Source organism: Helobdella robusta (assembly GCF_000326865.2).
Source record: "Helobdella robusta unplaced genomic scaffold HELROscaffold_12, whole genome shotgun sequence".
In the NCBI taxonomy this organism is placed as follows: Eukaryota; Metazoa; Annelida; class Clitellata; order Rhynchobdellida; family Glossiphoniidae; genus Helobdella; species Helobdella robusta.
The window spans coordinates 4,162,376-4,234,464 of NW_008703664.1; the positions used below are offsets into that span (position 1 = coordinate 4,162,376).

The 72,089-nt window shown below is 32.3% G+C and overlaps 8 protein-coding genes across 8 annotated transcripts in view; 6 read left to right on the plus strand and 2 right to left on the minus strand.

Annotated features, from left to right (window-relative positions):
• The window catches only part of HELRODRAFT_190410 (hypothetical protein), a 6,517-nt gene extending 59 nt beyond the window's left edge, over nucleotides 1–6,458 (plus strand). Inside the window, exons 1-6 of the mRNA XM_009013776.1 lie at nucleotides 1–121; nucleotides 3,025–3,117; nucleotides 4,019–4,053; nucleotides 4,123–4,164; nucleotides 4,558–4,632; nucleotides 5,433–6,458. The exon at nucleotides 1–121 is cut by the window's left edge and continues 59 nt beyond it. Coding sequence (XP_009012024.1) covers nucleotides 1–121; nucleotides 3,025–3,117; nucleotides 4,019–4,053; nucleotides 4,123–4,164; nucleotides 4,558–4,632; nucleotides 5,433–5,532 — 466 coding nt within the window. The 3' untranslated portion in view covers nucleotides 5,533–6,458. The remainder of the gene's footprint in view (nucleotides 122–3,024; nucleotides 3,118–4,018; nucleotides 4,054–4,122; nucleotides 4,165–4,557; nucleotides 4,633–5,432) is intronic.
• Nucleotides 6,459–16,462: 10,004 nt separating this feature from the next.
• Nucleotides 16,463–19,604, plus strand: HELRODRAFT_168092 (hypothetical protein; the record flags this gene model as incomplete). The annotated part of the gene is made up of 2 exons (XM_009013777.1): nucleotides 16,463–16,516; nucleotides 18,072–19,604. The coding sequence occupies 2 exons, from the start codon at nucleotides 16,463–16,465 to the stop codon at nucleotides 19,602–19,604; spliced, it is 1,587 nt and encodes a 528-aa protein (XP_009012025.1).
• A 5,674-nt stretch (nucleotides 19,605–25,278) lies between these two features.
• HELRODRAFT_185321 (hypothetical protein) lies at nucleotides 25,279–44,352 on the plus strand. Its single transcript, XM_009013778.1, is given in 21 exon segments — nucleotides 25,279–25,546; nucleotides 26,234–26,297; nucleotides 26,503–26,775; nucleotides 26,869–26,965; nucleotides 27,496–27,579; nucleotides 27,646–27,752; nucleotides 27,818–27,918; nucleotides 29,215–29,365; nucleotides 29,426–29,522; nucleotides 35,664–35,737; nucleotides 37,001–37,076; nucleotides 38,395–38,465; nucleotides 38,696–38,815; nucleotides 39,543–39,677; nucleotides 40,334–40,413; nucleotides 40,562–40,688; nucleotides 42,646–42,723; nucleotides 42,935–43,063; nucleotides 43,615–43,687; nucleotides 43,909–44,259; nucleotides 44,270–44,352. The coding sequence occupies 18 exon segments, from the start codon at nucleotides 26,578–26,580 to the stop codon at nucleotides 44,007–44,009; spliced, it is 1,899 nt and encodes a 632-aa protein (XP_009012026.1). The 5' UTR covers nucleotides 25,279–25,546; nucleotides 26,234–26,297; nucleotides 26,503–26,577; the 3' UTR covers nucleotides 44,010–44,259; nucleotides 44,270–44,352.
• A 576-nt stretch (nucleotides 44,353–44,928) lies between these two features.
• On the plus strand, nucleotides 44,929–46,063 carry HELRODRAFT_168096 (hypothetical protein; the record flags this gene model as incomplete). The annotated part of the gene is made up of 2 exons (XM_009013779.1): nucleotides 44,929–45,030; nucleotides 45,683–46,063. The coding sequence occupies 2 exons, from the start codon at nucleotides 44,929–44,931 to the stop codon at nucleotides 46,061–46,063; spliced, it is 483 nt and encodes a 160-aa protein (XP_009012027.1).
• Nucleotides 46,064–49,376: 3,313 nt separating this feature from the next.
• On the plus strand, nucleotides 49,377–52,012 carry HELRODRAFT_72990 (hypothetical protein; the record flags this gene model as incomplete). The annotated part of the gene is made up of 10 exons (XM_009013780.1): nucleotides 49,377–49,451; nucleotides 49,524–49,610; nucleotides 49,694–49,755; nucleotides 49,847–49,943; nucleotides 50,895–51,068; nucleotides 51,125–51,217; nucleotides 51,537–51,601; nucleotides 51,673–51,736; nucleotides 51,798–51,904; nucleotides 51,970–52,012. Coding segments are annotated over 10 exons (867 nt in total), but the record flags the coding sequence as incomplete, so codon positions are not given.
• A 4,563-nt stretch (nucleotides 52,013–56,575) lies between these two features.
• On the minus strand, nucleotides 56,576–58,556 carry HELRODRAFT_168098 (hypothetical protein; the record flags this gene model as incomplete). Its single annotated transcript, XM_009013781.1, has 2 exons — nucleotides 56,576–56,804; nucleotides 58,423–58,556. The coding sequence occupies 2 exons, from the start codon at nucleotides 58,554–58,556 to the stop codon at nucleotides 56,576–56,578; spliced, it is 363 nt and encodes a 120-aa protein (XP_009012029.1).
• A 4,355-nt stretch (nucleotides 58,557–62,911) lies between these two features.
• Nucleotides 62,912–63,667, plus strand: HELRODRAFT_168099 (hypothetical protein; the record flags this gene model as incomplete). The annotated part of the gene is made up of 1 exon (XM_009013782.1): nucleotides 62,912–63,667. The coding sequence occupies one exon, from the start codon at nucleotides 62,912–62,914 to the stop codon at nucleotides 63,665–63,667; it is 756 nt and encodes a 251-aa protein (XP_009012030.1).
• A 7,191-nt stretch (nucleotides 63,668–70,858) lies between these two features.
• HELRODRAFT_168100 (hypothetical protein) overlaps nucleotides 70,859–72,089 on the minus strand; it is a gene marked incomplete at both ends in the record, with an annotated part of 1,434 nt that continues 203 nt past the window's right edge. The window contains 3 exons of the mRNA XM_009013783.1: nucleotides 70,859–70,957; nucleotides 71,058–71,475; nucleotides 71,550–71,811. Of these exons, the coding sequence (XP_009012031.1) occupies nucleotides 70,859–70,957; nucleotides 71,058–71,475; nucleotides 71,550–71,811 (779 nt within the window). The remainder of the gene's footprint in view (nucleotides 70,958–71,057; nucleotides 71,476–71,549; nucleotides 71,812–72,089) is intronic.

Sequence of the window (72,089 nt, forward strand, 5' to 3'; positions counted from 1 at the left end):
AGAGCTAGAAATGGAAAACTCGGAAATTCTCAAATTAGTGCAGCCGGATGTTGTTGTAATGAAAGTTCACTCTGGAAGCAAAATACGCAACTTGATTAATTATGCATTAAAAAAATTTCAAGTGGGTAATTTTTCAATTTGATTATTACACTATTTTCTTAAATTTCAGTTTAGTTGTTAGCTGTTAGCGGTTAGCCCTTTAATCAATTTTCGTTTAGCGTCCAGAGACCCAGTTCCCCGAGGTAGGACGTTGTTTTCTTTGCCATCAAACTAGACTAGACGATCAGTTGTATCCATTTCATAAGTTTACATAAGTTTAGTAGACTAGAGCTTTCATGTCTTGCTCGATTGTTTGCGACCAGGACTTCTTTGGACGGCCTTTGGGACGTGAGCCAGGTACTTCAACATCTGCAAGAGAAGTTATGGCACTGTCTCCACTTCGTTTGACATGATCAAACCACCTCAGATGGTGTTGCCGACATTCATCCTTCATCTAAAAAACCAACATGATGCAAGATTTTGGTAGATTTGATGTGGTCCTTCAGACTAATTTGTTGCATCAATCGGAGCATTTTCATGTCGGTTCGTTGAAGTTGTTGTTCCAGTTGGGTTGTCATTGGCCATGTTTCTACACCATATAACATAACAACACCGGACGTATCACAGATTTATAAATTCTTGATCGTAGTGGTAGTGGACTGTCACGCCGCATCAACATAGAGGCAAGGAGATGCCATTTATTTCAGGCTGCACGTATGCGTGATCGAACGGCAGCTTCAGCTGTTCCAGTACAATCCAGAACATCCCCTGGATATTGAAACGATGTGACTTTCTCTACCTTAATGGCTTCCAAACCATTGCTATTTCGTGTTTGTTGTGGATTGATGCGAGCAGGACTAACAAAATTGGACACTTTAGATAAAGTACCAATTATTTTTGAACAACGTTTGTGACACCACTGGTTACACTGCTGACACTTGATTGAATTGTTACCTACACCAGCTTTACAAACTGAACGGGGCCATCGTCCAGTAGCTGTGGATTGGATGGGTTCACCAGTGTTCATTGCTTTGGTTTTGCTGATGTTGATTTTGAATCCATGATCGGCGAGTCTGGTGTTCCAATCTTCAAATATCTGTGCTGCATTCTGCTCAGACGTGGCTGTTAAAACGATATCATCAGCATATATTAGATTCCAAATGTCACTAGTGCGTATCGGTTTTGTGATTTCTTCCATCACAGTTATAAATAACAGTGGACTGAGAATCGAGCCTTGGTGAATTCTAATGCCGGCGTCAAATGCATCTGTGTTTCCAACAGTTGTGCTGACGAAAGTCATCCATTATTGTCTCCAAAGCTGTTAGCCCTTTAGCTTTTAAAAAATATATATTATATAATTATAAATGACATCGGACAAAGGCTAACAAATTTTAAATAGCGAAAGGTAATTAGCACTGGATGTATATGGTGAAATTAGCTTGTGTTAAAAATTGTTGTTTCAAAAAGTATTAAAAAAGTTATGTGTAGTTAGTTTTGATTGGTGGTAGTAGAGGATGGAGGGCGTGGTTGCTGTTATTTTCTATTTTCTTGAACAGCCTTGAATCAAGTGTGTTGAATATTTGAGCGACGGTAGGATATGATGCAAGTAGATAGTTGAGGCGAATTAGTTTTTTAATAAGAGATTGTAGATGTTGAAGTTTTTGTTGCACGGGAGGGAGCTGCATATTTGATGTGTGATATTATGAGTGATATTATGAGTGATTCAGTGATGTCGAATAATTTGATGCCTCTGAGACCATAAGAGTGAAGTGTTTTGAGTGTGTTTTGAGTGTGTTTCAGCAAATTTTTAAATAAGTGCCATATCATGTTCATTTTACACTTACGACAGAAATGAACAGCCTCCTAATTCAAATGTGTTTCCAAGACGCATTTGGTAAAAGGAAATTTACCAGTTTTTATTGGGACCTCTGACAATAGTTTGACTAAACATTTGGTTTGATTCTTCCACATCTTCCATCTTATTTCCGTTGTATGAAATTTCCATAAATAAGTTACATTAACGTTCACACTAGGGAACAAGTATTTTGCTACTCAGACTTTTTTAGGTGTTCTAGGGTAATTCAGGTGTGCTGATTACAAATCTGTCACTTTTTTAATCGTACAACGTCAGGTTTTGATGTTATAGCTAAAAAACATTATAAACTGTATAGCAAAATTTAGCCTATGTCCTTACTAGCCTATGACTTTACTGTAATATTTAAAGCCATCATTTAAAACAAAGCAGTTACGGTACATATAATGATTGTTTTAGTGAAATAAAATTATTAAATAGTAAATGTTTTAATTAAATTAATAAAACAACTATGATTTAAAAGTATTTTTTGATGGTGACGTCTTGCGTTTATATTCAGTCACCTCAGAAATTCTCCATCATGTTGCTATCAAAATGACCTTGATACCGGTGTTTCATAACAGAAATTTTCTAATGGAATCTTTCCCCCTATTCGTCACTAACAGCTCCTAGATTGACAGGAAAGAAACTGAGATGAGAATGAAGAAAATAAATTTTTAGGGACATTCTTCATATTCAGAACTACTTTTTGTATGCCACCATCAGGTTTTCTACCGATTGCACGTAGTTTTCGGCCCTGTGATTTTCTAAAAAATTCAGAACTACTGGCACAAACACCTCCAAAGCCGTCAACCCTACAGGCTTTAGTTTCATTTTGAAATTAGGGTCACGAATTACTTCACTTATCTGTGATCTGGCAAAAAACTCCGCAGATATCTTTGCGTATGTAAGAATGAATGGTCTTGAGTTTTTTTTGGATGAATGTTAATTTTTTCGAATAAAACAATGCTTCACCATCACTTTGATTTATTGATTATTGTTTGAGTTAATCGAATAAGTAAATAATTCATAAAAATAAGCATAAAAATGATATTTTTATTTATAATTTGAATTACTTTATAAAGTGTGAAAAATTACTTAAAAAACTTCATCGATTTAACTTTCAATTTCAGAATCCATCATTTATGCAAATAATATGGACAGGACACGGATCGGCCATTACGAAAGTTATTTCCTCAGTTGAAATTATTAAACGACAGATCCAGGTGCGTGCTTCGGTTGATGTGTTCTACTAACACCTACCATCTATTCATTAAATTTTGGTTGACAGTTTGTTGCTGTTAATGTTTTAAAAATATATATGTGTCGACCGTTTGAATGAAAACAAGAATAAAGGGAGGACTTAATGAAATAGTTAATTTCATTCACTTCTTAACTTTAACTATACAATACTGAAACTCCAAGTAGAATTAAGTTCAATCCTCTTGCTAATTAAATAAGAATTTAAAATGAAAATATTTTTAATTATGTTCAAACAAACTTTTATGACACGTTTGACTCTTTGAAATATTAAGAATCGGATTGGTATAATTAATGCCAGATAAAATTAGGATGCATTGTAATTTTCAAACCACCAGGAAAGAGCAGAAACTTCATCCTGATGTATTATCAAAATCGCCAACTTCAAACATTCGACCCAAAAAGTTTTTTGATTTTTGCGGCCATTCTGTGCCACAGTAGACCTTTTAAATGTTATTAAATAATTTATACAACTTTGTACTAATAATTTGAGTTTTTCATATCACCGTTCATTAACAGTTTCCATTTTTCAGCCCATTTTTACTCATCTAGCCTTTGAACAATCTGATGAAGTTTTTTAGTTCTTTAGCATAATATTTATCTGTTATCAAACTTGCTCTAATAAAGTTGCTAAGTCAATTAATTATCTATCTAGCTTCTAGATTTAAAAAGTTTTTTTGATCCAGTTTCTCAAACCAAATAAGCTGGTCTGATCTTTTAAATATTTTTAGGCTAGTGTTGATGCTGCATAGTTTTTATGGAGGTGGTTTTATTCTGTCTTTTCATGTTGTTTGCTTTACTTCATGTTTTATTATGGTATGGTAATAATGACTACTCTCATGATGTTCTCCTTTTATTATTGAACAGGGCTTGCATCAGGTTACAAATCTCGGCTACAAGAAGTTGTTACTCTTAATTATTTAAATTCAGAAGTTTTATTTTTCTAAACTGATTGTTGCTTAATTTTGAAGAGTTGAAGAAACGTGGAAGCCAAAGATGGAAGGCCTGGAATCGTATGTTTCTTCCAGTTTCTTTTATCATCTAATTCGTCATCCCAAATTCTTTCCGTTCAATCAAGCTTATATTTTTATTAATAATTTATTTCTACAGTTGCTGTGATTATTGGTTGTTACTGGTAGTACTTTATTATACTTTATACATTTTATTTTTTTATTTCCCTGTTATGTGGGGTACTGTTTGTAACTAGCTGGCTTGGTTGACGGTACTTGTCTTTTGTGTTGTTCTATTTTCATGTGTGTATGCATCGATTAGTTGCATCAATGTTATATGTAGTGTACTGCTTTCAACAAATTATTATGTATATGCAAATTATCTTGCGGGAAGTGTTTGAGGGTGAATTTAAATGAAAAATAACTATAAAATTAAATTTTTCGAATTTTGTACAGCTTAATTGTAACAAGAAATATTCCTTTAATCACAATCCTTTTGTCCAAGAATCCTCTCGACCCTAACATTCTCGGGTTGGCTTCCTTACTTTATTTGCATTTCTAAAATAATATAATGTTAAATGCATTGTTAACATGATGGTGTTAAAAAACGAGTACGAAACTATATTAATTGTTGAATTTTTTGTACGATATTCACTGCCAATATAACTTGAACTTTTAGATAGTTTATATATATTTCAGATGAAATATATACAGTTAATTAATTAATTAATTGATTTGTTAATAAACAATAATAAAAAGTTTGTTTCCCTCACAGGCGCTCATATTTCTCAACTGAATGCAAAACACCTGTCACTTTAATAACATCATTTTATTACTTCTACAGTCTTCTTATTCAATTTGTACAAATTTAAACTTTTCCAACTCTATAATGCATATAAGGTATTGGATACTTGATCAAAGATTTACTTTAAATTTTCTTTTTAACTTTTAAGGCTTAAAAGTAGTTCCTTCCCCGTTTGTTTCAATGCACCCATCTTACATCTGTGAAGATATTATAATGCTGTTGTAAAAATGGGAAAAAAATAACCTTAGTTCCATAGTTTAAATAATATTCTGAAAAATCTGAATGACCTTGCATGTGCAATAAAAAGTGATGTCCTATACGTTGTGTCTGTAAATAATTTCCATTTATACTCTCGTTATTGAATTTCCTTTAAGAAGTTTGTCGAGTAAGCATTGTTTAAAAAACGTATGATCAGAAGTGCCCTCTAAAGTTTATTTCGGTGATTGAAATTTGTCACTAGCTAGCCTAATGCAAACTCTCATTCAGTTCTCTCTACATTATTTAAAAAAACCGAACATTTTTTCAGATACAGTGCGCCAAAGAAAATCAAAAGCAAATCAACGTCTGAAAGTTCAACTTCAAGAAAGAAACTTCACAATAAAGAAATTGTTGTTAACAAGACGTAACCAGATTTTGATTACTCAATGAATTTTAGCAATAACTTCAACCACACACTAACTACTTTCTCAGTTTAATTTTGTGAATGACACATCAGCCTAATTATTGTGAGCAAGCTTTTGTAATTCTGTCCCGTTGATTCGTATTCATGATGGTTATCTGAAAATTCTTCAAATGTTCAAAATAGTTAAGCGTTAGAAATAATTTAATATTTTGTATAAGAGTCGCAGAAATATATTGTTGAAAAAGTATAAATAACATTGCGTGCGTCAAAGACATCAAGGGAAAGTAGTAAAAATATCTATAATTCACGCAACAGATTATTTTTCTGAGTTTTTCTAGAAAGCTAAAATGTTAGCTGCGATTCTTGTCATACTTTTATTTTTTAACCGGAATTAAATTTCGTCGTTAACGTTTTAGAGCCTTTTCCTTCTTGTTCAACACACTGTGAACAAACAGCATGCGTGTGTGCGTACGCTTTGACCAAAACGCGTACGTACGGGTATGTGATCGGCAATGGCGGATCCAGAATTTTGCCTTGGGGAGGATAATTTCAAAATTACGGTGTTGATGGTCTTTTTTTGCTAATTCTCGCAAAAGCCCATTCATTCTTATTTCTGTGGTAGTGATTTTCAAAATTCTTAGTTGATGACCATATTTTGCTAATTTTTGTTCTATTAGTATTTTATACACAGAATTTTCAATGTTTTTGTCTTTCATGGTCTGGCAGGAAGAATGCGTCCTAGCACTCCATCTGGATCCGCCACCGGTTCGTGTTCATGCATGCATATGCATTTTAAATATTGAACTCGAAACCTTGGTGCATACTTGTGGTGGTACACCGGCGTAATGAAAATAGTTAAACTTTCTTGTTTATGCCCGTTCGTCTCAGTGCTTATTTATTTTATTCAATATCAAAATTTTAATTTATAACAATATTTTTAAAATTATGTAAAATAAAGAATCCGAACCAGCTATAATCGCCATTAATATTTACAAATTTGTCGATCTAGTGTTAATTATGCAAAATTGGATTAACAAATACAATGCAGTAAAGAAAAAAACACAAAAATCAAAGCAAAAATCGAAATGAAGATGCAGCGGAAATTGTAAAAAAGGTAAAATAACATTTTTGTAATTTTCAGCAGATTTGATGCGTTAAATTGCATTTCACATTTCTTGACTCGCAAAATTATTGCAAATTTTTGGGATTCAGATTTTTACAACAGAAGAGATAACCGCATGTTAATGAAAAACAATTTAACAAAGATTGCAATCTACGAACATACACTCATACGGAAACATTTTCTAATTGTTCATTGGTGCAACACATAACATACTTGTCAGAGATCATTCACTTAAACGTGTACCTCTTCGCTTTCAAAATCGTCTCCTGCAGCACAAAGTGAAAGTTCTTAATACTGTACGCCATTTACAACACAACTGACTGATTGCAATTAACTAATTCCTCAATTAAATGTTACTTAATTTTAATTAACTGACAAATCCGTTAATTGATTTCTGCCTCCAATTAACTAAGACATGCATCATTAGAATATTAGTAATCGTCAGCTGGAAAATTTCGCTTCATCAAATGAACACGCCGGTCAACAAAAATGTGGTAAACATTCAATAAAGATTTGAAAACCATGAATAATCAATTCTTTACATACGAGGCTATATAATAGTAATAGTGGTATATAGTAGTAATATAATAATATATATGTACGAAGCTAATTACTTTTTGGTTTTCGTGGTTAATTTGATGAATATTACAATATAATACAATGCAAAATGTAAAAAACACAAAATAGAACTATTTTTTCAACCAAAATCCTAGTCTTTGAAAAAGTGGAAGAAGTCAGCCTATTCTTCGTAATTATTCATTCCGCTCATTACTAATCTTTTGATGTGGTAGCTCGTGATTCATGCAGAGCACGTACATCGTACGTGTCGTTCGCCGTTGCCTGTTTGTGCTTCTAAACATCATTTGCTCGTTTGTTACAACATAGTTTGTTTTTATCGTGTTACTGGCATCATGTATTTTATTTAGTTGCATTGAGAAACTTATATTAAAATTTGATAGCTGTTGCGACAATCACAATTTTTTGCCAAAGAAATTTTAAACATTGAAAAAACCAAGAGTTGTAAGTTACAAAACTCTTAGTTTTAAGCATAAATTTTGCCGTTCAAAAATATACTTTGAAAAAGTCTAGAAAGTTTACATAAATTGGGATAGTTCGTTTGTTGAACGAAGCTATTCGTACAAGCAGCGGTGGTGCAGGTGACATCATGTAGCACTTCGGTCAAAAAATGCCTCCCATAACTCAGAATTTTCGTGATTTGTTGTAGGAAAGTTGCTTTAAAATTTATATTATGAACGTGAATGTTGGTCGACCAAAAGTTACAAGTAGTAACTTTCAATTTGGGGAAGATACTTTTTTGGAGACTGTTCTTGACTCTGACTGTTTCAAGCCAAGTACATAGAAAAAAAGCAAAGATGTTATTGTAATTAATGAAAAAAATATTTATTAAAATATGCATATTAAAGGATGCCTATGAAACAGGTTAAGAAAGAACGGCTTCGGTACTAACGTTTTCAGTTCGACAGGATAATTAATTATTAATTGTTTGATTTGTTATAATTGAATTAACAAAATAAAATAAAAAAGATATCTTTTATCTCCTTTCACACAAACTTTGTTGTTACCGGAAAGTTAAATAAAGAAAGTGTTTTATAAGATATTTTAAATGAGAAATCAAGTGGCACATATTTGAAAAGTAGACTAGCGTGTACGTACATGTCAATCAATAAGATGCCTGTCATTGATCTCTGATGTTATAATCACGTGATTCAGCACATTCAGACTGCAACTTGCTCAACGAAAAATCGTGAAATGATTGAAAAAAAATAAACATCAAACCTAATCAGGGTGGAACTCCGTGCCTTATGAAAAACACCCAACCACTATCAAATTGACCATATATTTTAGAAATATTTTATTAAAACAATGAAATTTTTTTGAAAATAATCGGGCCACCTTTTTGTGTATAACTCGGACGGTTCGGTGTACACACGAGAGGATGGTTTTACACTACATACCGTCAATCGTAACAGCGGTTAGCCTTTTTGAATGGCAGAGATTTTGTGGAAAGATTTTTAAATTTGCATATACCTAGGATGCTTGTTTATTATAAATTCTTAATTTTCTGTTTTAATATTTTTGTAGTGATTTCCCAATTTATTCATTTTTGTGCTTACATTTTTTTATGTTTATTATATACTAGCCTTCAAAATTTTGGTTGTTGCCTGACTTTTTGTGTTTACGTTTTCTATATTTCATCTGAAAAACTTAGTTTTTTGTCTATTTACAATTTAAAAAAAAAGAAATTGAGGCGTTTATTCGCATCTGGCGATGTTTTTCATTAACTTTTCAATAGTGAACCTGCGAATTTCGCCAACTATTTAATACAAGAACTTTGTTTTTTTACACTTTACATACAAATTTTTTATTCTTGCTTGACTTTTGTCTCCACACATTTTAAAAATATTTCGCTTTAAGAATTTCTAACGTTTCTTTTTGTAATTTAATATTACTGTTATGTCCTCTATTTCGTATAATAAGGTTATCTTTTCAAGATCTTTACTCCAACTTCAAAGATGTTGGCTTGTTTGTTCTTAATATATTTTATTTTTAAAACGTCCATATAAAAGTTGACCGTACATCTTCGCCATATAATACAATACTATACTTTTCTTCCATGCATATTATTTTGTTGATTGCTGCTTCACTTCACCGCATTCACACCTCTGGTGTTGTGGTCTCACGTGATCTTCTAGCCAAGCTGGTTCCTTCATTTATGGTGTCGTCTGTTTAAGCTAATTTTCCCGGGGGAGTTGTGAAGGGATGGTGCCGTGTGGGGGTGTTGGGGTGGGGATCGATTCCGAGTGTATTTCCTTTATTACTGCTTTCAAACCTAACTTTTGTTATGTTTGTTATTTTTTAGTTTTATTTATTCTCTTTACATCTGCATATTACTATAATTTTTTGTTGTTTGTTTTTCATCAGAATTTATTTTTAATTTTTAGTAATTAAATACTAGGCTTTTTTTATTTTATATTTTCAATGACCTCTTTGCATTTTAATAGGGTTAACATTTTATAGGGCACTGAAAACGACATTTCAGTGCTTTGTGGAACCCTTTTTCAGTTTGTTTTTAAAACAAACATTTCAATCAACCAACCGGGCATTCAATCAATCTGTCATCTTAAATCGTTAATGTTTTTATTATCAGATCATTAAAATTTATTTTGAGTTCTTAAATTTTTGAATTAATTGAAGTGTGGTTGCTCTAGTTCAACAAACCACCAGTTTTTTTTTCTGGTTGATTTCAATTATTTATATTCAAACTGTAAGGTACGATTTGTTACATACAATTTATTACATACCGTATAATTTGAAGGTACACAACAGTTCCTGTTAAAAAGATTCGCTGCACATTTTAAATTACTTCTCATAAGATTGCTTTAATTATTACATTAAAATATTTTATATCACCTCCCATTAAAATACTTTATCTTACCTCACATAACATTATTTTACATGAGATATACACTTCATCACTGTTTGTGCGGACAGCTGCAGTAACACGTTAAAGAGTTGTGTATGATGCATGCAAGCATTTGCATTTCATTTCATTCGCTTTCAAGCGCTTGTCGTAATCTCACAAATTTCGGATTTGTTTCTTTTTCAGTGAAGATACAAACGAATTGAGAAGCTATGACAGATTTGCAACTGTGTGCGTTTTACTCAAACATCATGCACGGATCTTTCAACAATTTAATTAATTAACTAACTAATTGATTAATTAATTTTTTATGTTTCCGACGTAGTTCTTTTTCAAACGATTTTACACGAATACCTGTCATAAAAAATTCCTGAAAGTTAGTAATCAAATTTCTTTGAATTTTGCATGTTTGTTAAAAAATTCAATTAGAATTTAATTAATTAATTGATTGACAATTTATTTAGTTAGTTAATTAATTAATTAGTTAATTAAACTGATCTACAATTAATTTGTTTTGATTACCGGAAGTATGTTAAGTTGAAACAATGCTTCTGGCGGCTGTACAATAGTAACATTAAGTTCCTAATAAATTTTGTGCTGTGGGTAAATTAAAAAATTTTGTGTACAGTAACTTTCATCCGCGTTTGTATTATGTAGATACGTAGGTCGACCTATGCTGCGTCAAATCAATTCACCAATTTGACAACGATCAAGTATCGCTTACTACTACTACTGCTACTACTACTACTACTACTACTACTACTATTACTACTACTGCTACTACTACTACTACTATTACAGCTACTACTGCTGCTACTACTACTACTACTACTACTACTACTACTAATAATAATAATAATAATAATAATACAAATATTTTATTATTACTATTGTTGTTATTAATATTATTTTAACAAGATAACTAACGAACTTTAATAATATTGTATTATATAATTATTATTTATAATAATAAATATAGATAATTAATTGGTTTTGTAACTAAAAAGTAAAAATAACAGTAATAATAATAAGTTAATAATAATAATAGCATAATAATATCATTAAAATTCTTATTGATATCAATAAAGATATCGATAGTATTAAACACGTTAGTGGCAGTTTTGATGTAGTGAATGAATCATTTTTGCAAATAAAAATTTTTTAGTTGACAAATAAAAACCGATGATGAGAGAGAGAAAAACATGGAAGAAAAACGCCTTTATAAGATTTGAAGACTTTTATGAGATAATGAATGCCAGGAAGAGTGCTTTGTGTTGTCAAGCACTTACATTTACACACGAAAGTGAGATTGAACTGGAAATAAATTGATGTAGGACACGCGACTTTGCAGGGGGAGAGATAGAGGAGAGAGAAAGAGAGAGAGAGAGAGAGAGAGAGAGAGAGAGAGAGAGAGAAAGAGGATGGAGTCAGAGAGATGGCACATGAACATCAAACCGGAGTAATTTAGCTGCAAGAAACTATTAGCAGATTTGGCAAGAATTTAGATTGCGGACAGAATGATGAAAAGCAATAGATTGTGTAGAGTAGGATTTCATTCCATTTTTTCACCAGATACATCAGATTGATATATAGATTGATTGATAAATAGATAGGATTGTATACAAATTAGTTGTCCCGATGAATATCTTATTTAATTAAACTGCGTTGGGATTGAACGCTGGCGTTCCATTTGTTGAATATAGTTTCGAATCAAAAACAAAACGTATTTTAATTTTCTATGCGTTTGCTAAAAATTAAATAAAATTTCACAATTTTTTATCAATTTTATATTCAATATTGTTCTATCGTATTATGGAAGTGAAATTAATTTATATTTTTTAAAATGAATCTAAACAACAAAGCAGAAATTAAATGTACATTAAAATTATTTTCATAATATAATAAATCACACACGCGCACGCACACACACACACAAGTCAGCACAATCAACTTATAAAAAGTTTAGATTTCATTGGTAACACAAGTTTGTGTTGCCACACAATATCACGTGCCTTTGAAAAGATTGCGTTCATACCATTCTATTCGGCGTTGGGCTAATGATCAAAATTTATCACCATTAATCCAACATGTTCAAAAGGTTTTTCAAGATTATTTCATCTTTTATTCTAAAATTTGTTCTAAAAAAAATTATCCAATGAGTCTGAAATTTAAGCGGGTGGTTGAAGTTTTGTAATTACAATAAGAATAAAGTTTTAGTTTTGATGTTGTTAAATTTATTTATTTTAATTATAAAATTAATTTAAATTTGAAAAATTAATAAATAATGATGGTTAACAGGCACATCAAACTATAAAAAGACCAAATGACATTTAAAGAAAGGTATTTAGAAAAAATAAGACACGTGTGTGTTTAGAATAAATAAAACACGTGTGTGTTTAGCAAAACAAATTTAGACAAAATAAACAATAAAAAATGAAAGTTAGACCTAATCAATTAGTTTATGAAGAATGAAGACAAAAGAAATGCAGACGAGGATAATTAACCATCATCTCTTAACCATATATTGATTCATTTTGGAAATGGTCTTTTTTCAAGTTTTTCAAAAAAGCTTAATCATTTGGTTTCTTAAGCGCTCTTCAATGAATTCTGCAAACAGATTTGTCTTGAGATCCGCTCTGAACTTCGTAAGTGATAGAGAAATAGTCAAAGAAGAAGACAGAGAGTCCCACAAAAAAGGGTCAGAAAGAGCAAACGCGGAATTAGCGTAAGAGTGTTTAACAGGAATTGAAATCGTGGACTGTTCGGGTTAATTAAAATATCTGATGAATACTTAGAAAATAAATTGGACTGAAATTTGTACATTAATGTGCAAATTTAAAAATTATTCTATGTTTTATATGTAGCCAATGCAATGAGAAAAATATAAAGAGTTAGGGGCACGAGCAACTAGACGAGCGGCAGAGTTAAAAGCTTTACATAAAAGATAGAGTGTAGAATCAGGAAGACCATAGTAGAGCGCATTACTATTATCAATCTTAGATAAAACTGTTGAAAAAACAATTAAAAAAAGTGTATTAATCGTGGATGAAAACAAGAAGTTTTAACAACACTATTAATCTGAGGAGAAAGTGAATGATAGAATAAATAATAGAACCAAAACTAAAATACTTATGAAAAAAATCAACAATTTGAGAATCAGGTATGAAGACATCGATAAGAGATGGAAAGAAGAAAACCAAGGTAGACAGGAATGCATAGATTATTTTCATACCACAGAGGATTGTAAAAATCTATTGTAAAGGCTATATAAGGACTTACGAAGAGCGAGGTTTCTAGCGATGTTTGAAGTGAAGTCGTAAATGTGATTTATGTAATAGTTACTTGAACTAGTTTAGTGTTTCTATTACTGTTTGCATTCAAATAAACGTTCAACCAGGTTTGCGGAAATCTTGAACCTACGGAATAACCCTAACTTGAAGGTCGTTGGGAGCTACAACACTGGTGTTCGAAATATAGAGATCTTTGAAGTTATAACATCGGTATTGGTAGTGATGAGCGTCAGAAGATAACAACAATATATATATATATATATATATACACATATACATATATAATATTATATATATATATATATATATATATATATTATATATCTGTGTGTGTGTTTGTGAGAGAGAGAGAGAGAGAGAGAGAGAGAGAGTTTGTGTATGTGTAAAATTAATAGCACATACAAACACTTGTGCTGCTGTATGGTGTACACATGCAGTCAGTGTACATGCGTGCGTGTGTACGCTGGGGTTTTTATTAATGGAGGTATGTGGTGAAAGATTGCATTCATTGTCTTGTTACTATTTACTTCCTGCTGACGTGCAGTTGTTGTGGCTGTTTTTGTTGCTGCTGTCGTCGCTATTTTAAATTATTTTAAATGACGCTATGATCGAGCAACGTATGTGTAAAAGAAATTTATACAAAATTTAAAATATTTCTAAAATACAAAATTTAATTGAAAAAAGCATGAAATAAAAAAAATTTTTAAATAAAAAAAGGCAAATTTATTGAAATGAATCAAAATTTATCGGAATTAAAATATAATATTAAAGCTATTTGTAATAATATTTTGAGATGTCTGTTAAATCAAAACAAATTATATACACTATAAAAAATGTTTTCAAAATTTTGTTTTTTAATAGTTTAGAAAAATATATTTCATATTTGTTGTTTGTAAGAATTGTTTATTGTCTTTTATAACTGACACGGATTAGTTAGGACAGCATTGTCAGAGAACAAAATTACAGAAATGTAAATTTTTTTATCATTTTAAAATGTTTTTTGTGCTACAAACATCGCTATAATGGTTGATTGCACCACCACAAGACAGCGAACGTGGTATGGCACACTAACATAACGCAACCGTTGTCAGACAAATTGCAAACAAGTCGATTGCTAATTAATCATGAGCGCATTATTTATTCATGAACGGGTTACATCAGAACCAATGAGAAAGCCAATTTAACTTTGATATTTTCGTTCACACAATGCTATCCAATAATCCATGCAACGACATGTACTGCTGATTTCCTCTGATCTTCCTAGCGTGGCGGTTTTCAATCAGACATCCAAAGATCAACGGATCAAACACACAACATTTTCTTGTTAGGTAATGTAAACAATGAATTAAATATAATCTTTTTTATTTATTATTAAAATCAATATTTTACAAATTAATAAATATATATCTCATGAAAATTTCATGTTTTTGTAGAAAGGTGGCTCGGCTTGTTTGTAAATGAAATTTTACGTTTTCAAAAACGTGTATTAAGAATAAGATAGGTCTTATATCTACCTATATTATTAGCAAGAACAAATGAAATTTACAATTTGGCGTTGAAATTTAACACGAAATCAATTTTCGGTGCCTTTTTGAAAAAAAAGTTTTAATCATTGGAAACCATATACTGAGAAGATTCTTGGAAACTTTATAAGTATTTGTTTTTAAATTAATTGAAACAAAAAGTATGAATGTTTTGACAGTTATTAATTGCTTGCAAAATGAAACCGGCCACAAATATTTCAAAACGAATGGCTTGTAAAAAATTGTAAATCAATTTTTTGTAATTTTGTATGATGTATTATGTCCAGTAAACATAATAAGGTATATGTAATACATTGTATGTGCATGCACAATTGCACACTATATGTTATGGATGGCAACTCCACGGCCAATGCAATGATGCCCTTCTTATGTTATGCCTACCTCGCGTAAAGCTTCATATATTTTATTCAATCTTCATATGAGTCTACTAAATTTGTTTTATAGTTTATCTGAAGTTTATTATTTATTAATCAACGATTTATTAAATGTTTTATATTTATTATTTTTAATATTCAACTTTTCCAAATTTAGTTGAGCAATAAGTAATAATCGTAATATTAATTAATCAACCCGAGATGCAAGCTTGTTTTATTTCTACAGTAGAGTTTCCGGACTATTTTAGAGCTATGAGCAAGTACAATAAGAAGTGAGGTAGAGGTAGAAAGCATTATTTTACGTAACGAACAATTTATAAGCATCTTCGTCAGAACATCAAAATAAAGTACAAATACAAAATAAATTAATTTTTATTTAATTTTACAAATCTAATGATCTAATTTCGAATGTCATTTACTTAACTTACCAATAATGGACGGACGGACGGACGAGTGAGCTCCTGCTAAAAAAAACTTGCAAATCTGTCTGGAGCGTGCGCGTTGTAGAGTAATAAAAAAGTAAGCCAGAAACAAAAGAATTAAAGTAGGCAACGAATCAGAGCAAAGGCAAGCAAGCAATATTAGTTTGACGAATGCCAGTCGTTAACGGCTTAGTGCATGCATTGAGATTTTTAGGCTGAGGTGGGGTGCAGAGTCACAGGCATGTGTTTTAAGTGGCAGACATGTGTCATCAGCATATCGATGAAGAAATAGACTAAAATTGATGATGATGCTAAAGATTAGAGCCAAAAAATTAGAATGTGGTTAAAGACAAAACCTTGAAGAAGCTCAGTAAATAAGTGAAAGTTGAAAGAAGCATGTAGGTTGCGTTTAATGTATAAAACACGATTTGACACATACGATTGAAATCAAGAGCAAGTACTGCCAAGTTTTGTGCCAAGTCTGTCATAATGTAATTAATTTAATTTATTGTTGCACTTATTTTCACCTATTTAAATATATATTTTTGTGTTTGCACAACAGAAACTAAAAGTAATCTGTTGTTTTAAGTAATGAGTCCAGATTTTAAAAATTATTATTTCAAATACAAATTGATAAACATAACGATACATATATGCAAATTGTATAAAACAGCACAAAAAAGGGGAAAAACAATTTTTTCATCAACAGAAAATCTCCAATTTAATCCACGCTTGCAAAATGCCAACTTTAAAACTATCCGTGATGAATGACGCTCAAAATGTCTGCCTGCAAGTTTTCCAACATTTTTTTAGGAAAGTGTACAATATTTTTTTTATGAGTTATTTAGTTTAGAATTTATTCCAATAATAAAATAATATTCCAATGTATAAAAATATATTTTCAGGTGCAAGCACTAGCACTTGCCTTTTTATTAGCAGCAACATTCATGAATACCTATATGAGATTCAACCCAATTCAAATCCGAAGTCACAAATAAAAACACATTCGTTTTTATTCAAATGCACATTTTGATACATGTTTGCTTGAATAGATTTCTTTTTTAAATCTAAATATACATTCAGAATTTGTTCACTAAGCAGTCGATAATCACTCATGGTCATTGAGTTAATTAATAACAGTTTGATAGACTAGATGAAATATTCAAAAATAATAATGAACAATTTTCAATTTTTTTCGCTAATCTTTTTTAGATATTTAAAATTATTACTAACCGATTTTATTTGGTCTAATCAACTTCACATAAGTTTAATTCTACCATATCGCCATCATACGCCATCTACAGTGGTAGGAACACGATATAAACTCAAAATTTAACTCAGATTTTATTTCTCTTTGTGCCCATTTGAAATGTTTGGCGAGCATTGCGGACTACTAAACATTTTAATTAGATTTTATTTTATTGCATTTCAATTTATAACATGTTTTTTTTCAATGTTGTTGACGTTGTTGATGTTTGTTGTTGTTCATAATTTTATGTTTAGTTCGTTTTTATTCGAAACTAACCTTATATCGAAATTTAGTTTGTTAATTAAAATTTTATTCTTTATTTAATTTTAGACTCGAATTTAAATTTAATTTTTTAACGTTGAATAATTACAAAGCTAACCTGCGAATTTAAACAAATTTGCTGAATTTTCTACAATGAATGTTGTTGTTGCTTCTAGAAGCTTGTTGTAGCTGAGAAAAATTATTCGTTAGACATTTATAATATAAATTATAGGATAATTTTTCAGAACTACAAACTGCATAAATTTAACTTAATAAATAAATATCATATTTGATATAGAAATGATTAGTTTTCCAACATATGGGTATAACAGTGAATGAATACCAATAAATTTACTACAAAACATATTTCTATCAATTTGAATATTATTATTATTCTTTTTATGGAAAAAACAATAAGCACACATAATTGCGCAACATTTATTGAACCTAATGTTGCCTGATAAGAATGGTTAGGGTACCTACTTTTAGGATTTTTGATAACTTTATATTAACGCAAGTGAATGTAACAACTTATTTAACAAAAAATTTTTTAAATTTCAGTTTCCACGTTGCGGAATGTGATTGGCCTTGCTGACCAAACCGGAAAATGAATTCATCTCAGGAAAGGAAGCGTGACACACTCGTTTCCTTGTCACCTCGTCGTCAGAATCACGTGACCAACCTTTATAATAAACAGATGAATTTTCAAGACAATGTTTGCAAAATTTATCAGCTAGAACAACAAGAGCAGCAGATAAAGAAAAAACTTTCGCAAAAAAAGTGTCATAACGTTTCGCAACAACCTTTAATTAAAAAACAACAAATTCAACATTCACAGCGTCAATTGCAACATGTTCAGCAACAAACAACACATTACCAAGTCGATAAATATCAAACGAGTTCGTACAGTAGTAGTTCTGAATTTTTTTCTAACAAACATTCCGTAAAAAAGCAACTGACTCGTCAGTTTAGGTTTGATTATGAGGGCATCCCGTATCAATGCCCCTTACAGAAACCGTTAAACAGAAATAGTTTTAGTGAAATTAAAAATTCTACCTCTAAAACATTTTCAAATACAACAGAAAATTTTGACACTGCTTTATTAAAAAACAATTCAGCAAACAATATGTCATCTGGCATTAATCTTTCTAATAATGGTAGCACAGAATGCTTGATTGATGGAAATATTAAAAAGAAATGTTTATCGTTAAGAAGTATTGATCTGCACAGTGTTAATTCATTACATATAAAAGAAAGAGTTCGAATAAACGTTAGTGGACAAATATTTGAAGCCAGGTCGAACATTTTAAACCGTCATCCATCAACACTGCTCGGCAACCGTGGCAAATGGGAAAAATTTTATGACGAAGAAAGAAATGAAATTTTCTTTGATCGCCATCGTCCAAGTTTTGAGGCAATTTTTTTTTATTACCAGTTTGGTGGTTTAGTCAGAAGGCCTTACCAAGTACCAAATGAAATATTTCTCGAAGAATTGTTATTTTATGAATTGGAAGAAGATGTGATAGAAGAATACAAAAAATCAGAAGGATACAGCGTAGATGAAATAATTCTGCCAAACAACCCAACTATGAGATATATTTGGAATCTTTTTGAGTACCCAGAAACGTCTAAAACTGCTTTTGCCATAGCTGTTCTGTCTGTCATCATGACAGTTGTATCCATTGTTTTGTTTTGTATTGAAACTCTTCCAAAATTTTCTCAAAGCCACTGCGTGGAAGACGAAGCTCCTAATTTTCTAGATCCATTTTTTGTTATAGAAACTACATGTACTTTATGGTTTACTATAGAATTAGCGGCTAGATTTTTAAGTTGCCCCAATAAACTAGAATTCTGGAAAGATCTAAAAAACATTGTTGATTTTACAGCAATAATTCCATATTACGTTACTCTTGCCAATGTTCTATCAACGATGAGTTGCAGCAGTGCTAAATCATCAGCATCCTTGTCTTTCCTTAGAGTCATTAGATTAATTAGAATTTTCAAACTCACCAAGCACTCTGTAGGACTTCAAATCTTGCTCTTGACATTTAAAGCCAGTCTCGAAGGTCTAGGTCTCTTTTTAGTCGCATTAGTAGTTTCACTTCTCGTATTCTCAAGTGCAATCTATTATGCAGAGCTTGGAAATCCTAATTCCCAAATGGACAGCATACCCGATGCATTTTGGTGGGCAATCATCACCATGACTACTGTGGGCTACGGAGACAAGGTTCCCGTCGGAGTTGAAGGAAAACTGATCGGAGCTGCCTGCGCAATAACGGGCGTTCTAACTTTAGCCATTCCTGTTCCGATTATAACAGGACATTTTAATCGGTTCTACGCTCACAAAACTGGTAGGGGAAGACATATCTAACTTTTTAAAAAACTTTAATAAACCCAATTTAAATAGCATTTGTAGACCATCATATGAATTAACTATTATAATTAAACATTATCTGCTCAAAATACCTATGCAGTTATCAGCAAAGAACATAAAATAACTTCAAAAATTAAGTTGCACGTTAATTATTCTCAGCGTCTCTAGAACGCTGCTTAATCCCTGCATTCTGCTGATTATTATTTATTTTTAAAATTATAATTTGTTTGCTTTTTTGATAAAATATTGAGTAAAATAATACTCATTATAATTGTTTTATTATTTCAGTCAACTTATTGATTAATTTTCTAAACGAATAAATTTAAAATGATGGAAAATGTCAGTTTTATGTTTATTTCACAATATTTCAGTTTTTACAACAGGTAGTAAAAATTTTTAAAATGACAAAATGTTTCATTTTTATCTTGAAAAAATAATTTCTAAAACAAAATTCATTCAAAAAACATTGTTTAAATTCCTAATTGGTATTATGCACGTGTGTTCAGCACGGACAATTAGACGACACAGTCATTAGCGCAGGCAGTAGGTGCAAGAACAATATTTTAACGTGTGATTGTGCACATGTGTACGTACGTGCGTGCGTGTATGTACACGTGCGCGTGTTTGCTATAAAACTGTACGACTATGCGTCTGCCATTAACCTACTTTCAGTAAACAAACATTGAAAAACCTTCGCGAAGACAATTTGTTCTTTCTCGTCCGATGATTGTACAGAGATTGTTGTAAAACTATACAGACATGCCCTACTCAAGAGGCTTGAAAAATGCAAACCTGATTAATAGTTGATGATTTTTTTAATTAAATGTCATAATTTTATGTTCTTCCTTTTGACAAAATTTTTCAATAAACACTACAGCAAAAATTCATTTTATTTTTCGATGGAATGGAATGGGAAAATCAAATAGTTTTTGTCTAGTTATAAGTGCTTGGTTTTTAAAAAGTTTCACTTTGCACTAATTGATTAGTAAATTTACTGTTGGTCAACTAACAATTCACAGAAATAAATGAAGCAACACATTCATAGCCCTCAGTGATAATTCTTATCGCTTGACTAACAAAAAACAAAACGTATATGACATTTAACGTGCGTATAAGCTAAATAACTTGGAAACTTGTAATCAACCAAATTCATTTTTCGTTCTTACTGAAAAACATTATTACAGACATGTCTATGAGGCTGCTACAAGAGTTCCACAATAGTTCTTAAGTTTTGTTTTTTTAATTTTATTGAACCAAAAATTTTAAAAGCATTAACTTTTAATGACTTTTAATCCACTAAATTATTACTATAATTTACTTCATGGGAGAGACAATCCTAAAAGAATGAAGAATTTTATACAACCAGAAGTTGTTGCAATCCGCAAACCTCAAATTTTTCATGTTACCACTATGCATCACTACCCTCAAATAACTTGCAGATTTTTTCCCCATTTCATGCACCAGTATGTACCTTCACAATTTTCATTAAAATGTTTCAACATTGATAAACAGAATATATGAGGTTGTTTAATGTTAATAACATAACACAAATTTATCACTTGCCTGAAATTTTCGTAAATATTTCGCTTTTTTTACCTTGTAGTGGTAAAACTTATTCTCACTCCACTTAGTAATATTCCCAGCTTTTCAAAAGTACGCTGAAGACACCTCTATGACCTATGTGAACGTTATTTAAATTAAATATTTGTTGCAAGTTTGATATCTGAAAATATTTAAAAATTATTCTTAATAGCAGAATTATAAAAACTTTCATTCACTTGAAACGACTGTCATGAACAACGTTTACGAAGTAATAATAGTAACAGAGCAGTCAGAGGAAAAACCGGCAGAACAGAAACAGAACACAATGGTTGTTAATGGTGATAGACTCAAACAGTGAGCCGTCCATGCTTTTAGAGCGCATAATTTGATTTTGTATGCAGACAACAGCGTCTAACGAAATAACAAGAAGACAAGTTGAACGGCATGATGTGTGTTGATAGACTGCTGGTTGTGCAGAGCGATGAATGGAAAATTTCTAGTATTTTTGCCATATTTCTTTCGCTATACATGTTTGTACATTTGTTAATAATTTACATTAAATATTTAACGATCAACTCTGTTAAAAACTCGTTCTAACTTTTAACGACCAGCTTTAAAATTATTTTACGATTTCTTAAAATTAGCTCTAAATTATGGCGTTTTGTTAATAAAAATAAAAAAAATCATTACACATGGGTTTTGAACAAGTTTTCGCACTTCAACAAATTTTGTTTGTTTCTAACATTTGTAGCAAATAAGCACAGGACGGTTGCCTGGGCGAACACAACGACGGTTGTGTTTGGGATTTCTATGCAAAGCTAATTTGTATTAAATGAAATGTTTCTTTGTCACTTGAGGTTTTTTATTATATTTTCAACAGTTGAGTCAATGATATTTGAAATAATCATAAACCGTTTTAATATTTTATTAGAAATGGTTCAATAAGCATTCAAAATAAACATCAATCAAGTAAATGTTTAAAAACATTTAAACGACTCTCGGTGATGTTAGATTCCGTTTAACTAACCCAATATAAAATTTATCGAACGTGGTGTTCAAAAGAGCTTATTAGATGGATGCTGGTTAATGAAACGCAGGAAACAAACAATTGAATCAATTAATGAGACATGATTACAGCTATGATTCGTGATTCGTGTTTTCACTTTATTTCAAAGAATTGTGAAATGAAAAACATTTGTTAGAAAGATGACTTCAAAGTAATTTTATGTAGTATGGTTTCTTTCCATTTTTGAGAAGACGGGTTATGTTCGTTTCTGGGAAGCTTCAAAAAATGGTTCAAAAAAGTTCTGTTGTTAAAATTAAGAAGTCGGCCTTTCCGTCCAATAACTGCAACATACTAGAAGAGAAGATTGTGGTTGGCTATCTAAGAAATTAAGTTATGAACAGTGCCCTACATAAAACAGTAACAAAACAAATTGTTAAATTTTCTTTATGTTAAATATAAGAACGATATGTAACTCACAAAAATTTACACTACAGCTGTTTGATGATGCTCCAACCAGCTATTAATAAGAAAACTCACAATATAATAATTATACCATCATCTTAAAATGTTTCAATATTTCAATTTTAAAACTTTTAGCAGCTATTACAAAGGTTAAATTTAATGTGGAAGAGACTTTTGTGGAATTTTATGAAAAATTTGGCAGACAACAAAATTTAAAAGATCTACTTGAGTGCCAAATATATAAATAGGCCTAAATGAATTTTATTTTTAAGCGTTATTTCAAGTAAACGTTGATATTCATTGCCTACATTTTGTTTAATTATAAGTAATAATTTTTGTGATTTAGTAATTTTATGTGTATTTTTGAAAAAGAAAATTTAACCGATAAATTTGGTCTTGGTTTTTGAGTTTTAACATCTGATACATAACTACGTCATCAGACAACATCTACGAAATATCAGACCATGCTACAGAGCAGAATTGCAATCGATCAACTCGATGTTACAACCTCTAAAAATGTGTGTTTAAGAGGTGCTGGAAGTTGATATCGTCGATTCGATTGTGACATGACAAGATACGTACCAGAGTCATTTGCTCATTTTTGTTTGGAATGTGTCTTTTTGTAAGTACTACTGGTACACTTCAGAATGATCTTTATTATGAGTCAGACATTTTGATTATCTGATAAATTTATAAAAGTCACACAGTACTGCTCACAGTACTGAAACTTCTTTACTCAAAATACACAATGATATCCTTCTCTCTAGTGACAATAGTAATCTTACTCTTCTTCTTGCTCTTGACTTTTTCTCGGCTTTTGATACTGTTGACCATACTATTCTCTTGAGACTGCTGCATCATTCTTTTAATATTACTGATTCTTGTCTATCTTGGTTTTCTTCTTATCTCTGTAATCGTTTTTCTTCAGTTGTTCTCATTAATTCTACTTCTAACTCCTCTACTCTTACTTTCGGGGTACCTCAGGGTTCTATCCTTGGCCCTCTTCTATTTATACTCTATACTTCTGAACTACCTCTTATTATTAATAACTTTTCTTTCTCTAGTCAACTATATGCTGATGATTCTTACATTTATACTTCTTTTCTCCATCTAATCTCAATAGTGTTCTTCATAATTTATCTCTATGTCTTTCTTCAATTATTGCTTGGTCTGACTCTATGTGTCTTAAACTTAATCCTTTTAAGTTTGAATTAATTTGTTTTAATAAATCTAAACACTCTATTACTATTCCTCCTATTATTTTACCTGATTCTAAAACTTTTGATGTCTCTCATAAGTTTCGTAGTCTAGGTTTCATCTTTGATTCTACTATGTCTCTCTCTTCTCAGATTAATAGTGTTGCTAGAAGCTCTTACTTTCATCTACGTAGAATAAAACAACTTTTGCCTTTTCTTGATGACCCTACTTTTCTCCTTCTTGTTACTTCGTTAGTCTTATCTAGGATTGATTATTGTAACTCGCTCTACTATGGTCTTCCTGACTCTATACTCTATCCTTTAAGTAAAGCTTTTAACTCTGCTGCTCGTCTAGTTGCTCGTGCCCCTTTCTTTTCTCATATATCTCCATATCTTGTTCTCTTGCATTGTTGGCTACCTATAAAATATAGAATAAAGAATAGAATAATTTTTAAAATTTGCACGTTCATGTATAAGTCTCAATCTAAATTATTTCCTAAGTATTTATCAGATATATTAATTGAACCTAAACGCCCCGGTTTACGATCGTCTTCTTCTTCTCGCTTTTTCTTAACTCGTGTTAAACACTCTTTTGCTAAATCTGCTTTTGCTTTTTCTGTTCCTTTTCTCTGGAACTCTCTACCTACTTCTCTGACTACTTCTCCATCACTTGCGAAGTTCAGAGCGGATCTCAAGACCCATCTGTTTTCAAAATTCATTGAGGAGCGCTGTTGAACATCGCGGAAATAGCGCTTTATAAGCTAATTGATTGATTGATTGATTGATTGATTGATTTGATTGATTGATTGATTGATTGATTGATTGATTGATTGATTGATTGATTGATTGATTGATTGATTGATTGATTGATTGATTGATTGATTGATTGATTGATTGATTGATTGATTGATTGATTGATTGATTGATTGATTGATTGATTGATTGATTGATTGATTGATTGAAAAGTCTCATCCACTCATCTTTAACTTTGTCAAACTCAGTTGAACACTCATCATTTCGTCGTTTATCACATCCTTTTTGCCTAAAGTCTTTTAAACCAACATTCATATCTGTTGTAATATAATCTAGCAAATGACATGGATTCCTTACAAATGGTTTGAAGTTGAATCTGCAGTTTTCCTGATTGAATTAAATAGGTGAATGCAGCCTTCTACTTCCGATCATCAGAAACATCATTGAGTCAGCTTAGATAATTTTATGAACCGGCTTAAAATTTTAAATATACATCTTACATAATTGATGTACTTTAATATTTTACGAATTAAGATATCAAAATTAACAAATTGTAAATATTGTAAGTGTCACAGAACCATATACTTTGAAAATACATAGAATATTCTATATAAATGTCAAATAGAGAACTAATAACTGACGTTTCAACACTCAACACTCTTTCTGTCTTATTTTTATCGTAAGTTCTCTTTTAAATTCTAAACTGGGCAAAAAAACACTTTAAGGTCGTATTCTTATATTTAATATGGCACACATGTAAATGTTATGCATGCATAATGTGTATAAAAATAAATAAATGAACGTGCTGCGTTTGATATAATTGTTTGGCCTAGTGAGCCGAAATGTAAATAAATGCCTGTGGTTGATTGATTTGATTGATGACCCGGTGATTTTCTGGAAAAGCTGTAGTGTGGTGTGCTTGTTGTTTTTATACTATAAATAACTATTAACTATAGCCAGCCAGCGTTAAAATACAAAAGGTTGAAATTGGCGTATTGTTGATTAATTTTATTATTAGTAATTAGTTGCTAGAAATATGTGCCGCCTACTCTTACTGACTGATTTAGTATGGATCATGATCATTCGAGCTCAACACATAGCAACAACACTATTTTTTTTTGTATTTATTTAATTATTTTTAATTTAATTATTTATAATTTTATATTAAATTTTGATATATAAAATAATTGGTGTGCTGTTTGATTTGACGAACAATACACTCCTATTATTTATATTTATTTATTTATATTTTTATAATAAGTTTGTTACAATGGTTATTAATATAAAATAAGTATAAAAGTGTAAGTGCAGTGGCATGAATGTTACTACCACTTTGATTTATATTTGGCACCAAGACCAAAAGTTTGGTTAGACCTTTTTCTTAGCTTACTAAGCTTTAGCCTTTTATGTTTTAGCTTAGGCAAAATTTATTTAGGAAAAGAATGACAGGGGCAAAAACAAAGATCACAAAAAAAGAAAATAATTGTGAAACAACAAAACAAATTCAAAGAATTTCAACCGTAAACGTTTATTATATATATATATTTGTATAAATAAATGAATAAATATATATATATGATATAATATTTTTTGATAAACCTAGTATGAATATGCACAAAAATGTGCCTGATCATGCGACAAGGTTAACCTGGAGTTTTCATCACCAGACCCTGGAACAAACACCGGTGCTTCTGCTTCCCCGGGTAGAGCACCTATATACCTATAATAAACGTACATGATGAGGATGATGATGATGATATATATATATTATGTATATATATATATATATATATATATATATATATATATATATATATATATATATAAAGCATGAAAGCACTCATAGATGTGCCCAACTCAAATCATTATTTATTGATTGAATTAAAATTTAGATGTTCTAAAATTCATTTTAAATTATTTTGAACTTCATCAACAGATCAGTTGTTCTACATCCATTCACTGGTTCTATTTTTATCTGTAATCAATCCAGTTGCATCTTTAAAGTGTTGGTATGCATGGGAGACATCTTTTTTCAAAGTTGAGATGGAAGTGCAGTTGTGGCAGAGTGCTGCTGAGATCAAATCATTCCTCTGCGAAACATGACGAAACCACTTTAAGCAAAACCAGTTATTGTGAAGTTTCTAAAGTTTCTAAATCAAGAACAAATTCTCCTATTCTAAAAAATCTGTTTGTTGGTCACCTGGATACTGTAAGCAATAATTGAATAGCTACTTATTTTTATAATTGTGTAAACATTTTTAATGATAAAATTAATATGTTTTTAATATGATTTGATTCCTAGAATGTCTTGATTTTCCCAGAAGCTTTGACAAAACGTGAATTGGAAACATTCAATAGTAAAGTGATTGTTCCTATTGAAAAATCATTAGAAGCTTTAGGTATAAAAATTATTTGTCATAATTTATACCTTCAGACAGATCCAAATGTGTTCTTAATTAATTGTTCAAGCTGGATTAGTTCTTAGCCTAAGTTGCTTAATTAGTTGATTAAATATCCTGATTATATTACTTTTATTACAAAGGGGTTAAATTTAATTTTAAATTAGTAAAAAGTTGCTTTACTTTAAAATTAATGGATCAGTTGCATGCTTCGTGCTATATGGTGGTGATGGTTGAATACATGCACTCATGTCTCAATGGCCACTAAATTTTTAAACTATTTCGTTTTGTCACTGAAATTAACCCTATTACAAAATAAAATGAAGTAATTCCCGGGTGGTAAGCAGATATCAATTTATTTTTATGAAAGTGGGAAAAAGAATTAATTATATGAAAATAAATAATTGGCAGCATGGTTTAACAACTTAATTAAATGCAATTAAAAAGGAAATCATTTTGTTCAAAGTTGATTAATTACAATTAAAAAGCAGGAGAACGGTTATAAATTTAATTTTCTCTCTTCATTCTAGATAAAGAAAATGGTAAAGTGAATGATTTTCTTGATGCTGTAAAACAATTTGGTTTATTTGGCCAGAATGTTGAAGAATCTCATGGTTAATTAAATTTAATCATATATCATGTAGTTAAAATGAGTCAATTTTTTTTATAAATTTTTTCAGGTGGCAGAAACTTTAGTTCTACTGAAATGTTAAGATTATCTGAATTATTTGCTCTTAATGAACCGATAAGCAACATTCTGTTCAACCACAACAGTCTCGGCATGAAAGTTAGCAGTCTTCATTTTCGGTTGTCTTCTTGTGAACTGTTCTTATATTAACCTGCATTTTTCAGTGCTTATCTTTGTTTGGAACGGATGCACAAAAGCAGAACTACCTACCGAAATTAACTTCTGGTGAAGGAGGCATTGCTTTCTGTGTTTCAGAGTTAAACTGGTTTGTAGCTTTTTAGTTTTGTCTCACCTAATTTCATTTTAATGGCCATTATATTGATCAATTTAATGAAATGTTTTTCACAGTGTTTGTAAGCTTATCTTTTTGGTCCTTGGCATGACATAAAACTGCTTCCACGCTGCCTTGCATGCTTTTGAGCAAAAGGCTAGGCCTACCTCTTATAACTGGTGGTTGTCGTCAGGATGGGTGTCCGGATGTAAAAACTTTTCCCCAAATTACTTTTATGCCATCACAAAGAAAAACAACGGCCCTTAGTCTCCAGCAGGCCTTAAGTGATCAAGGGGTGCCAAGAATAAATGAAATGGATACAACTGATCATCTAATTTGGCTCAAAAAGATGATGGCAAAGAAAACAACGTCCTACCTCGGGGAACCGGGTCTCTGGACGCAATACGAAGATTGATTGATTGATTGATTTTGTAAGCTTATCTTTGTAATTTTTTTGAGTTCTATAATAGAAGTAATTGTGGTAGTAAGAGCAGTTGCAGCAGGGTATCAGTGGTATTTACAGAAGCAGCCACATCTGAAAAGTTGGAAAAACTGCATGAAAGCAGCAAGCCTGAATTGATTGCCATTGTTATTACGCTCTACCTTTAGACACGGTGTGCTGGTGATGATGATAACGCTGCTGTCGATGATGGGGATGATTGTTATAGTGATGGAAGTCTGTTACAAGCATGATGTCGGAGTCAGTTGCATAATCTCCGATTCCAACAGACTCCGACACTGGTTACAAGTTCATTCATCATACTTAGTGATACCCACACTTACATGTGTCACCCCAGCTCACTTCCAATGCTTCATCTTTTTTTACATGACATTTTAACAACAAACCATCAACCATTCAGCCGTTCTAAGTCATCAGACATGTTATGCTGGTTTTTTGTAATATTCTCAATACATTTCTTTTTTTGTAGCTTTCGTTATCAAAACTTCAGAATTTGTAATAAGGATTTACTAACTTCAGGAGATACCAACTTCTATTTTAATTTCAGAATAACCCATAGATTTTGTTCATTTACGTTGTGAATGTGTGCATTTTAATTTTATGTTCATTATACTCTATTGAAAGAGCACTTACATCACTGAGGACATCCTGCCATCTTTGACCAAGGTGGCCCATCACAACAACAACGCTCTTTTTGTATCTTTTTATGATTGTTATTATGATTGTTATTATGATTGTTATTATAAATATTGTTATTATTGTTATTATTATTATTATTATTATTATTATTATTATTATTATAGTTATTATGATTGTTGATATGTCGACAGTGGCAGCGACCTGTCAATGGTTGATTCCACGGCCAACCTATCAGAAGATGGCAGTCACTACCTGATCAATGGACAGAAGACTTGGGTGCAGAATGCAACCAATGCTGATGTCTTCATTGTTTTTGCTAAAACTAATGTATCAGCAAAGCAGGTGATTTTTCATTTCTGCCCACATTTTTACACGTAAAATTACCAACCACGATTTTGAAAGGATAAAGTTGAAGAAAAAGTTACGGTTTTTCTGGTGGAGAGAGAAGGAGTAAAAGTGAGTGAGCCCTATCAAACCATCGGTCTCAAAGATGTTTCCGGTTCGATCATTTTGTCTTCACATTTTTTATCTTGTTCTGCCACATGCAGCTTTTTTTTTTATTTCAAAGTTTCACAGTTACTTTAAAAATTTTGAATTTTTGAGCACAATTATTATCAGTATTAAGTTTTAATTTCTTAATATTTTATAAAAACTCATTTTGAATGTGTTTTGTTTTAACTTAAATTTATCTTAAATTCTTTATTTCTGAAATTATCTTTTAGAAATTTAACCAACAACAAATTTCTAATATTCTTTATTTCTATTACGAAATTAAACTTCTTCAATTTATGTTTTATTAATAGAAAAAAAATATTTGAACTAACGCTTCTAATATAGCCACATGTTCCAATTTCCACACACGGTTATATTATTCTCACCGAGTGCATGCATACAACATGTGTTAGTTCATTCTCAGTACGTGCATACACAATTGTACTTCATTTTCACTTGAGCGCATGCATACACAACATGTGTTAATTCATTCACAGTCATACTTTATCATTCAATACACTACACCCCTTCTTCCTTAATCTCAACTCTTTTACCATCCATACCGCTGCGGTGGAATTCCTTTGGTAGTTCTAGTTGAACATCACAAAGTTGGGTTTTAAATTTGTTCCTTGATCACAGCTGGTTGCTGCTCCAAAATCTCTGGCTGTCGTAGATCCACTGCCCTTGGTTGCTGAACTGTCTCACTCGGCATCATAGAATCAACAGTACCGTTGGGTTCCATGTTTGGTAAAACAATTATGTCACTTTTTTGTTGAGTTCTGCAGTCTTCCTAGCGACTCAAAAGATGATCTACGTGTCATTTCCATGGTTTTTCATACCCTTCAACTTGAACCATGTGGGTCGTTGATTTGTACTGAATCGAATATTTAAAACCTTGTAAAATCAAAGCCCATCTTTGAATACGTCGAGATGTTCGGTTGGGAATAGGTTTATCCGGTGATAGCAAAGTCAATAATGGTTTGTGGCCTGTAACCAACAAAAATTTTTTTCTATACACATATTGTTGAAATTTCGAAATACCAAAATAAGCCTATTTTTCTGCTTGAGCGTAATTTTGTTGTGTAGGGTTTAATTTCTTAGAAGCATAAGCGATTGGCTTTTCATCGCCGTTTGAAAAAATGTGAAATAACGTTGCTTCAACTCCATAATTAGACGCATTTACTGCTAGCCCAATTGGCTTCAATGGGTCGAAATGACACAATACTGGTGCTTTAGATAACTCATCTTTGACCATAGAAAATGTTTCATCATGCTTTTCTGTCCATTTCCATTTATTTTTTTCTTTAGTCAGGTTATACAGTGGTACTAAAATATCTGCCCAAATCTGACAGAATTTTCGATTGTAATTGACTAATCTTAGAAATGATCGTAATTCATTGACATTTTTCGGTTTTGGTGCCATTTTGACAGCCTCGACTTTATCTGGTGTTGTGTGCAGTCCATTTTTGTCAATAGCATGACCCAGATAATTTACTGAAAGTTTTCCAAAATGACATTTCTTCAAGCATAATCTCATTCCAAATTCTCTGGCACGTTGAAATATTTTGTTTAATCGCTCCAAGTGTTCTTCCTCTGTACGTGCCGCTACCAAAATATCGTCCATAAAGGTTGATGTTCCTTCTAATCTACGAACTATCTGATCCATAGTACGCTGAAAAATTGCTGGAGCCGACGCAATTCCAAACGGTAGACGTTTTATCTATACAATTCTTTTCTCGTGTTAATTACTAAGTATTTTTGTGCTTCATCGTCAAGTTCAGTTTGATGGTAGGCTTCGGCCAGATCCAAGGTTGAAAAATACCTGCATCCTCCCAATTTCGCAAAAAGGTCTTCAACTCTTGGTAACCGCTCCACCATCAATGCTTTGTTAATGGAAACTTTAAAATCTGCACTCAATCGAACTGCTGTTCCTTTTTTCCACGATAACAATAGGTGATGCATATTCGCTGATGTCTCTAGGTACACGTTCAATGATTCCCCTTTTTTTCATTCGTTCTAATTCGAGGTAGACTTTCTTTTCAATAGAAAATGGAACTGGTCTGGGTTGCCAGAATTTCTTATTCGGTATTTTCTTGAGCGTGATGCTGGCTTTAATACCCTTGATGCAAACTAATGCCTCGTTAAAAATATCTGTCTATTTGTTGCCAGTTTCTTCAAATCTTTATCAGCATTGTTGGCGAATTTATCCATCTTCGCTGAATTCATGTTTACTTTGTTTATACTGATTTTTCCTTTCCGACACTGAAAAAATCTATGCGTACGGTCTTGATCCATCTCACTCCAACCAAGGATTGTTGTCTTTTTAACAACATAGTACAATTGATTGTCAAATTTCTTTCCTTCGACTACTACGGTTCTTTTGCCACATCCGAATGCTGGAAGTTTATAATTTGATTTGAACTGTTTCTTACGTGATTGTAAAGTGGTTGAACCAATTTTTATCCAATCTTTTTTTTACTAATTATCGTCTCTAATGTACCTGTGTCTTCTTCACAAGTGATTCTACACTTGCAAATCTCCAAGTCAACGTATCGCTTTTTTAAGTTGCTTGTCTGATCATCCATATTAAAAATCTGAATATAGCTACTATCTTCCTGACTGTAGTTTGGGTCGTCTATTTCTTCTTCACCCTTCTCAACTGCTTTAGCCCTGGTCAAATTTTTTTGCTTCAATTGATTTTTCCTCTCTTGGATGGCAATTTTTTTACAAACTTTTGCTATTTTATTTATTTATTTCAAAACATTTGTACAGCGCAAAATAAATAAAAAGAAAAATAAACAATTGTTTGAGTACATGCACGGAAAGATAAACAATCATTGATTACAAATCAGAGCGGTAAATGTCCGTCAATGCATACAATGTTTAACCTAAGTGTCACATGCTATAATTAGCTGCAGACATTCGAAAAACAGCAAAACAAGATCAGATTGAAAACAGATAAGACTCTTCTTGAAGGCATCGATGGTCATCTCCGGTTTCTTCAAAGACTCTGGCAGACCATTCCATAACGCCGGACCCGCAACAACAATGCTTCGTGCACCAGTACACAATTGAGCACTGTTTGCTATCATTAAGTTTGAGCGATGACTTCTCAAGCAAATGTCCTCCGAAGTAACTGATTTTTTCTTATTTATTTCTAACAAATGCATTGTGACCATTCAACCCGCATTTGTAGCATTTTGCCTCCATAAATTTTTAAATCCCTTCATGATTGAATCCGCAGTGTTTGCATTTCCGATTGTTTCCGTTCTGTTGTACTAACATTGTTTTCTTTTTTCGTTTTTCACCTCCTTGCTTTAGTGAGTTGATTATTTATTTGCCCTGAAGTAATTCTGCTGTCTTGTGGGCTCTAGTATATCCTTCCACAACATTGACTACGTTTCCTACATCTAAATCCTGGCGCGTAAGTAAATCGGCCTGAATATTTTGGCTAGCCAAACCAAAAATAAATTGGTCTCTTAGTCGTCGACTTTCCGGTGCTGTAGCATCAGCAGCGAAATCGCTTATCAACGCCAATTGTCTCAACGCTTATATATATTTTCTTGGTGTCTCATCGATGTTCTGTTATCTTTAGCTAAATTGAAATCGTTCCTGGATTTCCAATTGCTGGTTTCAATTATTGACTTTACCATTGCTGCGATTTCGTTGAATGTGTGATTGTCGGATGCATTTCCTGCCTTCGTCCAGTATTGGCTGGTTAATCTTTTTCCCATATTTTTTCTTAGCGACGTTTTTCGTTTTTCTTGGTAGATCTCATCATCAGGAATATTTTCTATCAAAAAGTAATCTTTTTATCGTCTGACAAATCTATCCCAGGTTTCAAATTCTGGGTCAAACTCTTGAAATTTTCTCATCGTCAAAAAAACAGTACTTGTAATTGTTGCAATAATGATATTAATTCAAAGAAATATTTTTAACTCTAAAATAATTTTAATCCTCGTCGCCAATTTGTTGTGTTTCAATCTAAAGTTAACTTAAAATTTTTTATTTCTGAAATTATCTTTTAGAATTTTAATCAACAACAAATTTCTAATATTCTTAAACTTCTTCAATTTACGTTTTATTAATAGAAAAAATATTTTAACTAACGTTATGTCTCGCAGTCATTCGATTACTAATATGGCCACATGTTCACGGTGCATAAATACATGTGAATCAACGCATCACACACTTTTGCATGTGATAGGTGGGGATCTTTTTGCATTCGAACCCGGACACTGCATCAACAATGCCAAGTACTTTAGCCATTACACCTTATCTATGTTAATACTAACCTTCCAAACATTACACCAATCAACAATTCTGTCTAAACATCTATGCAAGCTAATCACATCCTCTTCTTTCCTTATAGGTTTAAAAACTTTAGCATCATCTGCATAAAGAAACAGGTTTGTATCATTGTCTCCATCGCAAACACTGAACATATCGTTAACATAAACAATGAAAAGCATAGGGCCAAGAACACTCCCGTTTGGAACACCACTGGTAATCTGATATTTTTCTGACAGACGATCTTCTACTTTTACAGAAAAAGTTCTATTTTTTAAATAATTTTGTATCCATCTAATCAGCCCATTACTGACACCATACGTTGTGTGATACCTTGTCAAACGTCTTTTCAAAATCGGTATAAATTATATCAATTTTGCCACCTTCATCCAATACTTTTGTCCATATGTCCATAATTTTCAAAAGTTGTATAACTGTAGACCTCTGTCTAGTAAATCCATATTGTCTGTAATCCATAAACTTTTTATGTTCAAAATGACAAATGACTCCAGCAGCTTACAAACAACACTACTCAAAGTAACAGGTCTGTAATTGCGTTTATCAGTCTTTTCTCCTTTTTTGAAAATAGGCGTAACAATATTGTCTCTCCAAGCATCAGGAATCAATCCATACCTCAAAGAAGCATTAAAAAGTTGACACAAAAAAAAGCTAATCGAAGAACAACATTCTTTCAAAACTCTGTTGTGGATGCCATCTGGTCCAGCTGATTTGTTCAATGCAAGCTTGTTAATACCTTGTACTATCTGTTCTCTATTAACAAACATATCATTTTCCATATCTGGCAATATCTTAACGTCTGTAACCATGCTCTCATTATCAACATCAACAATATAAACTAAACTGTAAAATGATCCCAAACAATTTGCCTTGTCCAGATTGTTTGTTATTAACATATCTTCATTTGCATCCCTGTTAACTAAGCAATCAGTCGTATGTTTATTCTTTTTTTACTATTGAAATGTTGCCAAAAAACTTTAGGATTATCTCTCACTTTTTTTATTAGAGTTAATTCTTGTTGATCCCTAGACAGATTTAATTCTTTCTTTGTATTTTTCCTGATGAGCTTTACTTCTTTAAAAATCAATGAATCACGAGTCTTCATGTATTTTTTCCATAATCTTTTCCTTATTTTTATCAATTCTTGCAACGATTTAATGAATTCACCTTTACAACTGTTCTTTCCCATTTTTACTACCGGAATATGTTCTTCAGTTGCCCTGTTTATTACGCTTGAAAAATGACACCATAATGAGTTTACATACAATCCTGGATCCGCCACAGACAACTAACTCATTGTTAAGCATACCATATAAATTTTTATGAAGGTACTTGTTCATCAACTCATACTCGCCTTTGTTAAAATTCAATCGGGTTTTATTTATTATTTCATGGGCACCATCAACGGTCAAGCCCGTTTCAAAACACAGAATGCGGTGGTCACTTTTACCAAGAGGGGGCAGGTGAACAAGATTTTTAATCTCATCTAATTCTTCCACTAATATCAAATCTAGAATATGATTAGCCTGCAGAGATCAATTTCTACACACGGTTATATCATTCTCACCGAGTGCATGCATACACAACATGTGTTAATTCATTCCAAGTACATGCATACACAGTTGTACTTCATTTTCATCTGAACGCATGCATATACAGCATGTGTTAATTCATTCACAGTTATATTTTATCATTCAATACACTACAGAATGTTTGTTAATTATTTTTTATTGGTTACATTACATTATTGTTCAATTCGATTTGGTCATCATGCTTGCTTGTTATTAATTTTTTTTAATTTTGAGAAACAAATAAAGTTACATTTTGTTGATTATTCCAGTTCATACAATTACATTGGAAGACACCAAAGTTCCAGCTGATAATGTTTTAGGAGAAGTTGGAGCCGGATTTCAAGTTTGTAACGTTTTTTCACTTCAGCGAGACTTAATTGTTCATAAGATATGAAAATTTATAAGCTAAATGCAGTGGTAGGCATAGTTTTACTGAATTATTATTATTATTATTATTATTATAGACGAGTTCCACGCGGGATATTACTGTGTCCGCTAGTAGTCTCCACTTTGGGCAGTCGTGGGCATGTCTCCAGTCTGACTGAATGTATTCCAGTGTTAACAAGCATTAGGTCCGCCTCCATTGAGCTCACCCAAATTAACTGAATAGTGGCAAACTAAAACAACTAATAACAAATAATAGTTATAGTCTATTTTTTGGTATTTTCATGCATAATTTAACTAAAAAAGTAGTTCAGTTAAAATAATAGTTTAACTAAAAAATTTAAGCTGCTAAATATATATTTAGTTAGCCATTCTTGCCAAATTACGACCTACCGTTTTTAAGTATGAATTTTAAACTAAAAATGCAACACAGTTAAAGTTTTTTATACTTTCAAAATTAACCTACATTTACATAACCTAGTGATTCTTTTGTATAAAAATAAATAATTATACTGTATAAAGTTGAACTGACAATATAAGACAATACAAATATTTTATATTACTGAATTTACTGTATACAGTTTTTAACCTGTTTTTTTTCAATTATAAAATTATTTTACAATAAAATGTATGTGTTATTAGCCTAACCAGATTCGTTATTTTAATGTTTTTGGCTTTCTTCAATTTTCTATCGTTCTAAGAGCCTTTTATACCAAGCTGTGGCACTGAAAAGAAAAACTGACTTTAATGAAGTTTTTAGCTAGAAAGGTTTTGAGTTTTGACTTTCTTAAGTATTTATTTCGAACAGTTATTTTAAAGTGATGTCTAGCAAAGACGTGACTTCAATGGCTTGTTATGTTACAGCATTGACATTGCTTCAGATTTTGTCTGCCAAGAAATAAAGAGAAAAATAGTTGCAAAATAGTTTGGAAAAGTCTAACTACTTTTTTTAGTTTAGTTAACTATTCTCGAAAATAAGTTTATAACTATTAGTTATACTATTTGTTCTTATATGCAAAATAGCTATGGTTTAACTAGTTGCCCATCACTGATTGTAAGTAGATTTTTAATATATGTATATCTACATGGATTGGACACAATTGAAAGTATCAGCAAGATTTTCTCATCATTTCAATATTCACAAATTTTGCTTTGGATCCAACTTAAGTTTTGAGTGCTCTTACATTCTTCACCAATATAATTTTTTAAAATTTCAATTCAGATAGCAATCCAAATACTCTACGGAGATCTTTTCATGAAAGGATCGGTGTATGCAAACATTTTGAAGGGTTTATCAGGTACCAGTCTTTTTTTTGACAATTATTTAGTGTTGTTTTCAAAATGTTAAACTAACGTTGCTAATTTATAACTGCATGGCAATGATAATGTACGTATGAATGGTGGATCCGAGATACACGAACGACGGTGATGTTGCTGAAGATGACGACGATGGTAACGACGACGATGATGGAGAAGACATCCAGGGCAAATCCAGATCTTTGGGGGACATGGATTTGGTTCAATTCCGGCTCTCAAGAGAAGGCGACGGAGCAGGATTGACGGAATTGCCCGCTCTGTCGACAAAAACCCCGTGGACATCCAGGTGGGGAGGGTTTTTTGCAACTGTTTGTTGGATCGACTGATTTGACGGTCCAATCGGCTCCACCGCAAGAAGGCAGTTGCTCCAGAGCCCAGGCACATCAACACCTGTTCTTTCTGCAACAATCATACAGATGATGTTCAACATATGTTTAGCTGTCCCCAAAACTCCACGGATCTTCAACCAGTAGACCTCTGGAGGAACCCTGTTGCAGTAGCGGATTGGATCCGACCTCGATTGGGTCCCCCGGAAGGGGCAGCAACAACAACACGACGATGATGGAAGTGTTGATGTGGAAAAGCTTATAATGAAAAAACATGTTATAGGGCAATTAAAATCTAAAAACAAAGAACATAAAATTTCAACAATACTCCCGACAAGAAGAACAATAATAAAATATACTAATAACACCAATAGCACCGTTGAAGACATTGATGAAAGTAACATCACCAAAGTGCTATCAAAGAACAAGTAAATGATACTAATAAAATTAGCACAATAAAACATGAATGATAATGACGACAAGAATTTGGCTAGAAATATTGAAAAATGTAATAAAAATTATCCAACGCTAGATATTCTGTAGATTTCATGAATTACTGGATTATTTTTAATAATATTAATAACGCATAAAATAATGATCCATAAAAATGATGAGCACCATAGAATGTTACTCTATATATATATATATATACATTGCAATATTCATAAATGTTGGAAGGAGATCATATACTGTATTGTATGAGTTCTACCGAATTGTTGGCATTAATCAATTTGAAGTTTGTTTTTTCAATTTTCCTTACTAGAATATATATGTATATTTATTATTCCTTACTAGAATGTATATATATATATATATTCTAGTAAGGAAAGTAGAAAAGACAAACTTCAAATTGATTAATGCCAACAATTCGGTAGAATTGGTACAATACTGTATATTGCAGTATATATAAATATATTACAACATATATACATATATTGCAATATATACGTATATATTGGAATCATTCATGAAGGGCAAGTGGCAAGCCACTGCATCAAAAGAAAACAGTTCGGAAAAGCATTGAAAGAATTTGGTTTGATACAAGTTGGTTGGTTTTCCAGATTGTCATTATTTGTTATTGGTTAAATTAGCCCCAACTCTAGTGAATTTTTATTACATTAAATATAGTAATATTTTTGTTGGAACGAACATTTTTTAGTATTTTTTTATAAGCCATTTCATAAGTTTGCTAGAACGCGCTGACTGACAATTCTCTAAAACCACATATGAAGACTTCTTCAAGTGTATAATGTCAGAAAATAATAATACTTTAGGAGAAGGTAGGCAAGATGACGTGTGATACGTACGCAATGGAAAGCATGAGTTACATGACTGCTGGCATTTTGGATCATTACTTGTCACCCGACGTTCTCTGTGAATCCGCTGCTGTCAAGGTATGTCTGGTGTCATGGTATGTCTGGTTCTGGTGTCAAGGTAAGTCTGGTGTGAAGGTATTTCTGTTGTCAAGGTACGTCTGGTTCTGTTGTCAAGGTATGTCTGGTGTTAAGGTATGTCTGTTGTTAAGGTATGTCTGGTTCTGGTGTCAAATATGTCTGATGTCAAGGTATGTCTGGTGTCAAGGTATGTCTGGCGTCAAGTTATGTCTGGTCCTGGTGTCAAGGTATGTCTGGTGTCAAGGTATGTCTGATGTCAAGGTTTGTCAGGTGTCAAGGTATGTCTGTTGTCAAGGTATGTCAGTTGTCAAGGTATGTCTGGTGTCAAGGTTTTTCTGGTGTCAAGGTATGTCTGTTGTCAAGGTATGTCTGGCTTACTTGGTGATGATTTATTTGATTGATTCAGCTCATTTGTTGATATGTTTTACATGTTCGTCGTCTACCTAACACATCCGGTTGAACATATTTATTGATACATTTAGCATATTGGAAACATAATTAAATAAAAGGTGATCTAATGAAAATGGAAAAATGAACGTGTTAACTGGGTTATAAATTTATTTGGGAGCTTCATATTTTGGTGGTTACCGTATTTCATTAAACTTTCAACAGTTTTTCAATTTTTTCTTTACACATGTATATGTTTATTCATTCATTTATTTTTATTTATAATTTATTAATTTCGCATCATCAGTTACACGAGTTTATTTGCCATCTGTTATTTAAGATATTCAGTAGTGAAAAGTTGGCATCAGGCCTACAAGACATGCAACAAATACTTGCTAGTTCATCCTGTACTTATGATAACCCTCTGTCGATTGCTAGGCACATTGACAACGCCAGAATGAACACAATAGCTAATGTGAGTTTTTGAATTTTGTAATACCTTCATACTCATCGTTAAAATCGACTTCGGTTAAACGACTTCATATTTTAAAAAATTTTTGGCTGTAGAATGGCATCAATGAATATATAGATATCATTGTACATGTTAATGTTCAATTATTTCATGGACGAAAATAGATGCTGTTCTTACCCTGCTAACCTGAATGCAATACATAAAACTAGCTGTTCATATGTGGAAATGTCTGCCAGCTTAAATGACGTCTCAAGCATAGCGGGCGATGAGGCACGTGCCTCTAAACTAAAGATACATTTACGTGTTTTGAGTGTATTTGTCCCATCTGACTAGCTCACGTGTCCAACTCAAATGTCTGCACCGTTTATTTGGCTCAGCTGTTTATCTTATTTATTTTCCTTATCAATCAATCAATCTTCGTTTAGCGTCCGAAGACCCAGTTTCCCGAGGTAGGACGTTTTCCTTAAGGCTTACCTTATAAATAAATCTGTTCCTTCGCGAATTTTCTTTTCCTGTATCTTTCTCAAATACCTCTCCTATATCAAATATTCTTCTAGCTCAAATTTCTATCTCGTTATTTATTTAATTTTTGTTAGCAGAGTAACTGAAATTTATTAAAGTTATAATGTTATTAATAATTTATGTTAAAAAATTTTCAGTCAACAAATGAAATCCTGAGATTGTACATAGCTTTAAATTGTTTGCAACATGCCGGGTTGCAAATGCAAGAAACTGTCAGGTAGTGTGGTTCATGGTGCTGTTGAGTTGTTGCCGTATAAATGAGAATGTTAACTGTGTTGATGAGTTTATCATGTTTTTATACATTATGTTTTAATTTATTATATATTTTTTGTTTTTTTTTTAATTAATCAATAATTCTTTTTCAGAAAAATGAGAAGTCCATTATATAATTTGGGATTTGTCTTCAAAGAAGGATGGGACTCAATGAAGACCAGTGGAAAAAATCCTGCTTTGACTTTGAAATTGTATCAGCATGTTCACCCTGATCTATCGGTTCGTCAGATGTTTGTATGATCTGTTGGCTGGCTGGTTTGCTGGCTGGTTGGATGAATGATCTGTGTTATGGTTGGATGTTTGCAATGCTCTCACACTTTTAGTTGTGCCGAAGTAACACTTACAAATGAATGTTTTAGTTTGAATGTTGGTACTGTTACTTCACAGGGGTAAACTCAGTCTAAAAACATTCGAAATTATTAATGCATTAGTGACTTTAGGGATTCAGTCTTTCAATTTTGAAGTTACTTGTAACGTTTTTAAGGTTTTAAGGTTTTTTTTAAGGTTTCCATCCACATAGAATTTTTTTACAGTTATAAAAAATTTTAATTATTAAGTCAATGTTTGTGTCTGAACTGAACTCTGCCAGAAGAACTAAATACCTAATGTGTTTTGTTAGGGGAGAGTTATGATTCTTTTCGCTAATTTCATTATAATGAGATATTTGTTATGATTTATTTAGTTGATCTGGTTAACTGCTAAAATAGTTTCTGCTTGTTTAATTTATTTTTGCGTCTGTGCATATATATATATATATATATATATATATATATATATATATATATATATATATATATATATTATTATTGAAACATTTATGAAGCGCTAATTAAAGGAATCTCAAAAGCGCTATCTAACAAAAACTGAACTTAACAACATAATTGAAATAACAAACGAGAAATCATAATACGTCGCACAGAAATAAGATTAAAATTTGGTCATAAACAGAAAAGTAATCGATTCAATAAAACGAAAATACGAAATAATATTTAGAATAATAATATCAGAAAGAATCGATCAATAATGCATCACAATGAAAATAAATGAGTTTTCAGTTTCTTCTTGAAGTCACGCAGGTTTAGGTCCGGATTTCTGAGAGCAGCAGGCAGGTTGTTCCAAACAGTTGGTCCAGAAACAGCAATGTTAAGAGAGCCTATACGGAGACTCGTTGTTGGGATCAACAGCAGGTTTGAAACATCGGATCTCAAGTGTGTTCCAGATGCTTTTGAAGATCTCTTTTTAAACCTGTCAGACAAATAAGATGGAGCTAGACCGTTGATAGACCTGTAGACAAGTGTTGAAATTTTGAACAACACTCTTTTTTCGACGGTTAGCCAATGAAGTTCCTTCAGTATTGGAGACACATGATCGTATTTTAGAGCTCCAACAACAACTTTTGCGGCTCGATTTTGTATTGATTGAAGTACAGCCATGGATCGATCTGTCTTTCCTATCCAAAATTATCGGTTCTAGGTCCTATTCTGTTCCTGATCTATACATCTGAAGTATTAAAAATAATAGAATCATTTGGTTTTTCAGGTCATGCTTTTGCGGACGACTTGCAAATTATTGTTACGAGCAGGCCAGATTCTTTTAAATCTAATATATGGTCCATATATATATATATATATATATATATATATATATATATATATATATATATATATATATGTATGTATGTGTGTGTGTGTGTGTGTGTGTGCGTGTGTTGTTGTTGCCCCATTCTGGGGGACCGGTAGGGCTCCAATCGAGGCCGGAGCCAAACCGCCACTGCAATTGGGTTTCTCCAGAGGTTTATTGGTTGTAGTTTTGTGGTGTTTTGTGGACAGCTAAACAGATGCGGTATGATCTGTATGATTGTATGATTGTTGCAGAAAGGACAGATGTTGAGGTGCCCACTGTCGATTCTGTTTTTGTAGCTGTTTAGAAGAATACTATGGCCAGAATACTAGGGTCCGTCTGATTGCCCTGGGAAGTGATTCTTCTGTTGGATCTATTTTTGGTGTAAGTGGAGGCCATCCGTCAAGCAACAACAACGGCGACGTGTGTGTGTGTGTGTGTGTGTGTGTGTGTGTGTGTGTGTGTGTGCTCTGGACGCAAAACGAAGATTGATTGATATGTATGTCATAGTACTATATAATATAGTTATCCATTAACTGCTAATATTTCTTGAAAGGTGTGTGCTGAGTCACTGGAGGTGAGGGTACTTAAGTTGAAACATCTGGTCACTAAATACTGGACAACTTACTTCAATGTTTGTTGGAAGAGTTGCTAGCGTTTAAATTGAATTTGTTTTAATTAAAATTAATTATTCATCGCTCAATAAAATGAAAACTCATTTCATTCGATTGTCACGGGAGACCAATCGTTCAATTTTGGCGTTTGTTGTATTTGTTGTTATTTAAATAATAATTAATATTATTTAAATAATAATTAATATAATGAAATAAATAAAATGTTGATAGGAGTTGCAAGAGCAACAGATGGCTTTAAAAAGGTTCGCTGACATTGCAATCCATGCGTATGCCGTCATCTCGTGCCTTGCCAGAGCCACAAGGTCAAAAGCTATCGGCCTCCAACATGCTGACCAAGAGGTCGTTTTACTGACTGATCTATGAAGATAATTTGAACCTTATTTATACTATTATTAACTGTGCTAACTAGATGATTTAATCCATAAAGATTAATTATTTGGTGATTAGATGTTGAATGAGTAATATTAGACAATTGGATGAATTTTTTGGGCGGCGTAATGGTTAAAGGCGCTTGGCCCTGCTGTTGCAGTGACTGGGTTCGAATACAAATAGATCCCCGCTTATCATATGCAATGTGTGTGATGCATGGTTTTCACGCGTATTCATATACGCTGTGTGTGTTTGTCGTTGATACCTCTGAAGCAGGTGCACAAGAGAGAATGACCTTTAATATGCTAACTGATTGAATGTTGGACGGTTAGTTCTTAGGTTATTAAGCATTGAATGATTGGATGATTAAATGTTACATGGTTCAATCGAATGTAGGATGAATCATGAATAAACGTTGGATGGTTGAATGTTGGATAAATTAAAAATGTTCGCCTTCACTTGCTGGCGTCAACTTGAATGTAGTGGATAAAAAATAATGTTACATATTAAACTCTCAACAGATTATGATAGCTAGAAGTGTAGTGCTAAAGTACCTAAAGAAGATTGATGATGATATCCAAAATTTAGATTTGGGTTTGTTTTGAAATTCTAAATGAATTGTATAATAATTCTGCATTCAAACTCTAACTCTCACGTTCTCTCATCTCATCTTCTCAAAATAATGTCGTCTTTAAAAATTATTTGTGCTTCTTGGAATGTTAATGTTTTTCCGAAAACAACGTAGCGTTTTTGTTTATCTTGTTGTTTTGTTACGAATGGCTGATAGTTCTGTCGGTTAAAATGTAACATTCAAGGTGAACATTCGAATGGGGACACGGAGCTGAAGAAGATAAGCGAACACGTGATGAAGAATGGAAGTTACTACCCTGTTCATCCACTAACAAGGAACTGGTGATTACTACGGCTTAAAATATTTTATTTGGTCATATGTTAATTATATTGGATAAAACTGCTTTTTACTGACTAGACAATTATTCGTATTTTAGGAAAATATAGAATGGCAAACACGGATTGTCTTGTTTTTTTTGCCACGCTCATTAAAATCGTGTTTGTTTCTGAACTGCGAATCTTGCAATTAAATTTTCGATAACGAATCTGAAATTTTGTATACTTGCTTATTTCCAATAACACTATGTGAATTGACAGTTTTAATAGAATTAAAGTTTGTTGTGATAATGTAAATTTTATTCAATTTAGCGGCTGCGAAAATTTTTTTTATAAAAATTTACCTCAGAATTAAAAAAGTTCGTTGCCATTATTTTGTTCCGGGAAACAAAACTTGCATCCAAATAATAAATAATTAGTATGAATAAATTAATGAATGCTAAATATTTTTGATAAACGCGGGAAGTAAAATATTTGTAAAATGAGCTTCATTCGTTGAAGCAAGGGTTGATGAAAAAAATAGTTTCGTATAAAAAATTAACTAAAATTTACTTTAATGTTAATTTTATTAAATAAAAATTTCACACATGTAAGAAGCATGGTTTCTAAGAGTAGATTTTTAATTCAATCCAGTCCCTCCTCTAATGTCATCTTTATTAGCAGGCTTTCCAATTTTTATCTTGCGGTTTCTCTTATTACAGGCTTATAATAATTTATTCTAATAATATATAATAAAATCACAACTCAACTCAAGCTAGATTATTCAGTAAATCAGTTTGTTGTAATAATGTAAATTTTTTTCAATTTAGATGCTGTGAAAATTTTTTATATTTACTTTCTGAAGCGAAAGAAGTTTGTTGCCTTTATTTTGTTCCGGGAAACAAAACTTGTATCCAAATACATAATAGAGCCCCAAGCGGATATCCGCTATGCGGTTTCAAACCGAAAAATCAAAACCAAACAATTCTCAAAACTCCGCGGATTTGCGGTTTGCGGATTTTGTCTGCGGTTTGCCGCGGATGCGGATTCAAGTTCGTTTTTAAACAACCGCCCGCAAAATTAAATTTTTAATTATCAAAAATTTTCATAATAAAAAAATTTTGTTCTTTTGTCTGTTTGCATTATTTACGTGTGGGAGTATGTATGTGTATTTAAGATGACAATAGCTGGAGTCCACGTTGATAAACCCAAACAAGCAGCTTCTACAAATTACTTCAGTGGATTTGAATAAAAAAAAGTTAGTTTAATGTTTACACGTCCATACACACACACATACATACATGTATGTTTTTCTATTGTATGCGCACAAAACAAAAACAATCGCTAAACATAAAAAGGAGACGATAAAAAGTTACCTACCTTTCTAAACTTTAACTTATGTCTTGCCTAAGTTCAATTAACGTTGAACTAACTCAATCCCTAGCTTACCTACTGGTTGTTAACACAGCTCATTTTCCACTATATATTTGTGATTTTATATTACCAAAGTACGAAAAATTAAGAAGAATAGACAAATTACAACAATATAACAGCTAATACATGCATGCATGTGTATGTGTTTATGAGTTGTTGTTTGTATGTATACTTTTAACTTATGTACGTATGTGTTTGTATTTTGTGTATGTGTGTACGTTTGAGTTATTATAGAATTTTCTAAATAAAAAAAATTAAAAACTGAAAAAGCGCATCTCACGAACGGCATTTAGTAAGAAGCCCCCTCTGGGTCTGAGACTCGGAGCCCAGATCATCACCGAATACGAGTGTGCATGTGGGGCAAGGGTTGATGAACTCGGATACTTTAGTCTTTCTTGCCGTCTAGGTCCAGAAAGACAGGCCAGACATACGGCTGTCAATGAGTACCTAGTTCCAAAAGGCTGGTATCCCGGTTATAAAAGAACCCATGGGTTTGATAGAGGAAGAAGCCTTTACCCTTTAGGCCTGATGGTTACACTATCACCCCATGGGCGCAAGGACAGTCCCTGGTTTGGGACTTTACCTTTCCGCACACCATGGCTGACCGATATATTGGCTATACTTCAGTGGAGGCGGGCACCGCTGCCTTAAGCGTCCGATTTTAAAAATGAAAAATGTTTCATTAAATAACATAAGCAAAATATTTCAACCTATTTGCATTGAAACGTTCGGACCAACAGATATGCAAAACATCATTATTCATTAAAGAATTAATAGGAAAAATAATTAACATAACGAGTGACCCTAATGAATTTAATTATTTAAAACAAACCTTTTCACTTTTATTACAAAAATTCAACTTTTTTTGCATTCTGGATGGAGCTGCTAGATACCTGATTGTGCGAGACCAGGAACATAGATAAAAGTTGAACTCGGAGATGAATGCATGCCTAACCCTGACTTGTTCGTCAAAACGGTTTCATATATACATTTCATGCATACATATATACACACACACACGCACATACATACATACAGTATTAGTATTAATATTAGGTCAGGCGATAGTAGGGAGTATTTTTTCGCTATGAATAATATTTCGTGCATTCTGTAGCGGTTTTTGCGCGTCTGTGTGTTGGAAAATGTGCAGTTGAATGCCGACACGGTTGAGTGACGTTATAGCAAATAAAATCAAATTTAGTCAGACGCTTGGCTTTTGGTGTCATTCGTCAATGATTTGGTTTTAACATACATACACACACACATTCGTTGTTTTGTTTGCTTAATGTTTTATCCTTTTTTCCTTACTTTTTTCTTCGTAATCGTACAAATAGATAGGATTAATCCATAAGTTGAGCTAATTGAACATAGGTTGGTGAGTTAATTTAGTGAACATAGGTAAGTTAGGAACTCTATTCTTTCATTCTTACGTTCTTGTTTATTTGTATTGTATTGTTTTGTTTGTTTTTTGTTCAACACAACACCAAAAACAACAATCAAACACGAAAATCAACACATTATTGTTTTCGTTATATTTTAGTTAAATTTCGTTTTGTTTTATTTTAGTCAAGTTATTATTTTTAGGCGTATTCGTTATTTATATTGTTACTTATTATTTCTAGACATGTTCACTTATTTTACCGATATTATTATTTATTTATTTTTGAGATGCGTTATTCAACACAAATACTCACACACATTAAGATTTGTCAGGTAAGTTAGATATGGATAATTTTAATTGTAGGTAGGATAGATAGAAAACATATAATATTAGTAGTTGAATAGGTAGGCAGTGTAAGTTTTTACCTCTTTACTTTCTTGCACCATACTTACTTTCTACTCATACATAAATTTTTATCCTCAAAAGCTTATTTAGGTTGCCTTTTCGCTGGTGCGGTTCGGATGCGGTGCGAATATTGAGCAGTGCGGATGTGGGCGGTTGGAAAAATGTTCTCTGCTTGGAACTCTAATACATAAAGGTGAAGCATTTTCCAGAAGCAATATGCTTTAGGATTATATGACTTATTAGGTTGACTGTTTCTTTCCCAAAGAACGTAAACATTTTTAGTAGGTATCCGTTATATGGCTGCAGTATTTTGGGAATTGAGATTGAGTGCTCTACTGATGATCCATGGTGTTGGTGCAGTAACTTCCTACATCAATTTTAAGTTCTCGATTACCTTTTCATTTGATTAAAGGTTATGGTACTATTATTTTTAAATAAGAATCCCTTGTTGCCCCAGATGTTGCTATTACTTTGGTTGCTCACGCAATTTTTTATTATTTATCTTTGTAAACAAAAATTAAACGTAAGTTAATTATCGTTAATCATTTCTCGGCGTGCCAATCGCTCCATTATAAAGTTCTAAATAAGATAATTAGTTAGTTAACTGAATATCATTTTTGGCAATTTCCAGAGTTTGATGGCTAGCAAAATTAGAAAAAAAAATAGAAATGAGAGCAAAATTGTCAAACAAGGCAAGGTTTTTTTTTAATAATTTTTTGCTTTTATAAAGAAATTTTATATAAAATTAATAATTAATTTATTAATATGTTAAAATAACTTATCTATTTAAAATTAAAATAAATGATCAAAAACGTTGAATGATCGAGGAATCATAGATGATTGAACCATTGTTAAGTTAGTAATTAGTTAGACCAAATTATAATTATTATTTTATTTATAATTTTATTTATTTTATATGCAGCTCTGTCAAACACAGAGTTGCTTACGTGTCATTCTAAACTTAAAAAATAATATTTTGAAAATCTTAATTAAAATTTTTACCAGAGGTTCATTCTCTAACTATTATTATTTATTATGCATTGTTTTATTTGCAGTTTTTATTTATCTGTATAATACTAAATATAAACTATTACGTTGGTTTTTACTAGGTGGGGTGTTAAAGCTATTTTCTTTGTCTACATTGTGAAATAAATTGGCTAAAATTAAATTTAATGTTGTCTATTTCTCAACATAGTATTAAAAGCCATGCTGCCTAACAATGCATATTATGGCTCCAAACAACTTATTAGTTTTATTTATTGACATACGTTTGCATTATTATGGTCTAAATAGAAACGTGTAAATCTCAAAAATAAACAAAAAATGTAAGCACCAGTCAATGTAATTTGATATGGTTGGCTAGGTCATTACTGCTAGCTTATAGATAATACATTGTAGTGGAATGAGTGAGGGCTCGCTAAGTTTAAGATTATTAGTTATATTTAGGACAACTTCAGCAAGTTTGTTCTGAACACATTGAAGAGAATTTAAAAGGTAAAAGGTTAATTATGACTAATAATTAGTTGTAGAGGAAATTGCCTCTATATTCATGTGGCATGACATCCCACTATCACTACAATCGAGACTTTATAAATCTGTGATATGTCCGGTGTTGTTATATGGTGCAGAAACATGGCCAATGACAACCAAACTGGAACAACAACTTCACCAAACCGATATGAAAATGCTCCGATGGATGGAACGAATTAGTCTGAAGGACCACATCAAATCAACCGAAATCCTGCGTCGTGCTGGTTAAGATGATATAAAGAACGAATGCCGGCAACACCGTCTGAGGTGGTTAGGTCATGTCAAACGAAATGACGAAGTGGAAACAGTGCCATAACTTCTCTTGCAGATGTTGAAGTACCTGGCACACATCCCAAAGGCCGTCCAAAGAAGTCCTGGTCACAAACAATCGAGCAAGACATGAAAGCTCTAAATTTAAATGAAATGGATACAACTGATTGCCTAATGTGGCGCAAAAAATTGATGGCAAAGAAAACAACATCCTACCTCAGAAGAACTTAGTCTCTGGACGCTAAATGATGATTGATTGATTGATTTATGACTAATAACGTTAATTTTTAAGTATAACTCAAACAATAATGTCAGTTTTTTATTAATTTATTTAATTTTTGGTAAGCAAGTTTGATTTAATGATTTAATTATTTTCCAGGACTTAGGTTCAATACAGGGATTGGTCAGCACATCCTTAAAAATCCTCTTATAGTATTATCTATGGTCGAAAAGGTTCAACTTCATTTTAAATCAAATTGCTTCTGATATTGAATGAAATATTTTGAATAATGCATTTGATGTTAGTCAGCAATTAAACCCACTGATGAAGTCCTCGAAGTTGGACCTGGCACAGGGAACATGACTATCAAACTGTTAGAAAAGGCAAAGCATGTAATAACTTTATTATAATAATCTAAGATAAGATGTTCTTGTCAAATATATATACTTTTAATAAAAAATATTTATACATTCAGGTCACAGCTTTTGAAGTTGATCCCAGGATGGCAGCAGAGTTAGAAAAAAGAGTTTTAGGAGGGTTTGTACTTTACTTTATTGCATTCTATTCATTTCATAATTACACTGCATTATATTCTCATTTATAAATATATTTTTATTAAATTTAACAGACCTCTGAATCATAAATTAAAAATTATTCGAGGGGATGTTTTAAAAGTGGATGAACTGCCATATTTTGATGTTTGTGTGGCGAACTTGCCTTACCAGGTCAGTGGGATAACATTCATTTCTATCTGTAAGATGAGTATTATTATGTGAATTGATTCTCCACCATGTCACGTGAAGTATCCCACTAGCAATATTTATCAAAAAGGCTTTGAGGAATTTAGGGAGTTTTTGGAGGGTCCGTTACATGGTTGGCTTGGCTTCCATCGTTAATTGGTGTAGTGGCATGGTTGTTAAGCAATTGGAACTGTTAAACAACCGCTAATTTGTTTCAGGCATTATCTTAATCTTAGCACATGAGAATACTTAAGTTAATACAAGCTCAATACTATTATCTTTAAATGTTCTTACCGCTATTGCCCTATCATAAAACGTGAGTTACATAGCAGGTTTCTTCTCGTCTATCTATTAATTCCCTTCCTTAGCACTCAACTATCTACCAAACTCTCCTTCATCTGCACTGATGATTTCATGTTACAATACATGCATCTTAACACTCATTCGACTTGGAACGTATTCAACATTTCAAGGAACTTATTGTGGTAAGCTGACCATCTATATTCTATACCCTGTCTGTCCATCTATATCCTGAATGCCAAGTGTGCCTTCTAGACTACCCAGGCCAATTTTTAAACATTTTGTGAGAAACAAGTTAAGATCAGCTGGTGAAAGGGAACAGTAGGTCACCTAGAGACGCGGGAGCGGAGATGAGTGAACTAAATACAATAAATGAAAGAACATTAGTACTGTTCGGAGAACAAGGTGGCGAAGTTCGGTAACCAGGTTGCTAAAGAAAGCTATTAATTTTGATCAGAAATGATCAAGTAGATTAAATCACAAGATAGGTTTTAATAAAAGATAATAAATACATTGAAAAATCAATCTTTTAATTTTAAATATCAAAAAGGTAAAAATTTACATTAAAACTTAGAGTTTTGAGAGTTTTAATGACGATTCCATATTATAATATTTAACTTGTTTTTAATTTTCTAGATATCATCTCCCTTTATTAACAAGTTGTTAATTCACAAACCACTGTACCGCTGCGCTGTTTTAATGTTTCAGCAAGAATTTGCTCAGAGACTGGTGGCTAAACCTGGAGATAAATTGTATTGTCGGCTGTCACTTAACGTACAGTTATACACCAAAGTGGACATGCTAATGAAAGTAATTCTGATGTAACTTTTAGTAAAATTTTATTTAACAAATGTTGAAAATTGCAGGTTGGTAAAAATAATTTCCGTCCGCCACCTAAAGTTGAATCAAGCGTTGTCAGAATCGAACCTCGGTTTCCGAGACCTGCCGTCTGCTTCCAGGTTAATAAATATTAGTATTTCAAATTTTTCTAAATTATTTTTTTAAATATTAATATGCATGTACACAATGATTTAGAATCCGTGATGACATAATTTCATAGTGACGCAATGTCGTTGTAGCTATATATTTTTGTAAATATTCAAAGACAGGTCTAGATAACTTTGATGGGGAGGGGGCAAAATTTTAAAAATGTTCAAGTTTTTATTTTGTGGTTGTGCGGCCAAATTAGACTGGCGTCCTTCTTAAAAAAGGAACTTTGCTGACTTTTAATACAAAAAAAATTCAGGTTCATTTTCACTAATTAAAATTTTATTGTAGGAATGGGACGGCCTGGTCAGAATTTGTTTCAGTAGGAAAAATAAAACACTTTCAGCAGAGTTTAGGTATAATTAATTGATTAATGTTGTCATCATATTGCCATGATCTAAAATTCATTCTTAACTTTCACCGCCAGGCAATCTAACGTACTTGAAATGCTTAATAAAAACTACGCCACGTTCTGCCATCTACAAAATAAGGTAAGCATACTTTTTACTCCATTTTATATTCTTTATTTGAATAAATTATTTTTTTTTATAGCCGATTCCAGAAAATTTTGTTATCAAAGATTATGTAAACGACATATTAACTAAAAATGAGTTCAGTAATAAACGTTCGAGAACAATGGATGTTGACGACTTTTTAAGGTGATTAGAGGTTATTGTTGATTAGATGGATACATTACATTGAAAACTATTTTTATTTATTACAGATTGCTTCACTGTTTCAATTCAGCTGGGATTCATTTTTCTTGATAACATTTTGTTGAACAAATTAAATTAGTTATTATTTTTTGTTTTATTTAAATCATGATAAGTTTACTTATATATTCTGTGCATTTCTTGAACTTCAAAAGGCCATAGTTCTTTTAAAACATGATCTTGAGTTAAATCTTGAACTTTAATTGATCGTATAACAATGCGATCCTTGTTGCTTATCAGTTCACCAATCACCATCAAATAGGCTGCAAATAAAAATTGCATATTCTTTAATCCAAATAAGTTTTAAAGAATGTTCTACCTTTTTCAATGACATTAATTCCTAATGTGGATGAGGCAGTTGTATGAACTGTGCAGCTACCCGATAAGTCCTTTAATTGAAATTCGCTTTGAGAGACCTAAAATAAATTGTAGGTGGTGTGTAATGATTGATAAAGTTTTTAACAGTGAATGCAGTGGATAGCAATTAACTAGTTTAGCAATTACCACATATGTCTTACAATATTTAGCTACCTTTATTTACCAAGAAAATTTTATTTGTAAAAATCAACTCATCAAAATTGGGAAAGTTTTCACAGAACCTTCATTTTTTAATTAAAAAATATTTGATTAAAATATGAAGCTCAGAGAAGTCGTTCAGAGCTTTGGGGCTAAAGCCCTCACCACAATGGATAACTTTGTTAGGGCTAAGGTTAAATTTAACAAATGCTCTTTATAAATTTAAATTGAACAATTTTTCAGCACCAACAATAGTATAAAAAAATTGAATTTGATATGAAGGAAGTAACAAATAAGCAAAAAATATTGTAAATTTTTTAAAAGAATTCAAACCTCCTATAAAAATTTTGGCTAGGCTGCTCAAGCTGTTTTAAAGAGCCTTTATTGAATGCAGTGAAATTTATCAACTCTAACTCCTAACTATTTTTCGGTTGTATAAAGAAATGTTGGAGTTTTAGTAAGTAAGGCCACATAATTATTTTATAGTGAGAATGCATACAAATGTCTGGTGTGCAGGCCTAACAAATGTTTATTTGAGATTTGAATAAATAAATATATATAGTATAATATATACAAAAAAAAGCAAATACTGAAAAGTGTTTAAAAACTCATGAAAAAAGATGCAACTTGCATGTGTCACAATCCCTTGAATCCAAACTATAGAGAAGATGTATCCTGAACCGGTAAGCCAAGTCTTTATGCCATTCACGCTCTCAGATTCAGTGGATTTCAACAACGATGATAAAAAACATTTCATTGATGGATAATCCAACCTGGACATCCCAACATAAGTGAAATCACTAATGACACTTAGTAAAAAAATAAATCATAAATACTTCAGTTTAATCAAAGCCAAAATAAATCATAAATACTTCAGTTTAACCAAAGCAATATTTTCATTTAAATTACCATGTGACAAGTTCAGAAACGAAAGTGCATTTTGGTTAAACATCAACTGACACTAATGTTCACCTCAAAAGTTGCATTTGGCAAACTGTTAGCGTAAAAGAGGTAAAAGTATCAAGCATATTACTAAATCTAAACCTTTAGTGCATTAACAATAGCAATATTTTGTAATATAATTTGTGATGACTTTCATTATTATTTATTTTTATATCAAATTTAAAGTTGGTTTTAGTTTACAAAGTTATTTACATTTATATTACAAATGCAGCTTCCATTGGGGTTATTATAGTTATTATTAATTAAAGTTGATTTTTTAAAAATTTTAATATCAATTTTAATTTAAATTTTTAAAAATTGTTGAAATTTTGTGAAATAAAAAATTTTTGTATTCTTTAAAAAATCAGTATCTGACAGATGCAGAAACTGTTATAACATGCAAGGCATTAATTAGTGTAAAAGGACAGAAAAAAATTATCAGAGTGAGAATGTTTACCCATAATAAGCAAAGAAAATGAAATGATTTAAAAAAAAGAGTAATGAATTAATGACTTATGTGTTCATTAAACATTAAGGAAAAAGAATTGACAAAGTTGAACAGATGTCAAATATTATTTATTGAGTGCTAGTATATATTTATTTAAGGTGTCTTGTGGTGAAGGTCTTATCCTGATAAGTTGGTTGAGTGACGACTTGATAGTTTTCCCGAGGTTAGACTAGGAAAAAACTAGATAAAACATTGTCCTGTTAATTAGTTTAATTAAAATTCTACACTGTTTCCAGACTATGATGCTAAAAAATTGTTAAGTTACCATTGAAAAATAAATAGTTTTATATATATATATATATATATATATATATATATAAAACATTATATCTTGAATGGAAAACAAAAAACAGCCTATGGGTGGAGCGGTTAGCTTTCGTCGGGGTCATTATAGTTATTAATTCAAGTTTTGAGTTTTTTATTTTAATAATAATTTAATAACTTAATATTATTTTAATTTACTTAATATTATTTTAATTTAATAATAATTTAACTTAATAATAATTTATTTAATGAAATTTCAATTTCAATGCTAACAATTACAATTGCTTACATTACGAGCTTACAGTACATGAGTACACCTTACTGTCCTTACATGTTTTTTTTTTTATAAAAATCTGATTCAGATTTTGATGATAGATTGTTTTTATTTTAAGACAAAGTAAAATAAAAATGGTACTAAAAAAACTAAATGAAAACCAACTGGACTATATATAAAATTTATATATATTAACAATTAATATTAATTAGTTAAATATTAAAATTAAATTAAACCAGAAGAGCCAGACACTACTATGACTAGTAGGTAAGTAAGTTTCAACAAAACAAAGGAATAAAAAGATGTGAATGAGAAGACAATCGTATTCAAGGGCGTTTAGTTTTAACTACAACGTATTTGAATGTTTAATCGTCTACTAACTGTGCCGTCAGCGAGTAGAAACCGACAACCCACTTGTTTAACTTATTCGCGCCAAATGTCAGCAGGAATCAGCTGATTTTTATATCTTTGCGACCAGTGCCCGTCGTTATAAAAAATGTTTGATTTAAACATTATACATTTTCTTCCATGATTACACGCAAGCCAGTTTTCGTTATCCAGGTAAAATATCACGGTTCATAAAGTTTCGGATTATGCGATTTCGTTTTTTAAAAGAAAACTTTTGTATATCTGTTTCAAAACATTATTGGATTGTGTTTATTTTCGTTTATTAAGTTGTTGTTATAAAAAGGTGAGAACAGAAAAAATAGCAAAAACTTTGCACCCTAACAACGTCGGTACATTGGAATTTCTCTTGTTTAATGATAACATCTGAGACGTGAATGCTATTTGATGAGTTTATCATTTTTATAAACAAATTCCATTTCCAGGAGAAAACAACCATTAAGAAAACGTGAGCTTTTACGTGTTTGCATGCAACTTTTTTGTTAAATTTTTAATCCTACTGATGGTTTACCAATTGAATAATTATTTCAAAATGATTTAAAAATAAGTTAGATAACCGTTTGCAGTTCATTCAGTTAGTAAGCGACAAATTTGTGAACAGAGTAAAAAATGTACAAACCATAAAATTGTATAAAGAAATCGCCATATCGTATCTCCAATTATTATATAATATTACACTCAAGAATAAAATTTGAAGAGAAGCAGTGATGTTACGCATCCATAATGATTGATGTAGAGACTCTGGTTATTGTTTATAACGGCGTAAAAATACAATGCAATAACATAATTGCTTCCAGGTCAGGGTTAGGGTTAGACGCTCCATTTCACTTCCCGCAGTCCTATATGTAATTCATTGGGGCAAATTTAGCCACGTTACAAAATGTTACAACATCAATGAATGGCCGTCAAAAGATGAATTTCAATTTCGAAACTAGAAATTAGTTTGATTTCATTTTCTTACTGAATAAAATAGAATGAAAATACTTTTTATAACATCACAATGGATTGGTTATGTGAAGTCATTGCTGCTCCAGCTTCTAGTAAAGTTTATAATGGAAAAAATACGCTTTTCATGCTATTTTTCAATTTGTAGCATATGTTTGTAGCAGATCTTATGTCGGAGATAAATCTTAAGACTGGTACGCATTAGTAGACCATGTTGCATGATTTACGAATCATAGGTCGTCTAGAGAGGCCGTTCTTTATTGTCTTGCTTAGCGTTTACATTATAGTGTTTTGAATGAAACGAGTAAAAGAACGTGAAAATTTAAACATTGGTGAACGCACAAAATGCAAGACTGGAAACTCATTAGCTTCTGGAATTTAACCCAGCTAACATCTACTGATTTTGAACATTTTCTTCTGTCGGCTGGAAAAATAAAAATGAAGCAAGATAACAAATTTAGAAAAACTATTATGACTTCTTTTTAGTCGTCACTCACGCTACGTTTTCTAACAAGTGAAAACTCATTATGCACATCTTCAGAATATCTATGCAAGCAATATTGAAAATGAGATCAAAAGTTTTTGTAATGATTGTCTCATCATTAAAACAATATGCAAATGTAAGCGTAAAATTGTCGGAAGTCTATAGGCTTGCAACGGGCTCGTAGACGGGGGTTGTCGGATTGCAAATCCTAAAAATTAATACTAACAATCTTCAATGATAAATGAAAACACCACGAGCTAACAAGGTGATTTGTGCGGGCTATATAAGGAGAAACTGCGATTCGATTCTGATAGGTATTCGAGGTGCTGATGAGTCCCCGGTAGGGGCGAAACAGGTGTCCAGCCTATCCAAACGGATACTATTCTTTTTTCTTTTTACTCCCACGCACTGCTCTCCCTGATTTGGTGTTCTCTTACAAAAGCTCAACTGAAACAGGTTATGTCTCCAATATAACCCGAGATACGTCTCGGAGACTAAAATCGCGCAACTAGTGTGTTAATTGTAATTGTTTTCAATTATGTTTTTAAAAGAAAAACTCATCTAAATTTATTTATCCAATAAAAAAAATTAAAGTTGTTTTGCACTGGTTCAGTTATAAAATTGCTAGGTCGTTGTAGCGAACTGGTTCAAACAATTTATGCTCGTCTATCATATTCCATAATGCATCCAGAATTCATCATTTCACACATGTGTAATAATTAGAAAAATAGCCGGCCACGTGTGAAGATATTATTTTTGATGAATTTTCCTCTTAAAATTATCAAAGTTATCAAAGTTCAAAAAAGGACAATCACTGATAAAGTTATATAAGTTGAAAAATTACGGTTATTTGAAATTACGTTTTACCCCTTCAATTTTTGTATTTTTTCGGTATATACTTACTGGAATTACGAATTCACATGAAGATTATTATACATTTGCCATAATTGGTGCAGGGAACCTTCACTCGTCAGTCATTTAAAATAGGAATTACAATTATAGACGTCCTTCGCTATAATTACATCATGATATACATTGCAGTTAAATTGCAATTGCATTTAAAGAGTATAAAAACCTCATCGCGTTTTAAATGAAAGTTAGAATAAACGAATAAACTTTTTTTCTGCTTGCTTATTCATTTCTAATTTGTTCTTTACAATGCTGCTCTGTCAAACACAGAACTGCTTACATGTCATTTATACTTATAATTAAACTTTTGTGCCACAGAAATTGTACAGACACCACACAAGAGTGGCGTATGATACCTAGTCTAGAATTTGAGTTTTGGACAGACATTATTCGAACCTGGCCATCAAGTGGTAACAGCACAAGACATGGCACTTCTACCGACTAAGCTAGCTTACCAACTGTTATTGTTATTATTTTGTTATATGATTCTGTTTTTGGTTTTATTAATATTCCATTGATAACATGTTTTCTTCAATGTTGAAAACATATTCATCTCAGATCAAAACATAGCATATCAGTGTCGGCGGTTTCAATGAATGTTAATATGTAAATAATTACGTACAACTTTTTGCTAGCAAAAAACTTTTTAGGAATTAACAAGCAAGTGCAGAATAAAAATTTCAGCTATAGATGGAGAGATGTCGTAGCAGTAAAGATGTGATAATAAAAAATTATAATAAATAAGACCGTTGTGAGATGTGATACAAAGATACAATGTTTATTTTTTATAAAAAAAAGTGTTAACACGCGAAACTCGAAACATTAGAAAAGTAGCAAAGTTATTTTATATAAAGAAAAAGGTCCACTGCATTAAATGATATATAAATTGAACAAATCATATCAAGGCATTGTGTTGAATACAAAGAATGAACAAATTGTTGATCCAAAGTAATATTTCCTCATTGGCGGATTCCCACCAGACCATGAAAGCAGAGAATTTGTTATACAAATCTGTTTTATATTTATGCCGTAGTGTTGCATTTTCTAAATTGAACGGTGGCAAATCTAGTGGAGAGTAATGGAGATGAATTTTTCATCAACTAATTCAATTTTTAGAAACCTTTTATATCATATGGTATTTTATAAAACTGAAAAATAGAACATAATTGCAAACAATTAACTTGTCAATTTACATTTATTGTCAAATCAAAACAAACGTTGAATACGATCTATTTATAGGACAGTTTTTGTAATGCTTCAAAAAATATGCCAGATTCGTTTGTTCAGGTGATGCAGCTTCTTCGATTGACACCACGTTGCCTTCGATAACTTGTTCCACTAAAAAGGTCATTTAGTTTGATGAAATCGACAAAATCACAAGCAAAATGATGCATGGTGCTGGTGCATGACACTGGTTTGCTCCTCCTCTCTTAGGATCACACGAAGACTTCATGATAACGCAATGACTGAATAAATGATTTAGAAAGGATTTATAACATTTAGAAAAACGTCTTCCTATACGAAATAATAAAAACAAGAAGCTATGTTGAAGTTTAGGTTCCATTTCTTTTCTATCGAGGAGTTACACATTACAGCCGCCTATTTTTACATAATGTTCTTTCCCATGAAAATCTGTATTACAAAAACTGTCCAGATTTAACCAGTGCTTTCTTTATTTTTTAAATTAACTTTTCACGTTCTTTCACTTTTAATAGAAAACCAAATATGGAGTTTAATTTGCGTATTTTCATAAATCGTCTGCCAATTTCTCGCTGCATGCAATCAAATATTTAAGTAAGGAATATTAGTAACTACTAGTAAACCATCCAATATTTTTATTTACCGGCAAAATGTCAAACGCCGTTGAACCAATGAAATTTTTGTAATCAGTATGTTTTTTAGCAATAAAAATATAAAAAAAGATAATTTTAGAGGCAATTTTGGCACGCCTTGTGAGCGGCACCCATCCTAGTGTGAGAAGCATGCTCATTCTTTAACAACGTTTTTCTTACTGAATTCTGTATTCAAAAAATTTTTTTTATAAAAACTAATAAAAAACTAAAAAAAACTATTCGTTATTAAAAACTTTCATCTGTGATTTGTGTGTGCACTTGAAGAATTTTAAAAAAGTTATTAAGTGCACACTGCACATGAGGCATTTAAAATGAAATTTCTATGATAAACTTATAATAAACATCAGTTAATGCTTTTTCGTTTTAATTTCCATTCATGTTTTCGACTGAATTTAAACACACACGCACATACACAAACTTTTTATTTTTGGGAAAATTATTATTATTATCGTAAATTTATAAAGCGCTTAAATAAAACATAAAGTGCTATAAGAATATTTCTCAAACCGGCATAACATTTAATATTTGCATGCACCTTGTTGGATGAATAAATAGATGCACGCTTACAGATGATTATATATATGTATATAATATAACGCGAAACATGCGGTAATTTTCGTCAATAATTGCATTTATGACGGTCTTAATCCAGTGCATATATATTATATATATATATATATATATATATATATATATGTATATAGAATTTATGAAATCTACCGAATATATATTATATAATTATGCAGTTGTTTAACAATTTGTAGACAATGATGGACGAAAAATAAATGTAGTGACAGGAATGAGAATAGTTGCCAACCATCCCGAATTGGGCGGGACAGTCCCGACTTTCGCCCTCCATGTTCCGCGTTCTGCTTCGGTGTCCGCGGGACGCCTGCTTGCCCGCTTTTTGCTCAGCTAAGAACCAGTAGTGAAATATTGAAATATTGGAATTTAATAATAAATTTAAAAATTTGAGGAACACGAAATCATACAGAACGCCGATTTTCTAAAAGTTTCTAACACAATTACATCAATAAAACCATATTTTTTTACCTTCATTGCGTATTTAGTGATGGTTGTGATTCTAACAAAACATCAACAAAAACATTCGTATGCCGATATTTTAGTTAGTATAATTTCGATGATGATTATGATTTTAACAAAACAACAAAGAAAATGCCGACAGATTATTTATTTAATTTAACCATATTGCAATATCGATGATATCTAAAACTGATTCTAAAACTTTTGATGTTTCCCACAAGTTTCGTAGTTTAGGCTTTATCTTTGATTCTAGTATGTCTCTCTTTTCTCAGTTTAATAGTGTTACTAGAAGTTCTTACTTTCATCTACGTAGAATAAAAAACTTGCCTTTTTTGAAGATCCTACTCTTCTCCTTCTTGTTACTTTGTTAGTCTTATCTAGGATTGATTATGGTCTTCCTGATTCTACACTCTATCCTTTAAGTAAAACTTTTAATTTTGCTGCTCGTCTAGTTGCTCTTGACCCTTTCTTTTCTCATATATTTCCATATCTTGTTCTCTTGCACTGGGTACCTACAAAATTTAGTCTAATTTTTAAAATTTGCACATTTATGTATAAGTCTCAATCTAAATAATTTCCTAAGTACTTATCAGATATTTTAATCGAACCTAAACGCCCTGGTTTACGATCGTCTTCTTGTTCTCTCGTGTTAAACACTCTTTTGCTAAATCTGCATTTGCTTTTTCTGGCCCTTTTTTTTGGAACTCTCTACCTCCCTCTCTGACTACTTCTCCATCACTTACAAAGTTCAGAGCGGATCTCAAGACCCATATGTTGGCAAAATTCATTGACGAGCGCTGTTGAACATCGCGGTAAAAGCGCTTTTTAAACTAATTGATTGATATTGAATTAAAACACTATTGATTATGATTGTACAAAAAACAAAAAACATTATGACAACAATAAATAAATATATGTATACATGACTATATATATATATATATATATATATATATATATATATATATATATATATATATATATATATATTATATAAATATATGATGTATATATAATGTGAAAATTTAAAAAAAAACTTTTGAAAATTTTAATGTTGGCAAGTATGAAAGACAAAATATTATGTTTGAGAAAGGGAGAACTTATATGTGCATAAGGATCAAGATTGAAAATTAAATTGAAAAAAAATTCTCAAAATCTATTTTGAGAAATTAATAAAATATTAAGATGACTTCTAGGACACTGGCCCCAGAGAAATATACACTAAGTTAGGTGAGGATAAATAAAAACGTAATAAAGAGTTTTTAAGGCAGGACGAGATAACTTATTTTTTATTTTAAATGTATATTTATATATAATTTTAAATGTATATATATATATGTGTGTGTGTGTGTGCGTGTGTGAGTGAGGGAGTGTGTGTATTTTATCATATATATATATATATATATATATATATATATATATATATACATAAAAACATACATGCGGGCTTATGTCGGCAAAACTTGCTTAAATATTTATAAGGGTTGTTATATAATATATCCATCCATGCATCATTGCATCCATACTTTCAATCCATATAGTTCTGTCGGTTCGTTAACATCACGCATTGATATATATATATATATATATATATATATATATATATATATATATATATATATATATATATATATATATATATATATATATATATATATATATATATATCTGTATATAATTGAATTCTTTCCATCATTAATTTCATAGCGAATGATAAATAGTTTGTCATTAGTGATTTGTTTGTTCCAACACGTCTACGGATACCACTTGGCGTAACTTTTTCGTTTTAGCAACCATACCTGCCTGCGTATGCGTATGTAGTATTGAATAATAAATTGAATTAACTTATCACATTTTATATGAACACCAAGGAAAACTACAAACACATGTCATGTTGAAAGTGAATTTAGTAATGAAAATATAAAAAATAATAATTGCTCTAAAAAGTTTTCCAAACTTTCGTCGCATACAACAGAAAGATTCGTTTGTTTTTAAATAATCCTTATAAAGTTCGTATATTTTTAAAAAGTTTACTGATTTGTCTACGTTATTAATTAAAATTCTGCTGTTTATTTGTTTAAATTCTCTTCCATTGATATTTTAATCTAATGAGGTTACATTATTTGAATTGTATGCAAGTTACAACAAAATTTTTACCATACGCTGATTCTTTTCTTTTACAATGTTAAATAATAAAATATTTTACTCAAAATTAATTATGAATTAATTAATAATTTGTATCGAAGTAATCAGATCCCATATTAATTTTATAAAATAATTTATTAAGCGCAAAATTACATGGATCCAATTAATGGCCTTACGTTATTATACATATTCAATTTTTTACAAAAATCTTCCGAAGCTTACTGCACAGCTTTTGATTGTGGAATTGTTAAATTAGAGGTCCAGTGAGTACTGCTACTGAGTGGCAATCCTTGTTCAAACACATTGCCTCTTTTCCATTACACCAAAGTTGATGGTGCTACGATGCAGCTCTAATTTTAGGTTAACCTGGAACAATGTTGCCTATCGCAGGGAACTGGCAAATTTTTTACCATACATGGAAAGATTTTTTTCATCTACAATCTTAATGATATTAATGCTATTGCACTGGTCTGTTTTCTGCTCTCAACGTTGTTACTGAATAGTTTCACCCAATTAATTATAATTTTTGCAAGCATTGCAAGCTAGCAAAAATTTTGCAAGTATTGCAAGCATTTACTTTGATACAATAGATAGCTAAAAATATGTATCGATTGAATTTTTTTACTAAATTAATTATTACATATCAGGTAAATAAAAAAAAATAATGGAATCAAAGGAAAAAGAACTGTCAAATAAAAAAAACTTTTTTTTGGAAATGCTTGTTCCATCGAAAAAATCAAAAATACAATCGACGCGTCATTTGTCGATAGATTGCTCGGAAGTACTAAATAGTGATCTTCAAAAATTAAAAGTTTTTAATCCCAGTAGCGATGACAAGAAAAATGACGCAAACAATTCAAAAGATAAATTTATGACTAAAATATCAGCAACTCTTTCAAAAAGACGTTATTCCCTACAACAAAAAAATGAACTTAGCAAGATATCTCTTAGAACAAGTTTGTTTTCAAAAGGTCACAACGATGAAAATGTAAATAGCGAGAACAAATTGAAAAAATGTGGCTGGCTTGAAAAAATTGGAGACAAGAAAAATATGAAAGAAACGTTATACGATCCAGATCGTGAAAACTGGAGTAGCAAAAGTTTGTTGAACGAACATAACGCTATCGATGGTCCATTAATTTACCCTGCTACACCTGAACTTGTATTGGAACATCATCGCAAAAAACCTTTCCTTACATCGAACGAGGAATGGGTCCTTGTGGTGTTAAATAAGTATGAATGTTTGGTTGACAGTTTTGATATAGTGACAATTATTGCCAAGCATTCAATCTTTTTTGAAGTTGATCCGGAAGAATTGTGGGAAGAATTTTTTGCATTTGTTAGTAATGTACCAAGCTACGATGAAATAATTAACGAGGACGTTTGGCAAGAATTCAAAGATAAAAAATATATGCGGTAAAAAATTGGATTCACCTTTTTGATATTTTTGACAATTTTTGGGTCATCTACGCTTTTGATCATGATTTGTTAAGTTTATTTCTAACTTATCAAGAAAATGGTATGGTTTATGTTAATTGAAAATATTTAATAACTAACAATTTTAAATCATTTTTCTTTTTAATAGAATTTAAATTTATAAAATAAATAATATAATATAAGGACACAAAACAAAAATATGAAAAATTAATAGTAACCAAAATTTAATAATTTAAACTTTGAAAGCAAAAAAACGTCCATAATGTGTACAAAAGAAATATGTAAAAGTATGCACATTTTTTAGGTTTTAAGATAAAATTGAGACAGATCGCAAATAAAATTAAACATAAATCAATACATTATAAATTAAATAAACATGCTTCAAGTTAAATATTAAATTAAACTAGTGACTATTTCCTTTAGCTTTTAATTAAACGGCACAGACGAAAAGTTGATGCTGCTTATTCATCTGGGAAATTAAGACAAAAATTAAACAAAGCCAAAAAACCAGTAATTTGTAAAAATATAATTATCAGATTATATAAACGTTATATACGTACGAATACACATGAATTGCATATATATATATATATATATATATATATATATATATATATATATATATATATATATATATATATATGTATGTATATATACCATATATATATGCATATATACATACATACACAACATACGTACGAATACACATGCATTGCATATATATATACCACTATTAAGTGACATTCATCTTTCTGTTGAGATTGTAGATGACTTCTTAATCAAAAATCTGATGCGCACAGTTTACCACAATGGGGGCATCGAAGATCAGTTGGTTTCAATTCTCTTGATGTTGCTGCATGACGTATAAGTCGACGCCTGTAAGAGGCATTTGTCCATTCCAACATAAAACTTGTGAGACCAGCTTTACAAATCTTCTTTCATGTAGACCGATCTTTCGCTATTTTTTCAAGTCCAGTCAAGTTGATGTTACATTTCTGAAGTACGCTTTTCACTTGATCAACGAATCGCTTCTTTGACCGACCGACTTAACGACAGCCATTTGATAGTTCGCAGTATAACAATCTACGAGGTAGATGAGACTCCGCCATACGAATAACATTACTTATCCAGCGCAGCTGTTGTAACAATAGATATTTGGCCGGTGTAGTACATGCAGTCTTAAACATATCTGTGAGAGGTGTTTTGTGCCACCATCTTATTCCAAAAATGCTGCGAAGACAGCGAACACCTTTTCGTATACAAAAAGAAAACAGATCGTTAAGTTGAGCGTCAAAAAAACGAATGACTATCTAGTATCTAATATAAAAGTTATTAAAATCAACATTTCCTTAACAATAGATGGATGATGACACAGCTTTCAACGGCAAGAAATTCTAAGCGATGACAATCGTAACGTTTTTATTCAGTTTATCTAGTTTAAATATTTTGATTAGATAAAATAAGATTTACATTAACAAAAATAAAAAATCTGGATGCCAACAATTTAATTAAATTATCGAAATGGTATAAGCTTTAAAGAGATCATAACAGAATTATTATTTTCCAGTTTGCTGATACTTTTATGATACATTCACACATAACTTGAACTTGGGTCGTTAATTTTTCAGCTGTTTATTCTTGCACAAGTTACATTTTTCATTTTTTGTTATTTTTTAATAATTCCATTCGCTTTATCTACCGAGAAATGTTTTATTCTCTGAAAAATGTTTATTTTCCAAGGTTACCTCACTTTGTCAATTAGGTCAACATTTACGAGAGCGATAAACACGATCGAATGAAGATGCACTTTAGCCAAAATTACCTTCATTGCTGAATTTAGATATGAATGCATTATCTTTCACTGAAATATGTATAACAAAGGTTTCATCTTTAAATCTTTGCAAATAAACCCATTGTGTTGATTGCACGCCAGTTTTACTTTGTTCGTCATGGTTAACATCGTGAACAAATATTAATAACAAAAAAGAATTATCTTTTTTTGTGATGCAATTTTTAATAAATGATGTAACAACGGATAAAATATCATTTCCCAAATTTATAATCAGAACAGAAATTACATACACTTTCTCATTGCTATCGCTTATATAAGACCAGACTATTGAGAAATCACCCATAGGTTTTGTCAGACTAACTCTTTTATAACGGAATTTGATTCGCTGTTCGAATCGTTGGATTAATTTAATTTCCAATATGTATTCAGCACCTTCAATTGCATGGAATCTTCTAAAACCATTCATCAAACGAGTGAAATTATACTGCCCAACTGCAAATCTTCCTAAATTTACATATTCCAAGACTGCATACATCGAATTCAATACATCAGAATGTTCCACACCTGAGAATAATTAGAAATAAAACTATGGGTCGGTACAGTAAAAGTTATTGAATGTTAAAAAAATGTGCCACTAAAAAACAAAACTATTCAAGCGTGTTTAAAGCGATTGCTGATCATATGAGACTGGTTAAAATAATTCCATAAAACCAGGTCGAATCTTGATAAAAGTCTTCCCATTTTTCGTCTAATATAAAATTTTTGTTTTTTGAAAATGAGTTAGGAAAACTAATTAAGTTTCTTTCTAGTAAGTAAATTGTTAACTTAATTCAAATTTTTAAAGCATACTTGATGCATCACATTATAAAGTTTTGACAGCATTTAAAAAGTCATCACCCGACTAGAACAAACAAATTTAAGAATTATTTTTAAAAGGTGAACAAATTAATTCTACCAAAACTGTTCAATACGAGCTCAGCTATTTTAAACTATTTCTAATTTCACCCCAAATATTGCAAATCCAGACACTTCAAGCCCTACGAAACAGCACGCAGGCGACCTTAACCACTAGGCCATCACAGGCCAACCACATTCTTAACTAATTGTTAAGAAATGAGTCACACGATGACAAACCATGTTTGACCAAAAATGGCAAATAAAAAAGTTTCATTCCAACTTTCGTTAGATCTTACTAGTTTGTGCATTAAATCTCGAGGGTACTGTTAGGTCAAAAAAATGATAAAATAAAATGCGTTAAAATAAATTATTAAATTATCAAATTTATATAGAGGTGAATTATAATTAAAATCAAAAATACAACAAAAGTATCGTATTTATGGGACGTTGCACATGATTCAACTTTAGGAAAAATTATATGCGGTATAAACAAGTTTTTGAAGATATTGTTATAATACTCGCTGTCGTAACCGATTTACGATGCGACGGGTTCAAATCCTCGATTGAATAAAATATTCCAAACAATTATTAAACTTTATTTACAGAAGAAATCAACTATTATTAGTTATTAAACTTTATTTACAGAAGAAATCAACTAATCGTTTATTTCCAGTAAATTCAAACTAACGCAACAATTAACTTTTAAATCGTTCAAAATCTATCGCTATGACAACGTCAACAAACAAATCAAATATCGCTTTAAATAAATCAAAAAGTTTCTAGATTCTTCCAGATGGTCCGATTCTTGCATACTCAAGAATGCTCCAGTCACTAGAACATTCCAGAATACGTTAGAATCTAGTGCGTTCGGTAGCACGGTTATAACATTACCCCCTTCTTAGTTCTGTTCGTCCCGAACAGCTTTCGTTCCGGTGTCCGCATGGTACGGAGCCAGTCTATCCAAATGAACGATCTTCATTCTTGCTCTCGGCTTCCGATATTCCTGAATACGGTAGACGACGTCATTCAAGCGGGTGATGACTTGATAAGGTCCTTCCCACCCTCGCTGGAGCTTTGGAAAACGTCCTTTCTTTTGCTGTGGGTTGTACAGCCAAACTAACTCGTCGACAGCAAAACCGCCACTGCTTCCTTTCAAGTCGTATCTGGTTTTGGCCGCCTCCGTGTTTTTCATAATTTTAAGGCGTACGTAACGGTGGATATGGTTTAATCGCTGTCGAAGATTATCCACGTATTCTGTTAATGGTTGGTGTGGTTCAGGTGGTACGCCATATTTCACATCAGCTGGAGTTCTTAAGGTAGTCCCAAACAGAACTTTTGATGGCGTTTCTCCAGTAGTTGTGTGGATAGCACTCCGGTATGCCATAAGAAACAATGGCATATGACGATCCCAATCCCGTTGATTTTCGTCGACTACTTTAGCCAGATGTTCAATCAGGGTTTGGTTAAATCGTTCCACCATACCGTCAGACTGTGGGTGAAGAGGTGTCGTTCAAGTTTTGTTTATACCCAGCAGCTTGCACATTTCACCAAACAGTTGTGACTCAAAATTTCGACCTTGATCTGAGTGGAGTTCCAATGGGACACCATATCGACTTATCCAATTGAGTACAATTTCCTCAGCGACGGTACATGCTTCTTAGTTTGGTATTGGAAACACCTCAGGCCATTTGCTGAAATAGTCCGCTACAACCAGAATGTAAGGTTTCCATAATCTGTAGCAATCCGTTCAAAGGGGACACCAACATTGTAGATTTGCATTGCTCCTTTTAGCCTTCTTTTGGGTCCTTTTACTGAAGCGCATGTGTTACATTTTCGACACCAGCTCTCTACATCTTCTCTAACGTGAAGCCAGTAGAATCCTTCTCGTATTTTGTCAAGGGTCTTGTTCACTCCTAAATGTCCCCCAGAAGGGCCGCCATGCATTTCATCAAGGATTTCGGTCGTTCTACTTCTTGGTATTACAACTTGCATGCGGTGTTTTGATTCATCAGCTGATTCCCATTTTCGTTTCAGCAAATTCCCTTCCAAATACAGAGTCCCACTGAGCCCAATAACCCTTTAACACGGCACTATATTCTGAAATGCTTTGCCAGTCCGGTCGCTTGCCCTCCTTCTTCCATGTGATCAGATGTTGTAGGTCCTCATCCGCAAACTGTGCATCAGCAAGATCCGTCGGTGTCCAACCGTCATCCGCTGATATTGCTGTTGCTCTTATGTCTTCCGATTGTATCTTCTCCTCGTGACGACAGCAATATTTGCATCCTGGTAAACATGGTCGACGTGAGAGAGCATCAGCATTACTATGAGTTGTTCCTTTGCGGTGCACGATCTCGAAGTCGTACATTTGTAAACGTTCCAACCATCGGGCCATCTTTCCTTCAAGATCCTTGAAGTTGAGGAGCCATCTTAACGCTGCATGATCAGTTCGGAGAAGAAATTTCTGTCCATAAAGGTACTTGTGGAAGTGTTTTGTTGCATTGACTATTGCTAGTAACTCCTTCCTGGTCACACAATAGTTTCGTTCGGGCTTTGTGAATCCTCTGCTATAATACGCTAGCACCTTTTCTTCTCCGTCTATATGCTGTGACAAGACGGCTCCGATTCCATTGTTACTTGCATCAGTATCTAACACAAACGTCTTGCCACGAACTGGATATGCTAGCAAAGGAGCATCACATAGTTCAACTTTTAACTTTTCAAATGCTGAGTCGCATAGGGTATTCCAGTTGAAAACTCGGTCCTTCTCGGTAAGTTGGTGGAGAGGTCTGGCAACTTTTGCAAAATCCTTTACAAAACGTCGATAGTACGTTGCCAATCCCAAAAAACTGCGCAATTCATTTTTATCCTTTGGAGTTGGCCAGTCTTTCACAATTTCTATCTTGCTGGGATCGGTTCGAACTCCATCTGAAGATACCACATGTCCTAAATAGTTAACTTCTTTAGAAAATAACCTGCACTTTTTAACGTTCAGCTTTAAATTTGCCACCCGAAGTCTTGTGAAGATCTCTCGTAAGTTTTCGACGTGTTGGTCAAATGTTCTTCCTAGAACAATTATGTCGTCTAAATAGATAAGACAGGTTTTCCAGTTAAGACCTTGCAATACACATTCCATCAGTCGCTCGAATGTAGCTGGAGCATTGCACAATCCAAATGGCATGACGGTGAATTGCCACAACCCCGATCCGATAGAAAACGCTGTCTTTTCGCGATCGTTCTTGTCGATTTCTACTTGCCAGTATCCGCTTTTCAAATCAAGCGTAGAGAACCAACTTGAGCCAGATAGGGTGTCCATGATGTCATCAATCCTCGGTAACGGATAGCTGTCCTTTTTAGTCACATCATTTAACTTCCTATAATCAACGCAAAAACGGGTAGTGCCGTCCTTCTTCTTTACCAAAACAACTGGCGAAATCCAGGGACTTGATGACGGTTCGATGACGCCTTGATTCTGCATTGTCGTTATCATTTCGTTTACTTCTGTTTGTTTTGCTAGAGGAAGACGTCGTGGTACTTGTCGGATCGGTTTCGAATCCTGAATATCAATTTGGTGAGTTACCAGAGCTGTTTTACCTTGGTCATTGTCACCGGTTGAAAACACGTCTGCAAAATCAGCAATCAACGCCTCGGCTTTTAGACGGTCTTCTTGATTCAAATTGAGTTCATCCAGTAGATTTTTGGTAAGTTCTTTGAGTCTACTTTTGTCAGTTGGTAGAACCTTTTCCTGTTGCTCCATATCTAATGATTTCACCAAATTTATTGATTGGCAATTACCTATTTCCTCGTCTTTTTTAATTCTAATAGTGTGTTTAGCGGTATTCATTATTCTGACAGGAATAAGACCATTTTTGTTCGCTTCTACCAGGCATTTTCCAATGACCACGTTCTGTACATTTGTCGTTGAGGTTGGCTCCGTCAAATAGAACTAGTGGCCCCCAGGATCGCAATTCAACTTGCCCCATACGATGTTTTCAGATGATTGCGGTAGTTCTAAGTCACAATCGACTGTCACTCGAATACATTTTTCGTCGTTATCCCCCATTATCACTTCTGTATTTCTCCATCTAAGAATGCGTTTTTCTAAGTCAATTTTGAACCCATATTTTGTCAGAAAGTCGACACCTATTATGCATTCGTCGATGATATCCGCGACTAAGAATGAACCTTCGAATAACAAGTCGCCTAGCTGATCAGTACGGAGAATCTTTCCATAGACTGGTGCTGTTCCTCCGGTAGCTGTTCGAAGGATTTATTTGTTAGAAGTCTCTTTCTTCAGATTGGGTACCAAATCAGATCTTAAAATCGATTTTGTTGCTCCGGTGTCGACTGTAATTACGCATTCTCGTTGATCAACTTTTCCGTTCAGCCATAGGTCGTTTCGATTTCGATGTAGTCTGGAAACGTTAATTACGGTACTGGGGGCGTCAATTCCACTAGCCAACCTCTGCCCCACAAAGTTGGCTCTTATTAGCTTTTCCGCCCCTTCGTTAGAAGGGGCCAATCGTGATACATGATCATCTTCTCTTCTTTTGCGCCATCTTGTCGCGCAATTTCGGCAGTAGTTATCTTTTAGGCGGTGTTTACAATCACGACGTAGATGGCCTTTTTCACCACAAATCCAGCATTGGGGTACACCATGCTGTTAGGGTTTGCGTTTTACAACCACCTTCTGGCAAGAGCATTCTTCATGTACTTGGCGTAGACGTACGTCACTTTTTGATGCTTGCTTTGCCGATTCAAAAGTGAGACGGTGCGCAACGGCATCCTTGAGTTTTCGTTTATCTGACAAGAGAAGGGATTGTTTGAGTTCCGAATCACGAAGGGCTTTGATAAACGTATCCAGGGCAGTTTCGTCTCTATGCTCGGGGTCTGATGTCGGATACGACAGCAATGTCAACCGTTCGATATCTTGTGCCAGCTGCTGAATGGATTCACCAGATCGTTGCGTTCTGTTTCTAAGCTGAGACCGATAAATCTGTTTCATGTGTTCTTCACCATAACGTAAATCCAACGCGCTAACCAGAACTTCATAGTTGAAGTGGTTCTCCGCCGGAATCGTCTGAAGAACCTCTGTGCTGCTGAACCTCGCAGGGCCAGTATCAGTGCTGTTGCTCGTTCTTTTCCGTTCCAACAGTTACTAGTTGCCGCTACTTCGAACTGGGTTTTATAAACGTTCCAAGACATCTCTCCGTCAAATGCTGGTACCTTCAAAGTTCTTCCGGATGCGTGATCTAACGGCATAGCCATTTTTTTGGATTGCTCCAATTCTCGCTTCAATTTGTCTATCTTGTGATCTACCTCAACGGTCTGACGATCAAGTTTCTGCTCGCTCATTTCTATTCTTGTTGACTGTTCTTCAATCTGTTCTGCCACTTCCAATTTTACGTGTTTTAGCTGGTCCTTGATCTGTTTTAACTCCTCTGTCTGTCGTTCGGACTGTTCCTTGATCTGTTGTTTTAACTTTTCTGTCTGTCGTTCGGACTGTCGTTCGGACTGTTCTTTGATCTGTTTTAACTCCTCTGTCTGTTGTTTTAACTCTTCTGTCTGTCGTTCGGACTGTCGTTCGGACTGTTCTTTGATCTGTCTTAACTACTCTGTCTGTTGTTTTAACTCTTCTGTCTGTCGTTCGGACTGTCGTTCGGACTGTTCTTTGATCTGTTTCATTTCAGTTGACATACTAAGCAGAAGTTACATCATT

Bases quoted from the DNA above. Each gene is read 5' to 3' on its own strand.
- HELRODRAFT_185321 (XM_009013778.1), top strand. From the start codon at position 26,578: ATGCATGGGAGACATCTTTTTTCAAAGTTGAGATGGAAGTGCAGTTGT. The intron at 27,580-27,645 runs GTTAATTAAATT...AAATTTTTTCAG, and splicing joins GAATGTTGAAGAATCTCATG to GTGGCAGAAACTTTAGTTCT. The intron at 35,738-37,000 runs GTTTGTAACGTT...ATTTCAATTCAG, and splicing joins AAGTTGGAGCCGGATTTCAA to ATAGCAATCCAAATACTCTA.